The sequence below is a fragment of the Saccoglossus kowalevskii genome, chromosome 8 (assembly GCF_978046115.1).
Source record: "Saccoglossus kowalevskii chromosome 8, keSacKowa6.1, whole genome shotgun sequence".
Lineage (NCBI taxonomy): Eukaryota > Metazoa > Hemichordata > Enteropneusta > Harrimaniidae > Saccoglossus > Saccoglossus kowalevskii.
The window spans coordinates 27,238,290-27,310,378 of record NC_140648.1 but is presented as its reverse complement, the minus strand read 5'-3'; the positions used below and the strand labels follow the sequence as shown (position 1 = coordinate 27,310,378).

Sequence of the window (72,089 nt, the reverse complement as noted above, 5' to 3'; positions counted from 1 at the left end):
CTTTTTTAAGTTTATTGAAATGCAAATTTTCTCTAATTGGTGTTACTGAAACGTGGTTACATCCCGGTTCGGAAACTTCAATTTATAAAATACCACCATATAACTTTATTAATAATAGCCGCAACTACTCCAGTGGTGGTGGTGTGGGTCTTTATGTACACCAGTCATTATCATATACTATGATTGATTCAATTACTTTACGTCACTGTGAATCATTATTCGTGGAAATACAAATAGGCATTAAACAAATCACAGTAGGAGTTATCTATCGCAAACCAAATACACCTGTACATGAATTTCTGGAGAGTTTTGAAGTCTGTCTCGAACATTTTTCAAGTAACAAAAAACGTTGTGTTATCCTCGGTGATTTCAATATAGACGTTAGTTGTACAAATATTTCACAATTTGAATATGTTACCTTACTTAATGAAAATAATTTTCAACAAATCATAGATGTTCCGACCAGAGTAACTAGTACTACATGCACAAGAATAGACCATTGTCTCATAAATTTTTCTGATTATTTCATCGAAGGAGGTACTATTGAAACTGATATTAGTGACCATTTCCCAGTGTTTGCCCTATTCAGGGATCTACATCATGTTTTTAACAGAAAGTCGGTTAGATATAAATTTGACTTCTCGCAGTTTCATTCAGATGCATTTGAAGCGGAAATGGCCAATATTTCTTGGACAAATATTTATAATTTATTGGATCCGAATTTGGCATATGATTATTTTTATAATTTGTTTAGTGATATAATTACTAAACATCTACCTAAGAAAATGATTTATTCTGCATCAAAATCATCACAAAAACCATGGTTATCTAAGGGGCTTCTCATTTCAATTAAAACAAAACATAGACTTTTCTCAAAAACTAAGCGACATAGTCCCAGTTCACCAATTCACATTCAATACAAAATTTATCGTAATATTTTGTCAAAATTATTAAAAATTGCTAAGAAGTCTTACTTTTCTGGCAAGCTGGCAAATGTTATTGGAAATAGCAATAAAACATGGCAGGTTATAAACGAACTGCGGAATAATCAGTCATGTAATGATCGTTTTCCACATAAACTTAGAGTGAGTACTAACCCAGATGAATTTGTGACAGAGGGTAGGGATATTGCTGAGAAGTTTAATTCGTATTTTGTTAATGTTGGTCCAAATTATGCATCTAAAATCACTTGTAATGCCAACTTCAATGATTACCTTGATAGTAGACAATCACATTCATTATTTTTCAGCCCAGTTTGTGCTCATGATATTTTAAAAGAGATCGATAAATTAGATCCTAATAAAGCAGTTGGCTATGACAATATGTTCCCTAAACTTATCAAGCAGGCTGCTGAACAAATTGCTGAACCACTGGCTCATATTTTTAACTGTTCTGTGTACACGGGTATATTCCCTGATAAATTAAAAATAGCCCGGGTTTCTCCATTATTTAAAAAAAGGTTGTGCATTTGAAGTTGGTAATTATAGGCCGATATCAGTGTTACCCATTATTAGCAAATTGTTTGAATCTTTAGTAAATAAACAGATGTGTGCTTTTCTAGAAAAATTCCAAATTCTTGATGAAAACCAATATGGATTCCGTAAGCATCACAGCACCAAATTAGCTTTAGCTGACCTTACTGCTGAGATTTCAAAACAAATAGATGACGGTATTATCACATTTGGTATTTTTCTAGACCTCAGAAAGGCTTTTGACACCATTAACCATACCATATTATTGTCTAAATTACATTATTATGGTATAAGAGGGTCTACTTTGAGTTGGTTTGAATCTTATTTAGAAGACCGCCAGCAATATGTTAATTTAAATAATTGTAATTCTGATTATAAAGTAATTTCTTGTGGGGTCCCACAAGGGTCCATTCTTGGACCACTTTTGTTTTTAATTTATATAAATGATATTGTAAAATCATCCAACACTTTCCAGTTTAGGCTTTTTGCTGACGACACAAATCTGTTTCACTTCGTTAAAAATGATTCTATTGATATTGGCCTACTTAATTCAGAATTGAATAAGGTTTGCACATGGTGCAAGGCAAATAAATTAACCATAAATATTGATAAAACAAATTTTAATGGTTTTCAAAACAGCTCAAAAGAAGACAAATATGCAAAGTTTATTAAATATTGATAACTCTCCTATTGAACTTGCTTCCTCTGTGCTATATCTTGGTGTCACTCTCGACAGATCACTTACTTGGAGACCTCACATTAATAATATTGTTAAAAAAATTAGTAAAATGATTGGACTCATTTCATATCTGCGTCACTACCTACCCAAATCACTTATAATATTACTATATAATTCACTCATTCTTCCACACATAAGCTATTGTATTGAAATATGGGGCAACACTTTTAGTACCGTTATAGATCCAATTTTAAAATTACAGAAAAAATTTATTCGCTTAGCCACTTTTTCAAATCCCCGTGCAAGTAGCTCACAACTCTTTAAAAGATTGGGCATTCTTGATGTGCATAAATTATGCAAGTTCCAAACGTGCATGTTTATTTATGACCTGAAGGGCGATCGTTATGCTCGTTCTCTGGGTCATTATGCCTCTTCAATCTCTCACTCTTATTTGACACGTTCAGTTATTTCTGACAAACTTGAAATTCCAAAAGTAAAACTAAGCTCAACTAAAAACAGTTTAACATATTCATTAGTAAAACACTGGAATGATCTTCCAATTTCCATTAAAACATTAACATCAAGAAATCGCTTCAAGCTTACCCTAAAACAATTTCTTTTAAATAATTGAACATCAATTTTATTGTTATTTCTCTATCATTCAATTTACAGTATTGTCATTTCACTATTACCACCATATTTCATATAATTTTTCTCCTTATGTATTATGTACTCTTAAACAATATATTAATATAATTTATGATTTCACTGTCCTTATCAGTTTTTTTCTGCTATCAGTGAATATGCAAGGGCTAGAGACTAGATTAGTTCTACTAGAACTACCTCTCTTGTCCTCGCCAGATAGTTATGTATATCTCTATCTTCGTTTTGTACTTTGTAATGTAATTTATCTGGTGAAATAAAATTGTATTGTATCAGTGTTCACTGATGACGTCATTTGACTGGCCCTCTAGAGGCGAAATGACACCAGGAAAAGCGGAAATTTGTCGTCTGCTTCACAGCCCGTTTTATACCCGATATTTAGGGCATTTCGCAGCACATACAAGTTGTTTTTATCGACAGAATTCATTCATAGATCTCAAATTTCATGTACAGAGTGTCAAAAGCCACACCTCTGCTCCCCTTTAATATCATTTGTGACTGTCAACGTATTGATGATATTGATGTAAGCTGTATAATCATCTTAGTAATAAATTGTACCAATACAGTATCTTATAGTGGTAGCTCTGTTCGATTATTCAATTTTGTAAAGAGATAGGAACGTTTGAAAAGTGTTTCCAGTATAACCGAGCTGTGTGTTTCGCAACCAGATATTTGCACAACAGTGCAGTGATCGTCTCTGTGCAACAATACATGTGATAATCACAACCAAGCCACGGCTACCAAGTGTGTATTGCAGGAAATTTAGACTTTTTTCAGACCATGGTCAAAATGATGATACTAAAGAATTCGTATCAGCATTTGTTATAAAAGGGCACCTTCCAGTTAAGCCTAATCTCACAACAAATTTACTTTCTGGATTAAAATAACAATGGATAACAAAAGATAGATTAATATTGTAAACAACATAAACAATAGTGTCCCATGATTCTTTGGTGCAATCCATGGGATTGAGCAGCAATTAGGTGGTTTCATGAAAACGGCATGCAAGCAAATCCTATTAAATTTCAAGCCTTCGTATTGAAAGATTCAGATAATGGAATAAGTTTTGACATCAGTGGCAATACTATTGTTTCCAGAAATTGTTCCAGGTTACTAGGGGTTAATGTAGATAGTAAACTAAATTTTCTTTACCATATCAGCGTATTATGCAAAAAGCTTATATTGCAGGAAATTGGTAGATATCTCGATCAATCATCTAGAATGAGTGTTTTTCATTGTTCTATTTTTTCACATTTTAATTATAGTTCCCATGTTTGATATTGTTGTGGAAGTCGCAATATAACAAGGATGGAGAGTATTCAATATAGGGCTTTGAAATTTGTATACAACGACTTTTATTTCAGTTATAGTTTATTAATAAACAAACCAGGATTAACCACACTTGAATTGTCTAGAATACGTTCTATTGTAATCGATATTTTCAAATCTATACACAAACTATCACCATCTTTAATGTCGAATCGTTTAAATTTAAACTTAAAGCGAGTTATAATTTACGAAATAAGTCACAGTTATGTGTCATGGATAAGGAGATATGGATTAAAATCATTTTCAACTTACGGTGCGAAGTATTGTACAGATTTGTCAAATTTAAAAAAAATGACTTAGCCTTAATATAATATATATAGGAAATTATTAACTGTTAACATATGTGTATATACTGTGAATGTATTTATTTGTTACATTTCGAGTATGTTCGTGTACTTTGACTTAATAAAAGAATTGAGTTGGATTGATCACAATACAGGTAAAATATTGTTTCCGTTAAAGTTGGCACGCGTTTTGTGATAAAAAAAATCACTTGCATCCCTTATTGGCCATACTAAGTGTGTTACAAGAACATATTTCTAATGCAACGAAATAAAATTAGGGACATTTTAGGTATTTAGACAGTACTAAGCCAAAAATACATGGTATCATTTCAAAGTAACGCTCTAGTTAATCGGCTTTATGGATTATTTGTTGACCTGAGCGATAAGTCCACCATACCAGCCCGAAACCCAACCATACCCGAAGCAGACTGGCCGCGGAGATTCACATTTTATGTACTTTTTTTCATGTACACTACAAATTTTGAGTTTCATACGAGTGGGTCACGTGCCTGACGTAAATAACAGATTGTAATTTATGCGGTAGTAGTTGGCCGAGAGATTTAATGCGAGAGATTTACTGGTCAAATTTTTTTTTAAGGGAACAATGTTCCCACTGTGGGCGACAGAATGTCCCTATAACCCAAGAAACAAGATGAAGTATATATAACAGAAACCAGTTTAACCTTTTCGCCACTAGTTTTTCTTGTTTCTTGCCCAAATTGTTCTTCACGTGTTTCTAATTTTCTTCAATATTTCTGGAGATGAATAATTTTGGAGCCAACGGGCAAAATTTGAGATAATTGACAGTTTTTACTCAAAAAAATTGGCTAGTTTCTGAAAGAAAGTGCAGACAATAAACGGGACTATTTTGTGAATTTGTGATGAGAAAAGGGAACTGGCGGTGAAAGGGTTAAGCGCTGTGAATATATCTATAAATAGTTTTAGTTCACGCTAACATATATTTGTTTCGTTGAAAAGGTCATGACATTCTGCATATAGTGATTTAAGAGGTTTAAAACGAATTTAAATATGTTAAAAAGTACTTAGATACCACACAGAATGTTTTCCCTAATAATATGAATATATGCAATTATGACAGACGTTTTTGTTAATTGAAATATTTCTACCCAATCAATCATCATACGTTGAGACATCACAATTAGAGATACATTTTAGTTATATAAGACAATTATCATGTTTTGCTTCAATATGAAAATTAGGTGTGATATATCCCAGGGTTTCCAATGATAATATTTACCCATTAGGGGACACCTTGTGGGACCTAAAATACCCAGGTTACTGAGACGTAGAAGCGTCTGGTCACTCTGTAGCCCGCGGTCAAATGCATACGATGTGTGGTTCGTTGTATACATAAGTTATTGTACATTGGGCGGGACAAATGCTTTTAACCGATGTATTTTTCAAACCTACCCGGTACTGAACAATTACCCAAATTTGTCTATTTGCACATATAAAAGTCACAAGAACATTGTCTCAGTAAGGTCCTCATCGTGTGGCATCAAGCTCACTCTGAAGCTGCTCTATATGTGATGTTCAACAAAATTTGTTTTCTGGGCTATTTACGAAAATCAGTTCGTTGACAAATACATTGCTCTAAATACCCAATATGAAATGTTTCAACTTACACCTGAGTATCTGGATCGAAATAGTAATGTGTTTGCTTGGTAGGCTATTGCATGAGAGGCTGGTTGTGACATCATTATATACTGTAAAATGACTAATATTCACCGTTTTATCATTTAGGTAATGTGTTCTATGCTAAATTATACATATTCACTGGGATTTAATTTAGCGCATTTTCCAATCAGCGAAATAAGCAAAATTAAAACCCAGCCAATTAAAACAATTATAACATTTTATATTTCAAAACAGTGAGCACAGAACTCAATAATTTGTATTGTTATCTGAGAGGCGAATCGGTGAATTCTGTACACTACACAATTTGAGTTTTCTACGAGTGGGTTACGTGCCTCACGTAAATAACTGGGAAAGCATTTTGCCAATAGATTTAATGCCAGAGATTTACTGTTCAAAAATAATATTATTCTAGGGGTGAAATGTTCCCACTGTAAGCAACAAGTTGATTTTGAATTCATTGTATTTTCCCTATTCCCCTGGTTACAGGACAAAAAACAAGATGAAGTATATATAACAGAAACCAGTTTAACCTTTTCACCACCAGTTTTTCTTGCCCAAATTGTTCTTCATATTTTTCTAATTTTCTCACTTATTTCCGGAAATGAACATAATTGTGGAGCCAACAGACAAAATTTGGGTTATCTGCATTTTTTATTTGGCTAGCTTTGTCCCAGTCTTCTGAAGGAAAGAGCAGACAATAAACGGGACTAATTTTGTGAATTTGTGGGGAGAAAAGGAAAATGGTGGTGAAAGGGTTAAGCACTGCGAATATATCAATAAATAGTTTCAGTTCACGATAACATATATTTGTTTCGTTGAAAAGGTCATTCTTCATATAGTGATTTTCGTTAAGCAGTTATGAGAGTTGTAGTGCACGTACAGCAACTCTGCCTGTTGCCTACTCTCAAAAAAATGACATTGTATGCTGAAAATATATTGTATCAGTATTCAGTAGGCACCAATCTCAATCTGAAGCTGGTCTATATGTAATGTTAAACTAAACTAGTTTTTTGGCTCGAGCTCACTAACGAAAATCAGTTGCTTTAAATACCCAATATAACATATGAGATGTTCAACTTACATCTGAGAATGTGAATCTAAAAAGTCCTGTATTTGCTTGGTAGGCTCTGGTATGAGAGGCTGATTGTGATATCATTAAATACTACAGACACAATTGCATTGTCATTACCAGTAGAAATCTAAATCACGCTCCCACAAATATTAAAATATTTACACAAAATAAAGTATTTCGACACACCACACGCAACGCCCGGATGTGCTTTGCGCAAGGGAAATATATACATTTCCGTTGACATTTCAGTTAAAAAGATTTTGTGGCCAAGTAACCTCCTCTTCCATAAAAATAACCATGGATAAACAAAACCATTGAGTGGGGAAAAAAGTGGAAATACATGGAAAAAAATTTCTACCGACGATTGGTCATGGTGAGGCACTTCACAAACCACGAGATGTGGCCTGATCACGAGATCCGGCTAGCGCTATCCGAATGTGTATCCCTTGATGAAGATGTTTAGCCGTTGTCACATGACTATACCACACCGTCGTGATCGGCGTTTATTTAATCGGGAATTTAATCGCTGCCAGTTCAGAATAGAACATGTCATCTACTACCTGGAAACGTACAGAGCTATGAAAGATATGTACAGTGAAATTTTCATTGTTGTGTTGCAATTACTTTCGTTTTTGCTGGACTCCATTGTCTCACATGAGCAATCGCATCCCAGATCTCGCGGTAGAATTTTATTTTCATGCAAAACAGCGTCAACATTTCCTACAGACATGTAGATTTCATTGTGTTATAGTATAAGTAATTTATTAAAAATTAAATGGTTTTGATATTATTCCCATTTATGTAAGTATTGTGTATCCATATGATTGTCCGATATGATTGTCCAGACGTACTCAAGCTCAATAATATTCGTGGCAATTTACTTAAATATTCCCATGTACCCCCACCAAAAAGAAAGTGAAAATAAAATTCGTGTAATTCATTTATCATTTAATAAATATACTTATTCACTGAGAAATGAGGACGTGCACCGAGTGTAATGATGCCTGGAGCTTGCACGGAAACAAACCCAGGTCTAGTCTACCCAAGATTTTACCCAAGCAGCTTTGCAAAATTACAGTTGTTACATTGTATCTCATGGTAGACAAATTTACCTACCTTTTCACCTATAAATATCTATGCATTTATTACTGATCACTTATCTCATAGTTATGTGCAATTTTGTTACTAATTAAAAACGTAAGCTGTTAAAAGGGTGCTCTGGTTGCTGTTTCTAATGGTGACATTGTTTTTTATCAGTAACGCGTCTTCTAACCTGATCATGTATAAACAAATATTGAATTCAGCTGTTTTATAGCACAAATTAATCCCCACCAATAGCTTGCCATCCACAAATCTTGGTCTGGGTGACTATAGTCGTGTTCAGGTTACACCAAGTCCGTATACGGGCTGAAATTTAATCTCCCATGTTTGCATATTGGCTAGACCCAATTGTATTCACGCACGGGAAAAAAACATCGGTTAGCACAGGATATGGAACGCCAAACTTGTTACAAGTCGTCAGTCCTGTTAACTATGGTTACTCAATACAGTAATCGTGAAAGTATACATATTAGTTCTATGGTTTGAAAACAACACCAAAGCAAATTCAGAAAGTACATAATTCATTTTTGTCTCGAGAAAATTTTTCTACATGTACATATCGGGTGTCTGAAATTACAAACTGGTTTCATTATAATCATGTCCCGTGATTATTTTTAGAATGCTACGAGTTCGTAGTTCAACACACAGACCACATCGCCATGGATCGATCACTCAATCGTACTATTTTCTGTTGTTGTCCTGCTGTTGTATTCAATCGTATCACAAATTCTCCTGTACGTGCTGCTGTAATAGCAGTGTTCAAATGATCACGCACCAACATGAGACCGCAAGCACCAACATTGTTACAATGTACCTGTCACAGTGCTTATTGATATTGAGAAGGACACCCACATAACTCACAATGGGGGTTCTTTCACTGCTAGAATAGGGTAGACAAAACAATAAATGAACTATGCACACACCAACATATCAAGTTAAACCTCCTGGCTTTAACACTTCTTAAATTAATGATAAGAAAAATAATACAGAATAATACAATAAGTTCACTACAATAGGAGAGGAACGCAGGTATTCTGGAGGGTACCTCTGATAGCAGAAGATCGCAAAAAAGTCTCACAGAATGATGTTTGAAGCCTGTATCACTTGTCCCACAACATTGTAGCAGAGTACTTTATTGAAATGTTGGACCACAATCTAGACTATCTATAGAGCAGTTTCAAGTACACCATGTGTGGTCTAGCTAGCAGATGTCTCACAATGCCTTGCAGGCACCCACGTAGGCAAGTCAGTAGATCGTAAACATCATTTGTTATGTAAATCAAAACACATCTGGTAGTTTCCAATTTTCTTAGCAGAGTTGTAAACAAGTATGACCTGTGAATAACATTTATGACAGTTATCACATGGCAAAGCACACCGCTTCTTCCCATGCACAATTATATGTTTACTTCTCGTGCCTTGTTTAAATAAATCAATTCTTTACCATATATATATATTAGTGAAATTTACGTAATGCCCAAATCACTGCCAAACACTTACAGAAGGAGACTTCTCCGCATATTGTTGCAATAAGAATGTATCAAGCCCAAATTCTGATGCATTTCGAAATAAAATTTGCTTGCTTACTCAATAAAACTTTCAAATGATTAAAGAGATGTTCCTGGGCATCTCTCCAGATTACTTTTCGCGGCCGACCATTTCTGCTCAAATAATTGAGAGGATAGTTTGCGATAGTATCCAGCCATGCCTAAAATTATCTTACTTGCTTTATTGTTTCAGGTCTAGCTGCATGCTGTATGGCTTATATTTTATCTGGTAATACGTGCACAATACCGTCACCTACCTGTTGACTGATAAATTACTCTAAACTCTAAATTAGTAAAACCAAAAAAACTTATCATTGGGCCCCTCAATGTTCCAATATAAGATCGAAGGGCGAAAACCTCAAACTAGTCTCGGGAGCTTCTCTACAGCCAAACAGTATAGTGATCCCAATCCTAGGGCCATTATTAGAATCAACCTCACCATGCAATTCCTTGAACTCAGGAATTATAAGTTTACATAATGATATTCTCTCCGCTAACGTCTGAGCCCTAGTCTCTACCACCTGTACAACATCAACACTATCATCCTGACTGAAATCAATGGAGGGTTCACAACCACTTCCACTAACTGGAGGCTCTCTCATCCTAACACCTGGAGAACAACCTTCATCAAAAGAGGGCACACTAGCCTGACTACTAGTAGATATACAACCTTCATTATCTAAGGGTACACTAATCTTAATACCTGAAGTACCACAACCTACACCACCTAAGGGCACACTAATCCCATCAATAGTAGTATACGACCCAAGGGTGAACTAACATTATCATGCTCTACTTGATGAGCTAAATCTAGGTTCCAACCAGAATCAGGATCCCTGTGCTTCTTAGCTCCACTCATATTACCAACAATACTATCATACACTGGGGACCTAAAAAGGTGTATCTATATATAATCTAGCTACTAGGGCTTTCCGACATGTACCATTCATCATTACAAAGGTACAACTCTCCTCCAGTCAATTGACTATCTTCTATGAACTCTTTAGATACTACAAACAAAGGACCTTTATCTCAGTACTGCAAATAAAGCCTTGAACAACAGGCATACCCCTCACTATACTATTACCTGGTGCAGCAATGGCAACACTAATAATTGGCAGCTCATAACCACATTTCATCTCAACTCTATCTCGTCCCTGTAAACATGGATGCCTACTTGTATCTGTGACTTAATGAACTACACAAAAAGCAGGACTTCCTGTTCTGTGAATAATTATTTCTATTCCGATAACATGCGAACATAGCAGCTGACTTAATCTTGGAACTTTTATAACTCTTAGGACAATTGACAGCAGAGTTATTTGGATCACCACAACTATAACAGCCTGACTTCGGCTTAGACTGGTCGAATATACTTTGTCCTTCACCTTTCTGACCTGTTCTGCATAACTGACCTTTCTGACTACCACCTTGAAACTGGCTAGATTTCAGATTTTTACCAGCCACCTGTCTAGGTGCATCTCTAAACTTGTCAGCTAAGTCATTTCTTTAACTGAATGAAAAAGGACAACTCGTTACCAAAAGTACTCCTAAACTTATCGCAAATCGCTCAAACCTTAATATAAATGCGTCCATCTCATCCCTAGTCTCATCAAACAATGTAGTTTGGACCCATAGAACAATGAACAATGGACTGAGTCAACTATTTTACGTCTCTATTTTGACCATTAGCTTCCACATAATGTTCATACTGTTTTGCTTTCTCCTTCTCTATTGCCTCACATTCATTTTTCAACCTTTCAGTCTCATATTTAGCTGCTCTCTCATCCCTCTTCTTTCGCTCTCGCTTCTCACGCTCTGCCCTCACAAATTGAGTCAGACCTTCCCCTCTACCCCAATTCTCTACCTAACTCTTTAAGTTCATTAACAATATCTATACTGAAAATGTGTAAATCAAGTTCCAGTAGTATTAAATAAATCAATTCAATATCTACGTAGCAGTACAAGTTTGACAACACTGTTTTCTTTATACTTTAAGCAGATACAAAACAGTCAATTTAGTCCAGGGATTATTGACAATAGAATCCAAAATAATATCAAAATCGATAGTGAATCAAAATCAGAATCAATACTGAATAAGAATCCTAAAACGAATCAGAATCACAATCCGAATCAGAATCAGAAGGTAGTCAACCATGCTCCTGGGTAAGTATTGTTGTCCATGTTTTATAACATAAAAAGCTAAATTGTCATTGTCTATCGCCTTGAGATGTTTGTGATATATATTTGCTAAGCCGTATATTCTGTTTATCAGTGGCGCTCTTGCCAGTTTTATTCTGCATCTTCCTCACTCTGTTGTCAATGTTTAGAATTTGACAAAAGCAAAGATGATATTTTCCTGTTGCTATTTTGTTTCAATAAGTCTGATTTTCGAAAATTCCCATATCTCACCTTTATATGTTAATATGGGTATTTGTGTCACATTCAGGAGTGTTTTTTCCTTTATCCTTATACTGTTCGTGTTTGTTGAATATATCTGTGACTGGATCTTTGCAGCTTTGTAGGTCTTGTTTGCCAGTCTGTCTGTAGTACAGGTTATTGATCATTGGTCTTGAATGTTACCTGATTTCTTCATTGTCACATGTTGAAACACATTTTGAGGTCCACAAAACAACAGTACATTTGTTTGTTTCTTTCTTTCTTGTTGTTTTTTGATAATTGTGTGGAGAGTCTGAATATGTGCAACTGTTCGATGTTTTTGTTAGAATCCTGCTTGGTTTGGGTGTGCATAAGTTTCAATGATTGTTTAATTTGTACGTTGCTGTATTTTAACATCTATCTTGGAATACCGTCGGGTCCACTTGCATTGTTATTTTTTAATTCTCTTGTCATCTGTTAATGATATTAGTTATTCAGCTCGTGGATGTCTTCTGTTTTATTCTATTACTGTCGTTGTAGTTGTGTTTCCATTTGTTTTATTCTATCTGAGTTATTGTTTTCAATTCGTTGGAAGTGTCAGTCCACACTGAATGTGGGATTTCTTTCAGTTCAGTTCATTTACTTTGGTATTTGTGAATGATTTTTTTTACATACTTCCTGAAGTTCTTTTTCTTAGTGTAGTAAAGCATTCTGAGAGCTCCGTCTAATGTTTTCTTGTAACATTTTTGCAAGAGTTAATATTTCTTTTTTCTTAACTATACATGATCTTTTTTGTTTTTTAATTTTATGGAGCATTTGTTTGCTATTTTGTGTAGCATCCCTTGGAATCGTATTGCCATGTCATGACTTGTGTTGCCAGCATTGTCTAGAATGAATCTGGACATACTATCTTCACATTCATCTGTCTTATATAGCCTATTCATTGATAGCATTTATGTACTGGTTTTAGGACTTCATTCATATTACTGAATTGCTTGTGTTTTGGTGCTTTCAAGACAGTTTTATGGGACAGTAGTCATTTGACCAGTGTAGTTGTTCAACTTTGAGGGATATTCTATAGTAGTGCTCACTTGTGATTGCATTGTCCAGTGTGCCGGCACCATGTTAACCATGTCGGTAGACCAGACTAATCTCCTGAAGTTTATCCATTTAATGTCTGTAGGTGATTTTCTTTACATAGTTGTGTTTCTCTACAAACTCATTCTTCCATGTATCCGTGTTTCTCCGTCTTCTGACTGTTTTATTATATGCATATGTGTCAGGTAATGCCGTGTTCATGTTCATCTTGGATTGTATCTTCAAGGTCTTTTATTCTAGCATTAAATTCTCCTTGTATGACGACATGTGCATTGAGGCTATATTGACGAATTTCTTTGTTGATTTTTTCATATGATTTGCAGTCATTGTCATTGTAAAAACTAAAACTGTTGGTGGAATGTATATGGTACCTATGTCGGTGTTCATTTTATAATTGAAGAAGTATTTACACATCTTACACTAAATAGGAAATTTGCTAAACTTTGATATTTTTTGAGCAATTTGTCTCTCCTTTGTATTTATTGATGTTTTTTGTTCAAAGATCCATGTTGATGTTTGTGTATTACAGGTTATACAGTGCACATGACTTGGAAGTGAGTCCTCAGTTTTTCCTCTAAGCAGTGGCCTCTACTGATTGTCATCTATTTTCCTCCAGGTAATTTATTAGTTTAGTAATTGTTTACTTTGTTTTTTCTTCCTCCCGTTGTCTTTGAAATGTACATGACAGCATGTGGTACAATCTAAAGTCGCCATAATTAGCTTCAGCAACAAGATCCAGACAAGAAAATGCACTTACTGTTGTCACTGTATAATCATAAGTCGTAATTTCCACTGTAAAAGCTTTTAAAAACGGATGCAATTTAGCTTTTTGGTAGAGCTAAAGCAGTCATTAAATGTTAGTGTACAAATGCAGAAAGCTGTTTTATCACGAAAGACAGGTTACCGCAAAATAAACATTTATACACTCACATAATATTTTATTTATTTAAAAGAAAAATAAACAAACAAGAAAATGTATACAATTCATAGAGAATCATATGTATGGATTTGTTTAAAGCCATGTGTTGAAGTTATGTTTTGTCGATGATTAATTTGTTTGTTTTTTGGGAAATATTATTTGTTTATTTTAACTGCCCATTTTCATTACCTTATATATATATTATACTGCATTTTTTTTGCCACATTTTCATTCATTACTCTTGACTCTCAAAGTACCTATTATATTTTCAGTCATCGTCCGAATCACACGGTTTCGCTAAAGCCATCCGTTTTGTTGAGGTTTCAGCCGAATTAATGGTCCATCGCTGGCGAAGATTATATTCTAATTTTTTATTTTGTGCGTTTCAGTTTTATATTGGTCTTGTTGTGAGTTCCGTTAAGGTTTTACTTTTAATGTTTTTATGCTTGAATCGTGTTACAAAAAATTCGCATTTGTCGTGAATCAGGGTTGTTTTGTTTACTAGAAGAAAATGTCTTTTGGCAGCATTTCGTGAATTAATTTTCATTGCACAAAAAAGCAGCAAATACTGTTACTGAAGCACTGAATTTGCATGATTTTTTCCCGGCCATTCACGCAAACTGCAAATCAAGTCTTTTACTGAATCCATAGTTGTTGACACTTTGCAGCCGCAATGATGGTTGCTACATTCTGGCTACATTTACCTCCTTTTCATACCAGTTCAATTTCTTTTATTTCATCCAGATTCCATGAAATTTAATATTTAAAACCAACCTTTATTCCACTTTTCTAAAATTATTATATTGATCAAAAGACCTTTCACTCCTATCATGCAATCTCCCACAGTACTTCCGCAGACACAGCGGCGATCGCCAACATAACTACAAATAACCTCGCTTTCTGGAGCTGAGGAATAAAGACGAGGTAGTTTATTTAATCAGTGCTGAACTAGAGGCTGAAATTATAATTAAGTTCGTTGTCATATAATTTGTTTATTTCAATTTCTTCTGAAGTCAAATAGAATGTACTGGTGAAACACGGTAGTAAGCGTGAGTGAAAGGATGTTTTTGGGGGTATAGTTTACATTGTGTATGGAGTGGTAGGGTCGGGTGTCATATAATTTGTTCATTTCCAACTCTTATGAAGTCACATAGAATTTCACTTAATTTATTTTCTCTGAAACGTTTTCAAGCATTACATGTGAATCCGATTTTCCCTGTGCTGTGTCTCAATAGAGTATGAGGTAAATGGCATTTTCACTGGAATTTATTTCAGGGGAAAAATGTTTTCAGTAAAAATGAAGTATACCACATTATTACATATGTACTGCAGTTTATTTTGATTCGTCTATGAAATCGGTATTTCCACAACCCATATGCAAACAAAGTAGTCCTTTCAAGAGTAGTGTTTTCGAAACATAGCAGGAATAAACAATATTTAGAAGTGCGATATTTTACCCTTGGGGTACATGAATATACTTGCCGAGTGAAATAAAATTTGAACAACAGTAATGGTACTTCGAGGCAGTCACTTATTTTGACTAAAACTAATTTGCATATCACCCATGCAATAATGTTTTCGATATTTTCATGGTCAATATGCTAATGAACATGGTATTGGCGATCCGCTCCACTAAGATTGCCCCTCAAATCATTTGTGTGTGTGATTTCCAGTGTTTTCACGCATTAGCTCTGTGATTTTTTGGCTTGGCCAATTTCACTCAAACATGGCAGGTAGGTCACACCTTCACCCTAGTCATTAGGAAAATTCTGCAAAAAAATGTTGGTCCACCGTTGCCATAGGAACAGTAAAAAATGATTTTTGGATAGCTTCGAGCTAAATGTATCTCCTACAAATTTAGGATACAACACCTCAGACATAGCTCATTGTACTCGGCTTGAGTGTGGGCACAAAGTTACTATTTGAATTTTCGATATCTTTTTTCATCAATGAGAAAGTTGTGCCCAAATTTAGAGTAACTTTTCACCAAGTATGGCTTTTTAACTAACTCTTCTGTGATTTTTTTTGGCTTGGTTGATTTTGTTCATACTTCACAGGTAGGTCGTACCATCACTAATTGAAAAAACAATCCTGACCTACCACTACCACGGCAACAGCCAAAATCTGTTTTTTGAATACTTTCGCCCCGAATTTATTACCTCCTACCAGTCTTGTAATAGCAGTGTTCAAATGATCATGCCTTTTATTTTGGCTACGTTGCGCACTGGTAAGATATCTTTCAGCAACATTTTTGGCATATTAGCTGTACACCACATGGAATACTACGATTGAGAGAACTTGATGTATTTTGATCGAGCTTTATCATAGACCATCAACATCAAAGTACCAGGAGGTTTATGCTGGCGACGTTGCGGCGTTACCCAGTTCCAAATAAAGGTTACCAACGCCAAATGAGCGACATTTTTACCGGAAATCAAGATTCATTTAATCCACAAGCAACATCACAAGCGAAGTTGTAGAGTGCAGCTCATCAACGACCGCTGTAGACGAAAGTCACTCCGTCAGTGGAGTACCGCAGTTGTGACGGCATGTTTGCCAATGCACAATTCTGTGGAGGAAACTTTTAACTTAATTTAAACTACATATGACTGATTCGAAACATTCCATCGAGATCAGACGGTGCCCTATCGCGCCAACCCTTCACCATTGTATTCAAACGAACCACGTGGTGTGCTGTTACATTCTCCTTCGAACCCGGAATTCAACTATTAGGGGCGTTTCAATAAAAAAAAACATCGCAAATCATGCAAATTTAGCATTTTTAAACCAGTATACTAAAAAGAAATGCTCAGCGATGGAAAAGAAGGATAGATATCACTTTTCAGTATACACATCTCTGTTTATACAATCCCTCACATATTCTACTCCCAATTATTCCTGCGTAAAATGGAATAGCCTCTTTCCATGTTGACATTCTGAGTAAAATCACGTGATAGGCTGTTACAATTGGCTGTTACATACTCTTTCGCCGGTCTGAAAAATGTGTTTAATTAGCTCTCATTCAAGCGACAATGCATATTTCCCAGTGGGAGTGAACCTAGTTCGAATCTGCCATTAAAAAGTAGGGGTGTTTTCAGCAAAAAACGAATAACCCTTGAGTGCACACAATACACTGAATTTCAGAACAAATCTTGCATTAGTTACAGCAGCAGAATACCACAGAAATATCAGACGAAACGTGAAAACACTATATATTGTATTTTGGCCTGAGCCCTCTCTTTTGCAATTCCAGGAATTAACCTCATATGTGCATCCATTTCCACCTTGGTATCACCCAACCCTGAAAACAAATTCTTAATACCACGCTGAAGCGTTTGGTAAAAACACGTCCATTCATTTGTTACGTCTGAAGTGTTCAACACATTCAGACCCCGACGTGATGTTTCTCTTCGAAGTTTGTCTGACGTACGTTACATAGCAAATTCGGAAGAAGACGTAGTTTACAACATCGGAATTGTGTATTTATCTTGGATTTGTTTGATAGTATAAAGTTTTAAATCAGAAAAAAAATCCTTCAAACTATAGAGGCATATCTTCACCAAGCTAAGAATAACATCCTACCTAGAAAAAAATAATATTATTTCCAAATAGCAATTTGGATTTAGGAGAGGTTGTTGCACAAAAGACAACCTCTACCAATCATTGATAATACCTACATTATAACAATAATCTAAATGATCTGACAGGAAATAAGAACAAACAAAACCCCAAAGGACTATATGCTTGTTTCGTTGACCTTAAGAAGGGATATGATAGTGTGTCGCATGAAGGAATGTTTTCAAAATTATTAAACTCTTGCATAACAAACAATACTTATTGTAAAAAAACATGCGCAGTAAAGTATACTATAAATTCAAGGTTGATGATGGATTAACAACTAAATTCACATCATATGCTGGGGCAAAATAAGGGTGTAACTTAAGCCCTACTCCTTTCAATTTGTTTATTAATGACTTACCAGAATGTGTTGATACTGTCACATGTAACCCACTCACACTGAGAAACAGTTAAGTTGGGTGCCTCCTTTTTGCAGACGACATTTTCATCCTTCAGAAACAAAACATGAATTATAAAATAGCTTAGATAATCTCTCCACTTACACAACACATTGGAAGCTGACTGTTATTACAGAGAAAACAAAAATAATGGTTTTCAATAAAAAAAATAATCGTCTATTAGACAACATCTTCTTCTATGAACGTGGAGAAATTAATGTGGTTAGACACTACAACTATTTAGGGGTTGTATTAAGTTCGAATGGAACATTTAAAGAGGCAATGAAAACATTAAGACTAAAGCATTAAAGCAAAACTTGGACATAAGCCCAATTTAAATCCACTTACAATGCTATCCCTTCTCGATAAACTAATTAGGCCCATACTAGTTTACAGAAGTGACATCTAGGGTCACGAAAGCATAATTGTTTGTCGTTTCGTTTTAGAAATCAGGAAGAACATATGAATATTTATGGGGAACTGGGGAAATATCCGCTTCATGTATTCATCAAAAAACAATTAATTAAATATTTCAACAGAGTAATGAATACATCAAATGAATTGGTCAAATCATATTACACTGTTAACTGAAATAAACCAAACACAAATTATCGAAATAACAATTATACTAAACGGCAGAATAATCAAGAAATTAAGTTTGGAATTTGAAAAAATATATAAACTTTACTGGAAAAGGGACATTAACATAGGTACTGATGATAGCCAAAAAATCAGCCAATTTGAATATATATATATATATATATATATATATATATATATATATATATATATATATATATATATATATATATATATATATATATATATGATATGGTCCAAATCCAAATTCGATATGGTGGTGTTGAATATCTGTGCGATATTGCAGTGTCGTCTAAAAACCACGCATCAAAATGATTTCTGTTTATTTATTTACTCTTGTAGATCCTGAGAACTAGCCATTGAATATGATGGCGGGAATAAATGGTTTTCTGAACAAGCTTTATTAATTATTGCTGGCACTATTCCAGTATGAATTGGGAGAAAACTGTGACACCAAATCTAGTCGTTGTATTGTTATGCTTCTAAAATATTTTTTTTAAATAAAATAAATTAAATAGAAATATTATATGTATTTTTGTATGTGGAAACATGGCTGGCCCAGTCAAAAATATAAAGAAGTGTAGTCTGCAGTTCTTTTTTTTTAATTTTTTTATTTGTGAAAAAACTGGTATTTTACAGAGTGTAAACAAGAAAACACTCACAGTGCAAGGCTAGTTCACCAACATGTCTATTCTCTTGCTTGAGTGTGAAAGTACATGGTTTAGTGACTGCCCCTTATATTTTTAAATTTTAGAATTTCTTTTATTTGGGAAGGTTCTTCTATAAAAATATAACAGATGTCATGAATTAATTTTAATATTTTATTTTATTTTAATTTCAGAACTAAATCTCAATCACTACTTAAGAAATCATATATCGCACAACTATTCACTGCGCCTAGGCTACAAAATCTATAGGAACAAGTTAAAAATCATCCCATAGTATGTTTACAGGTGAGTGAATTGTATACCTTCATTAATTAATGCATAACTAGATACTCACTGCTGGTAATATTAATGAGTTAATTTTAATAATTTAATTTAATTTCAGAACTAAAGCTGATTCACTACCTGAGAAGTCATATTTTAAAAGATTTCAACTGTGGCTAGACTGACCCCCCCCCCTCTATCGTCACAAGTTATAAGTCATGCCATAGTATGTTTACATGTGAGTGAATTGTATACCTGCTCTAATTAAAGCATAACTATATACTCACTGCTTGTAATGAATTAATTTTAATATTTTATTGTAATTTCAGAACTAAATCTCAATCAATACTTAAGAAATCATATATCGCACAACTATTCACTGCGCCTAGGCTACAAAATCTATAGGAACAAGTTATAAGTCATACCATAGTGTGTTTTCAGGTGAGTGAATTGTATACCTTCATTAATTAAAGCATAAATCGATACTCACTGCTGGTAAGTCATGCCATAGTATGTTTACAAGTAAGTGAATTGTATACCTTCTCTAATTAAAGCATAACTAGATACTCACTGCTTGTAATATTATGAATTAATTTTAATATTTTATTGTAATTTCAGAACTAAATCTCAATCACTACTTAAGAAATCATATATCGCACAACTATTCATTGCGCCTAGGCTACAAAATCTATAGGAACAAGTTATAAGTCATACCATAGTATGTTTTCAGGTGAGTGAATTGTATACCTTCATTAATTAAAGCATAAATCGATACTCACTGCTGGTAAGTCATGCCATAGTATGTTTACAGGTAAGTGAATTGTATACCTTCTCTAATTAAAGCATAACTAGATACTCACTGCTTGTAATATTATGAATTAATTTTAATATTTTATTGTAATTTCAGAACTAAATCTCAATCACTACTTAAGAAATCATATATCGCACAACTATTCATTGCGCCTAGGCTACAAAATCTATAGGAACAAGTTATAAGTCATGCCATAGTATGTTTTCAGGTGAGTGAATTGTATACCTTCTCTAATTAAAGCATAACTAGATACTCACTGCTTGTAATATTAGATCTGTTTAATTCGTTTAAAAGATTCCTCTCATTAGTAAATAGCGCCCTCACTCAGCAATATTTAGAATGAGTGGTTGGTCAAAAGTTTGATGAGTCAGGTGCATCTATTGGCTAAGCTTGTTGTACACAGATGCAAATGAGTATAGGAACCATTAATGCTGTAGGGTGTACTGGGAGGGGTGGAGGATTTAATGTTTGTAATGACTGGTTGTAATGTGGTATCTCGTTGTTTTCAAGATGCAGTCTGATATTTGTTGCTTTCTTGGTTGTTCAATTGTGGCTAAAATTTGTGTGGTTGGTGTAAAATGTGTTTATTGTTTGTTGAGTCATTGTTTAGACACCCTGCAGCTTGAAATGATATGGTCCAAATTCAAATTCGATATGGCGGTGTTGAATATCTGTGCGATATTGCAGTGTCGTCTAAAAACCACGCATCAAAATGATTTCTGTTTATTTGTTTACTGTTGTAGATCCTGAGAACTAGCCATTGAATATGATGTCGGGAATAAATGGTTTTCTGAAGAAGCTTTATTAATTATTGCTGGCAATATTCCAGTATGAATTGGGAGCAAACTGTGACACCAAATCTAGTCGTTGTATTGTTATGCTTCTAAAAAAAAATTTAAATAAATTAAATAGAAATATTATGTGTATTTTTGTATGTGGAAACATGGCTGGCCCACTCAAAAATATAAAGAAGTGTGGTCTGCAGTTCTTTTTTTTTTTAAATTTTTTATTTGTGAAAAAACTGGTATTTTACAGAGTGTAAACATTAAAACACTCACAGTGCAAGGCTAGTTCACCAACATGTCTATTCTCTTGCTTGAGTGTGAAAGTACATGGTTTAGTGACTACCTCTTATATTTTTAAATTTGAGAATTTCTTTTATTTGGGAAGGTTCTTTTATAAAAAGAGAACAGATATATATATATATATATATATATATATATATATATATATATATATATATATATATATATATATATATTCCTGAATAAAGCCGGGGTGCTGCCGGAGAGGCGTGCCAACCCAAAAATGTATAGATGTGTTTTGGTGTATTAAATGTACAAGTATATGTTGGTATATTTAGGGCAATACATAATGCCCGCATATGTTCATCTGCTTTATTAGGTGTGTATAGCTATTATATCTCGAACACTATAGTAAATATAGGGACATGAAACTATTGTTGTATTGAATGCATTGAATAAGAGATATGATCAGCACATTGAATGGCATAACAAATAGGTTTAAACATGGTTTGCACATAAATGCCGACAGAAAAGATCGCCAGTTTTAGTTACCAAAAAAATCAACTTGGTTGCTTATAGATCCAATATCTAGAGGTCAAAACTTAATTGCGATTCGTAACGAGAAATGCATCTCCCAGTCGGGAGACTTTGCTATAAAAATTAATTCCTGGGTTTTCCCCATGAAGAGCGTCGGAACTAATAATTATGACGCAACACAGCAGTAATCATTCAATATAACTACATTTAATACTCGTGATCGAGCGCAAAGGCGTTACATCAATAATGCGTTAATATACTACAGAATAACGTTAACTACTTAACTGTACCCTAGGGTACTCTAACTGTAGTTGATATCATATTCGTATCACCGTCGTACTAGTAACCACGTAACGAAATGTATACATATTCTCACTCGTATTGATATCGTATTCGAACTAATACTCATAACAATCAGGTAAAAGTAATCGCATGTATGTAACTGTCAATAAAATCATGTAACTATGTAGTAGCTATAATCATTTATGTAACGATACTTGTAATCTAAACAGTGTAACTAAATTGCTGTATCTCATTCACTATGAATTAAAAACACCAGTAATTTAACACTAACTACAGTCATAAAATGTTATGAATTATGAACAGGGTGAAAAAAGTGATAAAATACAATAATCCAATCTATGCCTCTATTATTCAATGAAGTCAAAGTCTAAAATTGTTATGAGTGCTATTATTGGAATTTATTTCATGTCTACGCAATATAAAGTCATCTCACTAACATCAGTATTGCTCTGGCTTTCGAACGGCTCGCCAGAACTCCAATAACTGTCAACAGAAAATTCAATATGGCGGCGCCAACATGGGTGTGACGTCAAAAAAAGTATTGATGTCAACAATAAGGAGATCCAATCACGTCGCTATCTTAGCATTTTACCTTCTTAGAGAGGCTCCATCATGATTTGCGGCACTCGCAGTTCTACTCGGCACAAACCCACTGGGAACTATGATCGAAATAGTGTCTAGCATTTACATATACATTACATCTAACCATATAAAAGAACAAAATACATAATGTTTCACATATCTATTAGCTGGTCATCTGATTTATTAACATTAACAGTACACACGCTAAAAAAAACATGTTTTCGGCTGTTGGCATGGTAGGACGTGCACGTGAAGCTAAGGGTTTATAACTAAAACCTATTCTCATATACGTATTTCTAGCGGAGAGGATCGCCAAATTAAATATTCTACCAGCTGCGCCACTATGTGTGTTTATTGTATTTACAATCATGTTAACGCCCTCTTGTGTTCGCTTTACATTTTGCTACGCATGCTCTGTTCTCTCGTTGTGTTTCCCCCGCCATGTTGGTTCTGTTTTCCCGTTGAGAAATAAACCGAGTTACTCGCCCGTTAGCGCTCCAACTGAAGTGTCTGGTTGTAGTCCAAGCTCTGTATACAACAGGTCTGTGTCCATACTGGCGCTGGTCATGTTGCCCCATTAGTTATGGCCATATGTAATTCCCAGAGAAAAGAACTTTACATAGATGTTTGCGAATACCTGGATATTATGTACATGAATAATACTATATTAATATTTTATTAGCTGGGCACATGCCCTCATCAAATATGCGCATATCTAATTCTGGGAGATACATTACAGAATACCCATTTACTACTAATTTGGTATTGTCTGTAAGAATGAATAGATTTGAATAAATTAGCTGATTATAAACGTCACTATTTAGGTGCACATCTAATTTTCAGGAAAATGTCAATTTACTAAGACTAGAAATTAAAATACATAAATTAAAAAAATAACATACACTTTTAATGCTACTAATGTCTATGTTTTTCGTTAAACTACTACTGGTTGAACAGATTAAATTAGTATGTAAAATAAATTGCGTGCAAAAGTGAAACTACTTGAAATAGAAGCATTCTTATTTTTTTAAACAGCTCAACTTAACAACCATCTCCAAGATTTTAGAAATGAGGTGAAACACATACCCATCAAACTTTTTAGTTAGTCAGTTAATCATGTTATACACCCAACACTAATAACTGATAACATATTCATAGTTACACGATTAAACGGATTTATCTTTTATCTAAACAGTTATCTTTGCAGCTAGATTTTAATTTATTCATTGTGAGTTGTCGGATGTCATGCATTGTCATGACAATATTGTAATCTCGTTCCAAAGTCTGCCGAATTTCAACACCCATCAACGAGTCCAGTCCCAGATCACCAAGAGTGGTAGTAGGATTCAAAGTGGATGGATCCTCGACGCCTAAAATATGTGCAATGGAATCCACCAAGGTGCGACGTTTGGTAGGCGCCTCTTCTGACATGACATAATTTGATGCATCTGGCAGTACATAGCTAGACACCACTGGATGTTGTTGAGCAAGGAAAGTATCGAGAGTGGACAAATAAAAGGCAACTTTCTGAGGCACTGTACCCCCTACCACTGCATTATTGTAGCCCATAGTTTCTGGCACAATACCAACATCTTCGATAGCACCCCATTGTATGGCCAATGCTGATGAGAAAAACACAAATTAAGATAAAAAATGCTTATTTTAGTATTCAATATCTGATATATATATATATTGTCTGTTCAGCACTTTTCATTACTATGATCGATGACAATTAACACTTTCAATTCGTTTGCATTTTGTAAATTAACAATTCATTGGTAGTGTCTATGAAAAATAATACTTCAATATATTAGATCTTTAAAAAATAAAATTTTTGATTTATTTGTCACTAACCTCGATATCCATCATAATATCTCTTTTCACAGATTCTTTCCATGGCCGAGTTTGCAAATCCATAATTAGTCTGTCCAGCGTTGCCACGTCCACTCACAACAGATGAGTACACAACAAACCAGTCCATACTGTCAGCACAGAGCTTACGAGTGGCTTGGTCCAGATTGCATGTACCAATATACTTGGCAGCACATACTGATTGGAAAGACTCAGAAGTCTGATTTTCAAATAAGCCATCCTTCATAACCTTAAGAAGACAAATATGAATTGCCACTTCTATACGTACACATTATGTATCTACAAAATGAGGTGCGTCTAACAAAAGTGAATACAGAATAGAAATTTTGTAATGGCATTGAATATTTCATTAATTTTACAAAATATTTACCATTGCAAGATGAAATAGTCCTCCGATCGGTGCCATTTGGCTGGAGTCTTTTATTAATTTCTCAGCTCCATCACTTTCAGTTATATCTATAGTCGAGATGACGACATCAACTCCAACGTCACGCCATTGTGTCACACACCGACTCTGATAGCCATTGCGAATACCTGATCTAGATGTCAGCACAAGGTGAAGTGCTCCTACAAACAATTCAGAAATTATAAGTTGATATTTTTGAATGACTAGAAGTCTAATGAGTTTTATACTGTAAATACCGACTGGTGTTGACGGTGACACCTACCCACCAATTGTAAGAATTGAAAATTGAATTATTTTTATTTTCGTCTATTAATGACTCCAAAATTATATTATCACTAATTGTATTATCACTAACTCGGTTGTAGGATTTTGTCAAAACATGGAACATACATTGTACATTATATGATTTAATGTACGTCATTTTATTTTCATGGGGTGTCTAGAAAATTTGTTCAAAATGTCCAGACACAAAGAGCATGCATGCATGCAGGTGTGGCAGGGAATGACTTACTCCTTAATAAAGACTTACTTTAGGTTAGTTTGTTTCATTGAATGTTGTTCTAGAGCGATCATGTTTCGTATATCATGTGGCACATATGCACACATTTGATTAATGATCCAATTTTAGATGACAACGAACGGCAACCTTTTAAAATCAAAACTGACCGACTGGCGGCCATTTTGTTTGAAACAATAATTTTCCGGGCAATAAATCTGACATATCCTGACAATTCACATTTATCATACTTGATATCTTCCGTTTTTCATTTACTTTATTAATTTATTATTCAATTATATAATGTGAACAGATATTCTTATTTGTAACCAGGTGTACATTCTCAACAAATAAAATCACCTACCTCTTTCAACTAGCCAGTTAGCTAACTCTAAACCAAACCCTCCAAGACCACCAGTTATAATGTATGTTTTCTTGGGATGACACACACTACGTGATATTGCAGGGATTTGTACAGGGCTGGGCACAGTTACACAACCCGATTCTTCACTGCAAACCTGTGAAAAGTTATTTAATATTCAATGTCAGTGAAGAAGATAATATGAAAACTGAAAATAGTGAAGTATTTCATGTATCATTGGCCTCTTATCATACGTACGAGATTCGATTTGTGAATTACCATCTTGTTGTATTGCATTTTTATTTTAAAGTTACCATAAAACACGTTTTTCTATTTTTATATATTTTAGTATTCTGAAACTCCAACATAACCTGTAAACAAAAACATTAAACTGACACATGGATCAGAAACACGATTTTTTTTGTAGGTTTGCGGCTTGTACAGCCTGAACAAATAGAACATATTAAAACAACTGAATGCTGAATGTGAAAGATGCCACCATTTAGATTACTATTAATAACATTGTAGAAAACAATTATCAGACATTTTTGCAGTCTGTGGTCAACATTTACTGTTTTTGAAATAAGGCTCTATATAGCAAATCTCAGTTGTTCAGTAACAGGTAGTAAATTTTATATAATCTACATCGTGCATAAATCGAATACCAACCTGGATTAGCACTTTACCAATATGTTTGCCTTGTGCCATGAATCGAAAAGCACCCTCAACATTATCATGTGCAAATACTGTTGTTTTTAGTGGCTGTACAGCTCCGGATACTATTCCTTGAGAGACTAAGTGATAGACCAACTGCCAGTCTGGGTTGTCACCTTCAAACAGGGCATCCAGCAAGATACCATGGAATGTTACATTACGCAAAAACAGAGACATACCTAAAGTAAACAGAATATGCATTCAGTGTATATGTGACGAAGACACTTTCAATCGGACACACACATTTGAATCGGGGTCAATGTGAAGCTACTTACAATATTCTGCCTGGTTGGCTACACAACCATAACACCTAACAGTCAGACCAATCAGAGAGCAGATTGTTTGTTGGCATTTTTGTTTTGTTTTTATGACTTATCAAATTCTACCTTGTATATATGCGCCGTTTGATTACAAACATTCACCATTTCATTGTTTCCAGCACATATTTTCAACATTCAAAGTGCAACCGTACAAGATATCTAAATATGGCTATATTAGCTGATTATAATATACGGTCTACACCGACCAAGATTGCGTCGATTGGTGCGCCCGAGTTCAAGCAGCAGTTAAACATTTCGACCTGCATCCAGTGGGTGAGTAAACAATTGTTTGTTTATTTTTGTAATTGTTGAGAGTACGATTAAGATTGAATCTGGCGATCAAAGCAACTGTCGAGTCCTTGGCTCGATTCACTGTATAAGCAAAGGGCCTTATTGTCGTTTCAGCGAGATCTGTTTATGTACCTTCATCTTGTATCTGCACTTGTATCCACAACTTACACGACAGAAGCAACAATGTTATTATTCAGATATGGCGATAACTTGAGACAGACATACAATTTGTTAAATCGTATTGATATGAACAGAAAATTCCAAACTGGTTGTGTCATGTCACTCACTGTAGTTTTAAATTATTCGTGAAAATAATAATGAGCCATAAATGACACATTGTAGTGAGATTTCAATGAGTTCAGTTAATATGAATTTAATAGTAATGATATTTTATAAACTGCAGACAATTGTCGAACATACCCAATGGTGAATTATTGGAAAGATCATATTTGCCAATTTCCAAGAATCGACCGTGACGTGCCAGTAGTCTAGTGCTCGCCTGTAATTTCTCTTCAGCCAGAGAGTTCAAAACAACGTTAACACCTACAAGACAACGGATTACAGGATTCAAAACAAGATTCTGTTACAATCACTGTATTTGCTCTACTAGAAGCTCAACTGTCGTAGCACATATTCAACATATAATACCATCGGCATGACATTGTCCTTCGTTCACACGCGACATGAGAAGAATAAACACAATATATCATCCAAAATAAGTGGACATTTGTGTTGAGTCAGAATAAAACTATTACTTGCATTCAGCACATTATTCAATGAGTCAGATGTCTTTTTGAAAGTTACCTAAGTGGGCATAAACCTACCCTTTCCTTTAGTGGCTATCAGTATCTTCTGCTCAAATGAGGAATCTCTGGAATTACCAAAATGTTTTTCATTCATTTCTGGAAACCTTGTCATTAGGTAATCTTTCTTTTCCTGGGAACCTGAGGAAACAAATCATGAACATATAAACAAATATCTATATTACACCTTGTGAATCATGATACATCAGTGTGTAAGAGTCTTACCAACTGTTGTGAATACTAGACACCCCTGATGTAGGGCCACAGAAATGGCAGCTTGTCCAACACCACCTGATCCAGATTGTATCAGAACACTCTCTCCCTTTCTCAGCTGCCCTCGAACAATCAGTGCATAGTATACAGTCGCATAGACAACAGGAACTGAGGCAGCTTCCTCCATAGTCCATGAATGCGGTATAGCCCAGGTGAAGTTTTTATCAACACTCACTGTGGTTGCTAGACCTTTATCAGTTACCAGTCCCATCACACGCTGGCCTGCAGTGTTACGACCAGAGAATTCCATTCCCAATACACAATCATGGGAAGCAACATTACCTAAAATTTCAAAACAAGTTATGCATTCGTGAACATTCGTTTGGAGATATGCGACTGTTTCACTGCTAATGAAAAATTTTCAGATGTATGTGCTTTCAGATTGTATGAAGATCTGATTAGTGTTTGATTGAAATCGCTGCATAAGAACGACGTAGTATCTCTAAATTCAGAACTTTTCTGACAACTCAATGTACACTTCAGATAAATATATTTCGTATAAGATATTCTTAATTGTTCCTGTATTAGATGTTATTAAGCCAATTTGATTATAGTTGTTCACCATACCTGGTAAAGCATCAGGAGGTAGTTTACCAGTGGCTAACATTATGTCCCGGAAATTAAGAGATGCGTAATAAACATTACAAATCTCCTTGCTCTGACCAAGGGATTCTGACGTTGCATATCTCAAAGGTGATGCGATCCATTTCAGTGAACTGAGATCACCACGTGTCAATATGTTAACATATGCGTGTGGTGTCAGGATGGTGCTGGATTGAGTGGAAGTGCTGAATGGCACATGGTGAAATGATCCCCATTTGCCGTCACGGTAAATATTCATCACTAAGTCTTGTTGCATTATCTTTTTCAATGTTTTGTCCCCCAGGTCTAGTAGTTTTGCGTCATTCTCCAGACTAGCATTGAATATACATCTGTGAAGATGTGATAAATTATATTACATTACAACTCATAAACTCTGTTGTGACACATGACAAACATTAGTTAAGCAACGATGAAAGCATAAATAACACATTAATATTTCATTTGAGACAATTTATGAATGAGACATATACAGCTACACTGGTTCTAAAATAACTAAAAAAAGGCGCATGTTACCCATATAGGGAATGTGCTTTGTTTACATTTACATTTGTTTCTCTTTAGCAATTCCATTATAATACTACCAATAATAGCCACGACCATCGATGCGTTCCATTGTATAAAAAACTTGGCTGATGTTGTAAATATACAGCTTTAGCCATATATGTGTTAATTTGTATACCAATACATTACCTATACATAAATGCATAACATCTGTCATCTATGCGTTTATCTGCAAAACACTACCCGACTCACAAATGCACAAATCCGCTAATACACAATGCCCGAGAATGGAACCACACGACGTTTGGTTCAAACTCATAATCAACACCAATCAACATCAATAGTATACGCAAATGTATATTATTTAGCGCTACTTCATGAATATTCATTTGTTGACGATTTTTCCTTTGCAAACAAAATGTACGTCGTCTACAAGTACAATATACTGTTGTAGCCAATCGCTAGAACAGGTCAGGAACTGTTACATGACGGAATGCATAGATGGCTAAGGTTATACATTTACAACATAAGACAAGTGGTGCAATACAATGTGGAAAACAAATCAAATCAATAGAATTACCTAAGTCTATTTCCACCTGGTTCCTGCTTTAAACAGTTCAACATACCAACAATGCCAGAATCCACGGCACCATTCACCAGCAACCAGATTTTCTCTTTCATAGGCTTCCCTTGATAATTTGAGATTGCCTTGTTCAAAGTATCTACCCATTTAAAGTTAGCACCATTCACTGACAAAATGAAGGACTTCTCATTAAATGAAACACGTTTTCGACACAGAAACAGTGTTGACTGCAAACCATCAGACTTTTGAGAAACAATTTCAAAGTTGGCTGACTCTAAAACTGTCGCCCATTGGTCTTCACTGAGAAACATTTCATACTGTTGCTCCAAGTAACATTCATTAGACATATCTTGTGATATAAACTCCAAGACTGCAGGTGTTGTGAAATTTATGGTTCTTTCATGTAGCAGCAGAAACCCACCCTCTATCAAAGCCGATGATATGTTACTCAGAGCTGAGGGAATGTTTGACACCCTGGCAAGGCCCTCTGCAATAACAAGATCAGATGAATTGACATCACCAGGTGGTGATTCAGAAAGATCCCATTTTGTCATTGTGTAAGCAAACTCCTCCTCTTTCAACGACATGACTTTTTCAGATTGACCACTCAAGATATATTTTAGCTGTAGCATTGGTTGTGAAGAATTCAATATTGGAATCACTTTGCTGTACAAGCCACTTCCCCTAACTTCCACAATCTTCATCTGCATGCTTGGCATGTTCTCCATCACCACATCAAGACAATATTTTAGATATCTCCCAGTAGTTAGAACGCTCAGTAACTTATCATTCTGCATCAGATCAGAGTTGAGACTCAATACATCCTGTACGTCTTTAGTGAATGATGTACTCACCTCCAGATTGTAGATTGCATGGAGGATTTTGATCAGACCGTACTCTGGATCATTCATGTATTTCTTTACATCGTCATTGACTACCATACTTAACTTTCCACTGTTTAACATCTTCTGTTGATATTGACACGTTTCCTTGACCTGACATAACAGATCTAGGGCGTACTTTTCACAGACCTGTTGGTAATTCACCAGTTTCAGATCGTCGCTCATAATTTGTTTTTCATCATATGGTACGAATATATAACGCCCAAAGTTTGATGAAGTTTGCTGTAGTTGACGTCTTGGAGCCACAGTAGTATGTAGATCATATATCTCTATGCCACCAGCAATACATCTGTTAGTGTATGTACCAACAGTCACCTTCACTTCTGTAGATGAAATTATATATTCAATCAAATGAGACAAACTTTGAAAAGACATGCATGACAACTGACATATACAGTATCTTACTCCATTTGTATATGTTAGCTACTGAATACTGTCATGCTATGAAAGACTAGAACAACGATTCTAGTCCAGTATATAGTCCCACTGGTACATATATCACTGGTATAACATTGGATTAAAATTGTCAAGAGACACACTGATTGTATAATTAATTGTAGTACTACGGTACTGTTCCTGGGACTTGCATACACTTTCCATTAAATAGCACATTAGATTGACCTACCAGTCTTTCCACCCTGCTCGCAGATCACCCTCTTGAGATGTTCAACAGGATCTATTCGGATTGATCTAATTCTTGTTGGTAATCTAAGGCTCCTGCCGGGCTGTTGCAACATCTGTATTTGTAACATTGTGTCAGTAAACGATACCCAGTTATCATTCCATGTCAGCCATCCATGGTTACCTGTGACCATTACAAGTAATCAGCATATACAGGAATTTAAGGTAATTGGAAACATACATGTGACTAAGAAACATAATGTAAAGTTTGTCTTAACTCTTTACAAATGACTCTTCCTTGTAGGTTAAGCTGTATATTGATAATATGAATGGGAATTTGTTTGATAAATTGGGGCAAGTACTACTGCATAGTATTTTTTCTCAAATTGGCAGTTATGGTTAATGATAATGGTCAAAACAGCTTGGACATACATGCATGTTCAACCCACGTATTTATATCCTTTGCAGAACTTTTCTCTCAAAACAACACTTACACTTATTTACACTTATAGATGTAATGCTTAATTAGTTAGCTGGTTAATTGGATACTGGGGTCTTCTTTCAAACAAATAGCAAATATATGAAGCAGATGTGCTTACCAGAATTGCCAGCTCGGACTATTCCTTGGAAATTTGCTCCATAATCATATCCTCGGAGTCTTAGTTCTTTGTATACATCACTTCCAGGTAGCTCCAATAATTCAGTATCTACTGTATTTCCTTCTTCATCTTTCAAGACATCAAGGAGTTGCAATGATTCATCAGTGATTTCTACTTTGCCGGATGCACGTAACTGATGACTTTCAGAAACTTCAAATATTCCTGTAGTTGGTGCTAGACACACTTCTAGAGTCACATTCCCTATAAATTAAACATTGCGTAACTGTTGAGATCGTGACTTGTTACTAACCAGCATCTGGCTAAGGAGCGTTAATCTAGACATAATGGTTTTCTTATTTACTTTCAGATATCACCTTATATCAATTTGGCAAGCAACACATTACATTATGAGTTACAAAATAATCCATCTAGTAAATACACGAATATTTATAAAGATGAACAAATGTGGTTTAAATCAGTTATCATGGCATATATCTTAAAGATAGGCAACCAGGCTGTAACACTCTTCCATTCCTTAAACTGAAAAGCACCATACTGCTCCAAGTTTACATTTGCAGTTCAATTATGAGTAAACACGTGTCATATCACATGGCATATATATATCCAGGATTATGTATGCAAATATGCATCTTGTTTGAAATTATTATTTGCATATTGTAAACATCTTAGCATTTTACTTCATATATATGTATTTAGTACCACAATGTAAGTATTACATATACAGAAAAAATGACATAAAACACAGTCCAAGGCTTTTTAATAATACCATCATAAAAGGATGTCAACATAAAACTCACCTTTGAACTTTGAATTATAAACTTACCTTGACTTGGCAAAACTGTAGCTCTGTGTATGGTGACATCTTCAAAGACCACCGGAATCTGTTGATATGGTAACCCACGTATTTTAGCCAGAGTTTTCCATGCAAGAAGAAGGTATCCCGTGGCTGGGTATAACACTCTGCCATCAATGCAGTGATCACGCAGATAATAGTCTTCTGATGATGGTGATACATCTAATAGAAAGGAAAATACATCTCACTTTATCTCACTAAACGTGGAAATATGCACGCATCGTCTGCCTGTCAATGCTTGGAGAAAACCAATTGTTCAATAGTACTGTTTGTATAGCTGTGATACGAGTTACTCGCATGGTGCAATATCACATAATCATGATGACTGAAAGTTTAGTTTGAGCATATATCGCCAAAAAAGAAATATTTCTAAAAAAAACATTGCAAATGCGCATCCTCTCTCAGGAAGATGAAACTGGTGGTTAAGGGTTGGTGAGTGATGTGCCCTGGGCTGCTTTTGTATTTTGGGGTATTTCCACGCTTAGTAATGTACATATTTGATGACAGTCAATTTTCATGAACGAAGGGTATCAACGCAATATTCTTCTCTATAATCGGTATTTCGACATTGAGCTATAAAAAGCAGCCTCTCGGCTGAGATAGATCCGCTGTTAGCAATGCACAGAAGATATCATCAGAAAATGAACAATATGCGTAGTATCAATGCAATGGGACTTGCTGTTTCAAAAATATCATTTTTCACCATAAATGATTGTGGTTTTTAACAAGAATAAAATATCACTTTTTACCAAAAATGACAAAAATATTCACCAAAATTAGATAATTAAAGATATCATTACAAAATGAACAAATCTGAGAGAGGTAACCATGTAGTACCTATATATGTAATAACATCAAAGCAATTGGACTTGTCGTTTTTAACAAGAAGTCGAAAATATCACTTTTTACCAAAATTGAGAAAAATATTCACCAAAATTAGAGAACTAAAGATATCATTACAAAATGAACAAGTCTGAGAGAGATCCACATGTAGTACCTATATATGTAATATCAAAGCAATTGAACTTGCGGTTTTTAACAAGAAGTCGAAAATATCACTTTTTACCAAAAAATGCCAAAAATATTCACCAACATTAGACAATTGAAGATATGATCATGAAATGAAAAAATCTGAGAGAGGTCTACCCAAGGTACATATACACCAAGTATCAAAACATTTAGGCTTGTTGTTTTCAAGAAGAAGTCAAAAAAGTAAAACATTGACACGACCGACGGACGGCGGACGACGGACGACGGACGGTGACGGACAATCACTCATATGATGAGCTTCGTTCGACAAAGCCGACAGCGGAGCTAAAAATGGAATACGAATTTGATTTTAAATATAGTTTCAAAATCAAACAGTTCACGTAATACCGGGAGTCTCATAGTGCACGAAATTTAACAATGAAAAAGTCATATTAATAATAATTGACTTTTCAATCTCGTGACACTGAGCAAACTGTCAAGAAAAATAAAAAATGATTTTAGCATAGAAATGAATGTAAAAATACAAATATGTTCCATGACTTTCTTAGCTTTCAGATATTGAATATATATGACATGGCTTTGTTTCATAATGTTATTTATAGATACTTGCCAATAATATACGAGGCTACTGCATTACTCTGCCCACTTCCCGTGGTGAAATCCTTGGCTTCCGGGACATGCCATTGCTGTGAGTGATCCCAGTGGATCAACGGAGCGATGGATGGTGTACTTCTCAAAACCGGATACTGCACTTCTGGGAATAGTTTGTTGATGTTTAATGTCATTCCATTGAGGTAACATTTCCCAATGTTAGACAAGAAGAATTCAAGATTGTTTGGATAGTTGCGTTTCATTAGTCCAATAAAGGCACAGTTTGAACTGAGAGAGCGTTTCAGAATGGCTTGCAGCAGGCAATGAGGAGAGACTTCAATTGTGATAGCATTATATGGTACATGAGACGAGGCTTCTTGAAATAGCACAGGATTGACTAGATTATTTACATGGTAGTCAGCTGAGCTATACTTGGCTAGTTTGGTGTTCCAGTTCTCTTGCGAAATGGAGGAACTGATCCATCGTGGTGATCTCTGACGAGGGTATTTGATAACCTGCAATAAAATATACAAAATCACAATAAGAAAAACTTAATGTAACAATGCTGTGTGGCAATCATTCTGTCATGGCATTTACAGGATAGTTAGGACATAACATGCCATCCGTGTTGGATATGGGTTGTATCTTGATTGCGACAACAACTGCTCTTTGATTGAGATTCACATTCACGTCTGGAATTATTATTACCTTTGTTAGAGCATTTTTCAGATTTGGTGCAATCTGGGCCATGTAGTGGGAGTGGAAGGCAACATTTGAACTGTTCACTTCTTTAGCAAATATGCCTTGCTGTTTCAGATCACTAACAAAGTCAGCAACTTTAGATTTTGGTCCTGATATTGTGACAGTGTCTTCTGCATTATGACATGCAGCAACCACGTCATCAGGACACATCAATTTAGCTTCTTCCCATGACAATCCTAAAAAACAAATACAGGTACAAGTTTTATATGTTCCAAGACAAGTTAAAAGAGTCATAACTAAAACAGAAAAATAGAAACGCATGTAATGCTTATCAACGGTATTTGCAAAACAACAATGAAAAACAAACATGGGTCATGGGTTGTTTGTCCGACTCTGGAACAAAAGGCCCGCACATACAACTTACCAACAGCAGCCATGCCACCAGCTGGTAGCTCAGCATCAATCACACACTTGCCTCTCCAGTAAGCAGCAAGAACAGCCTCTTCAGCTGTAAGGCAGCCATCAGCATAACCACAACCTAACTCACCAACTGAATGTCCAATAATACCATCAGGTTCCACACCTATGAACTTTAAGATGTCTACTAAACCAACCTGAATAAAGTAACAAATGCTCATGTCACTTTGATTGAAAAATAAGTTTCCTTCAACACACTTACTCCATGGAGTACAAGCACGAATTACGGTTGTGAGTTTCAGTTTAATTTGTCAACTATGAAAACTTCAAACAAATCTTTTATAATGTAATTTGAGGATGTAATTTAAGCTTCATCACTAGGGAACTAAAAGTATACCAAACAGCGCATACAATTTAGTTACATAATCAAACACGATGTAAGTGGTACATGCCATTTGTTTGAAAGAGTAATTAAAATAACACTCTATTTCTAATTATTTTAATTAACCAAAATAATACAAAATGTACGAAACTTTTATTGTGAAAAAGATGAAATATTCATTTCTTACCTGAATTGATACAAGTCCTACAAAGGACTTGATCACGTTTTCATAGGTATTTTCATCACTGTTCATTATCATATCGTACACATTGATGTCTGTGTCTTTTAATGCCTCTGTACATTTCAAGATAGATTTCTTAAAAGTGTTTAGTTTCATCAAGTCTTTACCCATGCCTTGCCACTGCGTACCCATGCCAGAAAATATGTACCTAATAAATTAATATATAAAACGTACTAATAATATTTCAACTCCAATGGAAATGCCACACACAGAAGAATAACACTTCCAGTACTAGTAATATGACTGAATAAAAATAAAAAGTATATTTCCGTAATTCCCTCTGGCCATCTTTTCTCACATTCGTACAAAGGGAATAGAAATCGGAGATGTGTTAAATCCTGCTTTTTGATTAAGAAATCAACCTTACAGTAACACGGGAGCCATGTCCTACATCAGAATGCAGCTATCTGAAAACAAAGGAGATTTTGCATTGCTCACCTGACCACCGGAAGTGCGGGAAAATGGGAAGACTAGTTTTACAAAACAAATGTTCATCGTCATAAAAGGCTCACGTAATATAACTAGCACTAAACTAGTGTTTCATCAGTGTATTGTCTCATTATACAGAAAAGCTTACATGATTCACATTGCTGGAAAAAAACTCTTTAACCGCAACAGGGCTTCAGTTAATCACTTAAAACTCATCAAACTTGTGGCATAACGTCGTTATCACACCCTTACGTAATGGGAATCAGCGGCCATTTCTAGAAGTCTAAACCGAAAGTTTGATAACTCCTAACAGAATATTCATATATGGCTTAGTATATTTTGTATTTATATGTCCATATATAATATATATATTACTTCAAGTCACTATATATTCGTGTCCATTACACACAAGTTAAAATCGTCTTTTAGGGTCGATAGCTGAATCCCCTGTTGCGTGTTCATAATACACTAAATTTATCTTACCATATCGGTCTAGTCTCATAGTTTATTATCTGCTGGGTTTCTTGTATTTTATTCTCACTGTTTACAATCCTGTATCCCCTATATGGAAATCCAGTTGCTGGTTGGTTGCAAACATTATTCATCAATGATACAAAATCTGGCATTTTCGCATACTCCTCAACTTGGGATAGCAATTTATCCAAACCCTCCTGAGTTCGGGCACAACAGTGGAGGAGTCTAACATCGCTTTTTGGAATGTGTACAAATCTTATGCTGTGTGGTTTGAGAATCATATGAACATTGGAACCACCAAAACCGAATGAATTAATCCCAACCAAACCATCTGGTAATTCCATAGATTTATCCACTACTTTTAGTCTACCATCATGCAGTCCTGGAATATCAAGGCTGGCATTATTGAAATGCAGATTTGCTGGAATGACTCCTTTTTCCATGGCTAGAATTATTTTGGCAACAGCAGCAAGTCCAGCAGTGGGTTCCGGATGACCCATATTAGATTTCACAGAACCAACAAGTAGAGGGTTGTCTTTGTTTCTATTCTTACCAATGGCCTCAAATATAGCATTGATTTCTTGTAGGTCACCGACCTTTGTACCAGTTCCATGAGCTTCAACGTAAATAACATCTTTTGGGTCAATGCCTGCTTCTTTGTAAACTCTGTGTATAAGTTTTTTCTGTTCATTTCCAGACGGAAACGTAACACCTGAAAAAAGTAATGCATTCTTCTAATAGTCATGTTCATGTTGATATGGCAGGCATATCATATCAGTTTGTGTTATGCACAACAGCTTTATTCAAGAGTGATTTGTCATACGATTAAATTGTCATTGCTCAGATGTCAGTGGCTACCTACAGTCTATATATCTGGGTTGTATTTGGTCACAATTTAAAACATAACAGGTGAACACATACATATTGAATGTATACAAACTCACCTTGTTCTTTATACCCGTCAGTGTTAGTTCCACCATGAATTACAGTGGAATATACTCTCTTAGCATTAGAGGACCTCATCATTATGATTGCAACACAGCCTTCAGATCTACAATAGCCATTACCTGAAGAACAATTGTAAACATATCAAAAAACGACAAAATTAACTTTACCCCAACCACGATTCTAGAAAAAATATTGATTCTCCCTTACGCAAGAGATCATAACAGTAAACACAGCCTCGTTTTAAAAATTAAATTTGTGGGAAATCATGTTTATTGGAATGCTCTGATTAGATGGAAGTTCGAGCCTAGCAAAGTATGATAGAATTGGCCTGTTATGTTATGTTCAGATTCAAATAAGTATGAACCACTAATTTGACAGGGAAGTGACACTTATAATGCAGCAAGCTGTTTTAATTGCTGTTTTTATATTTTCGTGTCAAATGCATTTATTGGTCCACTGAAAAATCAAAATAATATTCCCTGTAACTTAGACTCTTGTTGATCAAGGCATTTTTAAAATCATGGGTGTTAACTCCCCTCAACTTATGACCTGTTGTCCCCTATAAAATAATGGTTGTACCTAATATTAAAGTAAAGATGGTGGAGTATAGCGTTGATTCATCTCGTTCTACTCTGGATTACTTGGAGCCAATAAAGATCCTAGAAAGTTAGTATTTACATGCTTGTGTGTTTGTTTGTTTGTTTTTTCACTGTCCTTGACTTTCCCAGTATGTTTGTTGATATTGACAACAATTCAGTCTTTTGCAAGGCTTCAATCAATGTTTTTCTTCACTACCTACACATATCCTCGTCGGGCACTATGTAGCTGGTGTGTTATATTTATCAAGGACAGTAGGGCATTTGTCACATTTAGTGCTCCAAAAAAATTATTCTCTGTCCAGGTGTATTTATATAAATAGATGCAGTTTCTTTGGCTTCAATGACATTCACTGGCTTCATGCATACAGGTATATTGGTTTACCTGTTTCAAGTTGAAATTTAGCCAATCTTATTAACCAAGACAGTTGGACATTTGCCACATGTCACAACACTCATTTCCAAGTGCCACAGTTTCAAACAAGTCGTCAAATCTGATATTGGCTGGAGCTTTTTTTTTATATGGAAATGGACATGGTGAACGGCAAACTAGATGGTCAGAAAGTAATCAAAATAATCACAGGTTTGCTCCACCCACCCCACTATGAAGTGAAAGGCTGTTTATAAGGCCATTTATGATGGTTTCATTTTTTTATTAAAAATAGTTTTTAATTATAAACTTATATGGCTCCCACACCCAACCGTGGGGATCCACCAAACTAAACAACAGGTGTCACTATTACTATGAAAAATGTACTTTTTTATATTAAAACTACTGAATGTTTATACTTATGTTCTAAGAAGTTAGTTACTGAACGTGTAATATCATGCAATGCATTAGTTCATCCCATTGACTACGTGTTAAAATGGGTCTTAAATCACTTTGGTTTCTTATGTAATTGTTCGACCAATCTTGGACTTTAATTGTGCATGCAAAACATAGTTTGGGCTGTGTGTAGTTTTGGGTGGGTACCATTTAATTTCATCACGTTGGCTACGTGTTAAAATGGGTCTGAATTCACTTTGATTTCTTAGGAAATCGTTCGACCAATCTTGGAATGTAATTGTACATGCAAAACATGGATTGGGCCCTGTGTATTTTTGGGTGGGTACCATTTAATTTCATCACGTTAGCTACGTGTTAAAATGGATCTGAATTCACTGTGGTTTCTTAGGTAATCGTTTGACCAATCTTGGACTTTAATTGTGCATGCAAAACATGGTTTGGGCCCTGTGTATTTTTGGTTGGGTACCATTTAATTTTATCACATTGGCTGCACAGTAAAATCGGTCTGAATTTACTATGGTTTCTTAGGTTATCGTTCGACCAATCTTGGACTTTAATTGTGCATGCAAAACATGGGTTGGGCCCTGTGTATGTTCGGGCTGATACTATTTAATGTCATCACCTTGGCTACGAGTTAAAATGGGTCTGAATTCACTTTGGTTTCTTATGTAATCGTTCAACCAATCTCGGACTTTAATTGTGCATGCAAAACATGGTTTGGGCCCTGTGTATGTTCGGGTTGATACTGTTTGATTTCATCACCTTTGCTACTTTGCTACGATTCTTAGGTAATCGTTCGACCAATCTCGGACATTAATTGTGCATGCAAAACTTGGTTTGGGTCCGGTGTATTTTGGGTGGGTGCCATTTGATTTCATCACCTTGGCTACGTGTTAAAATGGGTCTGAATTCACTTTGGTTTTTTAGCTAATCATTCGACCAATCTTGGACTTTAATTGTGCATGCAAAACATGGTTTAGGCCCTGTGTATTTTTGGGTGGGTACCATTTAATTACATTACCTTGGCTATGTGTTAAAATGGGTCTGAATTTACTTTGGTTTCATACGTAAATGTTCGACAAATCTTGGACTTTAATTGTGCATGCAAAACATGGTTGAGCTCTGTTCATTTTTGGATGGGTACCATTTAATTTCATCACATTGGCTACATGTTAAAATGGGTCTTAATTCACTTTGGTTTACTACGTAATCGTTCGACTGATCTTGGACTTTAATTGTACATGCAAAACATGGATTGGGCCCTGTGTATTTTTGGGTGGGTATTATTTAATTTCATCTACGTTTCATCTTGGCTATGTGTTAAAATGGGTCTGAATTCACTTTGGTTTCTTACGTAATAGTTCAACCAATCTTGGACTTTAAATATGCACGCAGCCAAGGTACACCTATAGACATTAATGTGGACATTCAGTTCTTTTTATTTAGATAATGGCAATTTGTTGGTCAGAGCGCCCTCTAGTATTTGTGGGGAATCATGTTTATATGGAATGCTCTTATTGGATGGAAATTCGAGCCTAGCAAGGTATGATAGAATTGGCCTGTTATGTTCAGTTTCAAATAAGTATGAACCACTAATTTGACAGGGAAGTGATACTTATAATGCAACAAGCTGTTTTAATTGCTGTTGTGGTAGAGTTTTTGAATTGTATAACATTTACCTTGTTCATCAAATGACTTGCACAGTCCTTCAGGAGACAACATACCAAGCTTCATAAACTGCACTGATGTATTGGGTTTGACATTTATATTAACACCAGCTACAATGGCGGCATCACACTGACCACTGCGGATAGCTCTCAATGCATGTTCCATAGCAAGTAAACTGGATGAGCAGGCTGTATTTAGCAGATAACTTGGCCCTGTACAAGAAAACTACATAGATTAAACTATTGACTAACACACTTTATTCACAAATAGTCGCCGAGCAAGATGACTTGTTTTCTACCGCCATTGCTTGTAATGTACTTTGATGGTAACAGGAACAAGAAGGGATACACTTGCGTCACCCGCTCTCATATGACTGAAGACTGAATGAATGCAAGAAATCAACACACAATAATTTCCAGAAATTAGCCTAAAATATGTTAGATTATGTCAAAGAATAAATCTATTTTTAGAAATATATATTCCTGGCATCTATTCCTCTCATGCTCACAAAGTATATAAAATTAACTAGTAAACTACCAAAGTATTTACCGTCTGAATGCAACGTCTGTGTGCTGCTTGGTAAAATCTGATCAAACATATTTTACATTTGAATTAAATTTTCATGCGAGTCACATGACAGTAACATTTGTTACACTAAAGAAAAACGTTTACATCCTGTGATACGAATGAGATATCTTTGCTATCATAAATATGTATAGATTTAAATAATAAGATTTGATACTCACCCTTGAAGTCAAAGAAATAGGATATTCTATTAGCAAACATAGCGGGACAACAACCAGTCATGCTGTATCCAAGTAATGCCTCGGCGTCACTGGTGAGTGCTTCAAATGTTTCCGAGCCGTTAGCACCAACAAATACACCAGTATTGGTGCCTCTCAATATCTGGGGATCAATACCTGACACAAATAAAAACAAACTTTGTCATTAGCAATCACATGTATTACGTCCAAAAAACAAATGAATTATGGTTGATTGTCTGTGAGGGTAGTAAACATACCTGCATCTACTATTGCTTCGTAAGTTAACTCCATGAGTATTCTTAGCTGTGGGTCCATGGTGTTTGCTTGTTTTGGATGAACACCAAAAAAGGAAGCATCAAATCTACTTAGATCTTTAATTTTGCCACTTTTCCTTGGTAAGCCATGGAGACCTGGAATGTGACACAGAAATCATCACTCATCACCTCATTTATACTTCATATTGTTTACAGCGAACCCCGAAATAAACTGATCATTGTTACCAAAGTATTATAATATGCTGACGCTCCTACATAGAAGAATACAACAATGGTGCTGGGTGGTAAAAACGACAAAAATAATCGTTTACTGTGGGATAATCGATATGTGTGTTTTACTTCCCAACGTGTTTACCCACGTTACCTAAATTAAAAATTCAGTAATGACTATAATTATGACTGAATATCATGAGATGTTATTTGAATGGTCTAGCCCATCATAAAATTATAACTATGAATTAGACTTTGTCATGTTGCAGATGTGCTCTTAACATCGTGGGCAGTGTTTCTCTGTGGAGAGCAACTTTCCATTCACCATTGCAATAAAGGTCTGGTCAGTAGACTGACCCATAAGTGATCTAAGCCACGAGATTTTAGACAACGCTTAACTAGAATGTAATGAAAACCGTTTACATCGAGGAAATATGAAAATAATGATTTTTTGGAATTCCAGCCGTTGAAAGGAAAGTCATAACATTCACTGCTAACAATGTTCCTTGTAACATTGCAATGGACATTTTATGATCAGTTCACACGCACGTCCTTAGATACCATGACAGTCTGCCAAAATAATAACTTTTAACCAGAAAAGAATCTGATTCTTGGCTAAATCAAAATTAAATTTACAATAGAAAGAATATAAATAAAATACCTGGTTCCCATCTTCTGTTATCTTCTGTTACCATGTCATCTTTGTTGATGAGATGTTGCCAGAATTCCTCCAAATTATCGGATTCTGGAAGCCTGCATCCAATACCACTAATTACAACGTCATCCATAACTGTTTCCATTACTGGGAAATAGGGTAGTTAAAATACTTTATCTCAAATGTGAGAAAATACATTTAGAGATTACTCGAAAATAACAGAGTTTCTTACACATACATTCTTGCAATAATTTGTTCGAATTGATAAGCTGTACTGCTCGACGTGTAGCAATATTTAGAAAGCAATTGCTTTCCAGACATGACATATGTATCATACTTAGCAACCATTTTTAAACCCAATTAAACTACTTGCAGTGTACAATATGTACTTGGATCCCTATGAATCTGCTTGTGCCTTGAATTGTACATTGCATATATAATCCAAGTCACCCACATTTGCCGTGATATTGAATTACTCTAATCTATTGCACAGATGCATGTTGCGTCTAATACGTAAAACAAAACAAAACATGGAAAAAACAGGTAATTATTTGACAAATTTGGCAGGATTTTCACCGCCGTGTTGAAGAATCAACATGCCTGAAAGTGTACTTTAATTATACAAAGTGAACATTGAACCATATGTGATAATACAAAGCTCGTTGTGAATACTGCTGAAGTGAGCATGACACTGTGTCTCTGATGGCGGACTACATAGACAGTCTGTAATGTGACTGTATGTTGTTGCGTTAATATTATTTGTGACTGTCAAAGCATTGATGATATTGATGTAAGCTGTATAATCATCTTAGTAATAAATTGTACCAATACAGTATCTTACAGTGGTAGCTCTGTTCGATTATTCAATTATGTAAAGAATTAGGAACGTTTGAAAAGTTTTCTAGTATAACCGAGCAGTGTGTTTCGCAATCAGGTTTTTGCATAGCAGTGTAGTGATCGGCTCTGTGCAACAATACACGTGATAACCACAACCAATCCACGGCTACCAAGTGTGTATCACAGAAAATTTAGACTTTTTTCAGACCATGGTCAAAATGATGATACTAAAGAATTCGCATCAGCATTTGTTTTAAAGGAGTACCTTCCAGTTAACCCTATCTCACAACAAATTTAATTTCTGGATTAAAATAACAATGGATAACAAAAGATAGATTAACATTGTAAACAACATAAACAATAGTGTCCCATGATTCGTTGGTGCAATCCATGGGATTGAGCGGTTCCCCGCTAAAGACCATCGTGGTGTGCAAAATAAAACTGGGAATTTGGAAAAATATTATTTGTCATTTAATAAAATTACCCATCATACAGTTGAGAAAATTATAAATGACGTGGACATTAGAAAAGCTACTGGGTTCGATATTGTACCACCTATGTTATTAAAACCTGTGACTTCTATATTACGTCATCATATAGCCACTATTTTTAATCGGCTTTGTTCAATATATTATTGAACGATCGTTATTTTGCAATTTATTATGTATTTATTAATTAACATCTGTAATATACCAAACTACAATGATTTGTGTTTCATATTCTGTTACATCGTGTTAAAAGATAGACAATACTGACAAAACATTGTTTCAGCATATAATGTCATTATTTGAAATAGGCAGAGTCGTGGTACGTGCACTTCAGCTCCCATAACTGCTTAACTAAAATCACTATATTAAGAATTATATTACATTATTTTTATATAATTATGCCGATGATAATACTTTGTCGTCTTTATGCAATAGGAAACACGAGACAATTGGTAGCTTAACACAGGAGTCATTCACAGCAATTAGGTGGTTTCGTGAAAACGGCATGCAAGCAAATCCTATTAAATTTCAAGCCTTCGTATTGAAAGATTCAGATAATGGAATACGTTTTGACATCAGTGGCAATACTATTGTTTTCAGAAATTGTTCCAGGTTACTAGGGGTTAATGTAGATAGTAAACTAAATTTTCTTTACCATATCAGCGTATTATGCAAAAAGTTTATATTGCAGGAAATTGGTAGATATCTCGATCAATCATCTAGAATGAGTGTTTTTCATTGTTTTATTTTTTCACATTTTAATTATAGTTCCCATGTTTGATATTGTTGTGGAAGTCGCAATATAACAAGGAAGGAGGGTATCCAATATAGGGCTTTGAAATTTGTATACAACGACTTTTATTTCAGTTATAGTTTATTAATAAACAAACCAGGATTGACCACACTTGAATATACTAAAATACGTTCTATTGTAATCGATATTTTCAAATCTATACACAAACTATCACCATCTTTAATATCGAATCGTTTAAATTTAAACATGCGAGTTATAATTTACGAAATGAGTCACAGTTATGTGTCATGGATAAGGAGCTATGGATTAAAATCATTTTCAACTTACGGTGCGAAGTATTGTACAGATTTGTCAAATTTAAAAAAATGGACTTAGCCTTAATGTCATATATATATATAGGAAATTGTTAACTTTTAACATATGTGTATATACTGTGAATGTATTTATTTGTTACATTTCGAGTATGTTCGAGTACTTTGACTTAATAAAAGAATTGAGTTGGATTTATCACAATACAGGTAAAATATTGTTTCCGTTAAAGTTGGCACGCGTTTTGTGATAAAAAAATCACTTGCATCCCTTATTGGCCATACTAAGTGTGTTACAAGAACATAGTTCTAAAGCAACGAAATAAAATTAGGGACATTTTAGGTATTTAGACAGTACTAAGCCAAAAATACATGGTATCATTTCAAAGTAACGCTCTAGTTAATCGGCTTTATGTATTATTTGTTCACCTGAGCGATAAGTCCACCATACCAGCCCCAAACCCGACCATACCCGAAGCAGACTGGCCGCGGAGATTCACATTTTATGTACTTTTTTTCCTGTACACTACACATTTTGAGTTTCCTACGAGTGGGTCACGTGCCTGACGTAAATAACAGGTTGTAATTTATGCGGAAAGTAGTTGGCCGAGAAATTTAATGCGATTATGCGAGAGATATACTGGTCAAAAATTATTATTATTTGTCTCATTTTCTTCAATATTTCTGGAAATGAACCATAATTTTGGAGCCGAAAGACACAAATTTGAGCTAATTTATATTTTTTACTCACACAATTTGGCTAGTTTTGTCCGAATCTTCTGAAGTAAAGTGACGAAAATAAACGGGACTATTTTGTGAATTTGTGATGAGAAAACGAAAATGGTGGTGAAATGGTTAAGCGCTGTGAATATATTCATAAATGGTTTTTGTTTAAATGCAAAGTTCACGACATTTTTGTTTCATCGAAAAGGTCATGAAATTCTCCATATAGTGATTTTCGTTAAGCAGTTATGGGAGTAGTGCACGTATAACAAGTCTGCCTGGTGTCTAGTCTCAAAAAATGACATTATAAGCTGAAAATAGGTTTTATCAGTATTGTCTATCTTTAAACACCGATTTAACAAAATAAGAAACACAATCATTGCAGTTTGGTATATTGCAGATATTAAATAGTAACCCTTGTTCAATCATTATAGAAAAGTTTGGCCATGTCCGCTACCATCAATACCACGTTAGATCACATAAACGGCTTCTATCATTGAATTGCGTTTGTCTTAGGCAAAGTTATTCTGAGTTAAAAAACGCTCGGTATGAATCTTCGTGTCTCGTTTTATGGACCTACAAATAATTATTGCCCATGTGATGTGGACCTTAAAATCAAGCATGCATGGCTTATGTGCTAGAAAGGAAATCTTGACTTCACTACCGAACGTTAGAAGACAACAAAAAATTGAACTGATTAAGGTAGATATGCAGTTTACCTGACAGGTATTTTAATTAGATAATTAGAAAACCAAGTTGACCTCCCTTGTCTACAAAACTATATATTTTCAGAAAGCTTATTGTATGAATTTAAAAATGTTGTTAGTATTTTTTTTATGGACACTGTAGTTTGAAATATGCACGAAAATGTGCATTTTTGGTCAAAAGTGATTTAAAAAAAATAGCTTCTAAACCATGCTTCTGTTTCCTGTCAAAATTTGTTTACGGGTACATCTGTTTACTATCAAGAAAGTGCCGTCTTGAAAACTGTCTACCAGTTGTTAATTTTGCAGGGCAGAAGCTCAAATTTCACTACTTCAAGTTTATGCATGAATTAACACTCAGGCTAGTTGTCTGTACGATTGTTGTAACACTGTTCAACCAAAAACAATGCCCCGACGGCGTTTTGAAGATAAACATATTGTCAATCATTTGTGAAAATTTCAAAACAAAAGGTCAAAGCGTCTAGGGGCTATTTTCTTTAAATTCTAGGATGTGCACTAAAAAGAAGCTGATATAATTGCTAATTTGCATAACCATTCACTCAGTAAGAAGTTTGCTAATGTGCATAATTAAAATGGCTCTAACAGTTCCAAATTTGAATGTATTATAGTGTTGTAAAAAGTTAAATATAGTGCATAATATGGAGATCCCGTCATTTCATTTTTTTCACCATGTTTCTTTTTTATTATTTGTGTGCAGCCTTGCTAAATCTGGCTAAGCATTCAAAAGTGAGAATGTTTGCACCTATTATCTATATTTTAAAATCGTCTTTTGAGTATGTTCCACTATTTACAATTCTACAAAATTTGTACAGTCTATAGTCAAGACTGTGTGGATAATAATATTACCCATCATACAGTTGAGAAAATTATAAATGACGTGGACATTAGAAAAGCTACTGGGTATGATATTGTACCACCTAAGTTATTGAAACCTGTGACTTCTATATTACGTCATCATATAGCCACTATTTTTAATCGGCTTTGTTCAATATATTATTGAACGATCGTTATTTTGCAATTTATTATGTATTTATTAATTAACATCTGTAATATACCAAACTACAATGATTTGTGTTTCATATTCTGTTACATCGTGTTAAAAGATAGACAATACTGACAAAACATTGTTTCAGCATATAATGTCATTATTTGAAATAGGCAGAGTCGTGGTACGTGCACTTCAGCTCCCATAACTGCTTAACTAAAATCACTATATTAAGAATTATATTACATTATTTTTATATAATTATGCCGATGATAATACTTTGTCGTCTTTATGCAATAGGAAACACGAGACAATTGGTAGCTTAACACAGGAGTCATTCACAGCAATTAGGTGGTTTCGTGAAAACGGCATGCAAGCAAATCCTATTAAATTTCAAGCCTTCGTATTGAAAGATTCAGATAATGGAATACGTTTTGACATCAGTGGCAATACTATTGTTTTCAGAAATTGTTCCAGGTTACTAGGGGTTAATGTAGATAGTAAACTAAATTTTCTTTACCATATCAGCGTATTATGCAAAAAGTTTATATTGCAGGAAATTGGTAGATATCTCGATCAATCATCTAGAATGAGTGTTTTTCATTGTTTTATTTTTTCACATTTTAATTATAGTTCCCATGTTTGATATTGTTGTGGAAGTCGCAATATAACAAGGAAGGAGGGTATCCAATATAGGGCTTTGAAATTTGTATACAACGACTTTTATTTCAGTTATAGTTTATTAATAAACAAACCAGGATTGACCACACTTGAATATACTAAAATACGTTCTATTGTAATCGATATTTTCAAATCTATACACAAACTATCACCATCTTTAATATCGAATCGTTTAAATTTAAACATGCGAGTTATAATTTACGAAATGAGTCACAGTTATGTGTCATGGATAAGGAGCTATGGATTAAAATCATTTTCAACTTACGGTGCGAAGTATTGTACAGATTTGTCAAATTTAAAAAAATGGACTTAGCCTTAATGTCATATATATATATAGGAAATTGTTAACTTTTAACATATGTGTATATACTGTGAATGTATTTATTTGTTACATTTCGAGTATGTTCGAGTACTTTGACTTAATAAAAGAATTGAGTTGGATTTATCACAATACAGGTAAAATATTGTTTCCGTTAAAGTTGGCACGCGTTTTGTGATAAAAAAATCACTTGCATCCCTTATTGGCCATACTAAGTGTGTTACAAGAACATAGTTCTAAAGCAACGAAATAAAATTAGGGACATTTTAGGTATTTAGACAGTACTAAGCCAAAAATACATGGTATCATTTCAAAGTAACGCTCTAGTTAATCGGCTTTATGTATTATTTGTTCACCTGAGCGATAAGTCCACCATACCAGCCCCAAACCCGACCATACCCGAAGCAGACTGGCCGCGGAGATTCACATTTTATGTACTTTTTTTCCTGTACACTACACATTTTGAGTTTCCTACGAGTGGGTCACGTGCCTGACGTAAATAACAGGTTGTAATTTATGCGGAAAGTAGTTGGCCGAGAAATTTAATGCGATTATGCGAGAGATATACTGGTCAAAAATTATTATTATTTGTCTCATTTTCTTCAATATTTCTGGAAATGAACCATAATTTTGGAGCCGAAAGACACAAATTTGAGCTAATTTATATTTTTTACTCACACAATTTGGCTAGTTTTGTCCGAATCTTCTGAAGTAAAGTGACGAAAATAAACGGGACTATTTTGTGAATTTGTGATGAGAAAACGAAAATGGTGGTGAAATGGTTAAGCGCTGTGAATATATTCATAAATGGTTTTTGTTTAAATGCAAAGTTCACGACATTTTTGTTTCATCGAAAAGGTCATGAAATTCTCCATATAGTGATTTTCGTTAAGCAGTTATGGGAGTAGTGCACGTATAACAAGTCTGCCTGGTGTCTAGTCTCAAAAAATGACATTATAAGCTGAAAATAGGTTTTATCAGTATTGTCTATCTTTAAACACCGATTTAACAAAATAAGAAACACAATCATTGCAGTTTGGTATATTGCAGATATTAAATAGTAACCCTTGTTCAATCATTATAGAAAAGTTTGGCCATGTCCGCTACCATCAATACCACGTTAGATCACATAAACGGCTTCTATCATTGAATTGCGTTTGTCTTAGGCAAAGTTATTCTGAGTTAAAAAACGCTCGGTATGAATCTTCGTGTCTCGTTTTATGGACCTACAAATAATTATTGCCCATGTGATGTGGACCTTAAAATCAAGCATGCATGGCTTATGTGCTAGAAAGGAAATCTTAACTTCACTACCGAACGTTAGAAGACAACAAAAAATTGAACTGATTAAGGTAGATATGCAGTTTACCTGACAGGTATTTTAATTAGATAATTAGAAAACCAAGTTGACCTCCCTTGTCTACAAAACTATATATTTTCAGAAAGCTTATTGTATGAATTTAAAAATGTTGTTAGTATTTTTTTTATGGACACTGTAGTTTGAAATATGCACGAAAATGTGCATTTTTGGTCAAAAGTGATTTAAAAAAAATAGCTTCTAAACCATGCTTCTGTTTCCTGTCAAAATTTGTTTACGGGTACATCTGTTTACTATCAAGAAAGTGCCGTCTTGAAAACTGTCTACCAGTTGTTAATTTTGCAGGGCAGAAGCTCAAATTTCACTACTTCAAGTTTATGCATGAATTAACACTCAGGCTAGTTGTCTGTACGATTGTTGTAACACTGTTCAACCAAAAACAATGCCCCGACGGCGTTTTGAAGATAAACATATTGTCAATCATTTGTGAAAATTTCAAAACAAAAGGTCAAAGCGTCTAGGGGCTATTTTCTTTAAATTCTAGGATGTGCACTAAAAAGAAGCTGATATAATTGCTAATTTGCATAACCATTCACTCAGTAAGAAGTTTGCTAATGTGCATAATTAAAATGGCTCTAACAGTTCCAAATTTGAATGTATTATAGTGTTGTAAAAAGTTAAATATAGTGCATAATATGGAGATCCCGTCATTTCATTTTTTTCACCATGTTTCTTTTTTATTATTTGTGTGCAGCCTTGCTAAATCTGGCTAAGCATTCAAAAGTGAGAATGTTTGCACCTATTATCTATATTTTAAAATCGTCTTTTGAGTATGTTCCACTATTTACAATTCTACAAAATTTGTACAGTCTATAGTCAAGACTGTGTGGATAATAATATTACCCATCATACAGTTGAGAAAATTATAAATGACGTGGACATTAGAAAAGCTACTGGGTATGATATTGTACCACCTAAGTTATTGAAACCTGTGACTTCTATATTACGTCATCATATAGCCACTATTTTTAATCGGCTTTGTTCAATATATTATTGAACGATCGTTATTTTGCAATTTATTATGTATTTATTAATTAACATCTGTAATATACCAAACTACAATGATTTGTGTTTCATATTCTGTTACATCGTGTTAAAAGATAGACAATACTGACAAAACATTGTTTCAGCATATAATGTCATTATTTGAAATAGGCAGAGTCGTGGTACGTGCACTTCAGCTCCCATAACTGCTTAACTAAAATCACTATATTAAGAATTATATTACATTATTTTTATATAATTATGCCGATGATAATACTTTGTCGTCTTTATGCAATAGGAAACACGAGACAATTGGTAGCTTAACACAGGAGTCATTCACAGCAATTAGGTGGTTTCGTGAAAACGGCATGCAAGCAAATCCTATTAAATTTCAAGCCTTCGTATTGAAAGATTCAGATAATGGAATACGTTTTGACATCAGTGGCAATACTATTGTTTTCAGAAATTGTTCCAGGTTACTAGGGGTTAATGTAGATAGTAAACTAAATTTTCTTTACCATATCAGCGTATTATGCAAAAAGTTTATATTGCAGGAAATTGGTAGATATCTCGATCAATCATCTAGAATGAGTGTTTTTCATTGTTTTATTTTTTCACATTTTAATTATAGTTCCCATGTTTGATATTGTTGTGGAAGTCGCAATATAACAAGGAAGGAGGGTATCCAATATAGGGCTTTGAAATTTGTATACAACGACTTTTATTTCAGTTATAGTTTATTAATAAACAAACCAGGATTGACCACACTTGAATATACTAAAATACGTTCTATTGTAATCGATATTTTCAAATCTATACACAAACTATCACCATCTTTAATATCGAATCGTTTAAATTTAAACATGCGAGTTATAATTTACGAAATGAGTCACAGTTATGTGTCATGGATAAGGAGCTATGGATTAAAATCATTTTCAACTTACGGTGCGAAGTATTGTACAGATTTGTCAAATTTAAAAAAATGGACTTAGCCTTAATGTCATATATATATATAGGAAATTGTTAACTTTTAACATATGTGTATATACTGTGAATGTATTTATTTGTTACATTTCGAGTATGTTCGAGTACTTTGACTTAATAAAAGAATTGAGTTGGATTTATCACAATACAGGTAAAATATTGTTTCCGTTAAAGTTGGCACGCGTTTTGTGATAAAAAAATCACTTGCATCCCTTATTGGCCATACTAAGTGTGTTACAAGAACATAGTTCTAAAGCAACGAAATAAAATTAGGGACATTTTAGGTATTTAGACAGTACTAAGCCAAAAATACATGGTATCATTTCAAAGTAACGCTCTAGTTAATCGGCTTTATGTATTATTTGTTCACCTGAGCGATAAGTCCACCATACCAGCCCCAAACCCGACCATACCCGAAGCAGACTGGCCGCGGAGATTCACATTTTATGTACTTTTTTTCCTGTACACTACACATTTTGAGTTTCCTACGAGTGGGTCACGTGCCTGACGTAAATAACAGGTTGTAATTTATGCGGAAAGTAGTTGGCCGAGAAATTTAATGCGATTATGCGAGAGATATACTGGTCAAAAATTATTATTATTTGTCTCATTTTCTTCAATATTTCTGGAAATGAACCATAATTTTGGAGCCGAAAGACACAAATTTGAGCTAATTTATATTTTTTACTCACACAATTTGGCTAGTTTTGTCCGAATCTTCTGAAGTAAAGTGACGAAAATAAACGGGACTATTTTGTGAATTTGTGATGAGAAAACGAAAATGGTGGTGAAATGGTTAAGCGCTGTGAATATATTCATAAATGGTTTTTGTTTAAATGCAAAGTTCACGACATTTTTGTTTCATCGAAAAGGTCATGAAATTCTCCATATAGTGATTTTCGTTAAGCAGTTATGGGAGTAGTGCACGTATAACAAGTCTGCCTGGTGTCTAGTCTCAAAAAATGACATTATAAGCTGAAAATAGGTTTTATCAGTATTGTCTATCTTTAAACACCGATTTAACAAAATAAGAAACACAATCATTGCAGTTTGGTATATTGCAGATATTAAATAGTAACCCTTGTTCAATCATTATAGAAAAGTTTGGCCATGTCCGCTACCATCAATACCACGTTAGATCACATAAACGGCTTCTATCATTGAATTGCGTTTGTCTTAGGCAAAGTTATTCTGAGTTAAAAAACGCTCGGTATGAATCTTCGTGTCTCGTTTTATGGACCTACAAATAATTATTGCCCATGTGATGTGGACCTTAAAATCAAGCATGCATGGCTTATGTGCTAGAAAGGAAATCTTAACTTCACTACCGAACGTTAGAAGACAACAAAAAATTGAACTGATTAAGGTAGATATGCAGTTTACCTGACAGGTATTTTAATTAGATAATTAGAAAACCAAGTTGACCTCCCTTGTCTACAAAACTATATATTTTCAGAAAGCTTATTGTATGAATTTAAAAATGTTGTTAGTATTTTTTTTATGGACACTGTAGTTTGAAATATGCACGAAAATGTGCATTTTTGGTCAAAAGTGATTTAAAAAAAATAGCTTCTAAACCATGCTTCTGTTTCCTGTCAAAATTTGTTTACGGGTACATCTGTTTACTATCAAGAAAGTGCCGTCTTGAAAACTGTCTACCAGTTGTTAATTTTGCAGGGCAGAAGCTCAAATTTCACTACTTCAAGTTTATGCATGAATTAACACTCAGGCTAGTTGTCTGTACGATTGTTGTAACACTGTTCAACCAAAAACAATGCCCCGACGGCGTTTTGAAGATAAACATATTGTCAATCATTTGTGAAAATTTCAAAACAAAAGGTCAAAGCGTCTAGGGGCTATTTTCTTTAAATTCTAGGATGTGCACTAAAAAGAAGCTGATATAATTGCTAATTTGCATAACCATTCACTCAGTAAGAAGTTTGCTAATGTGCATAATTAAAATGGCTCTAACAGTTCCAAATTTGAATGTATTATAGTGTTGTAAAAAGTTAAATATAGTGCATAATATGGAGATCCCGTCATTTCATTTTTTTCACCATGTTTCTTTTTTATTATTTGTGTGCAGCCTTGCTAAATCTGGCTAAGCATTCAAAAGTGAGAATGTTTGCACCTATTATCTATATTTTAAAATCGTCTTTTGAGTATGTTCCACTATTTACAATTCTACAAAATTTGTACAGTCTATAGTCAAGACTGTGTGGATAATAATATTACCCATCATACAGTTGAGAAAATTATAAATGACGTGGACATTAGAAAAGCTACTGGGTATGATATTGTACCACCTAAGTTATTGAAACCTGTGACTTCTATATTACGTCATCATATAGCCACTATTTTTAATCGGCTTTGTTCAATATATTATTGAACGATCGTTATTTTGCAATTTATTATGTATTTATTAATTAACATCTGTAATATACCAAACTACAATGATTTGTGTTTCATATTCTGTTACATCGTGTTAAAAGATAGACAATACTGACAAAACATTGTTTCAGCATATAATGTCATTATTTGAAATAGGCAGAGTCGTGGTACGTGCACTTCAGCTCCCATAACTGCTTAACTAAAATCACTATATTAAGAATTATATTACATTATTTTTATATAATTATGCCGATGATAATACTTTGTCGTCTTTATGCAATAGGAAACACGAGACAATTGGTAGCTTAACACAGGAGTCATTCACAGCAATTAGGTGGTTTCGTGAAAACGGCATGCAAGCAAATCCTATTAAATTTCAAGCCTTCGTATTGAAAGATTCAGATAATGGAATACGTTTTGACATCAGTGGCAATACTATTGTTTTCAGAAATTGTTCCAGGTTACTAGGGGTTAATGTAGATAGTAAACTAAATTTTCTTTACCATATCAGCGTATTATGCAAAAAGTTTATATTGCAGGAAATTGGTAGATATCTCGATCAATCATCTAGAATGAGTGTTTTTCATTGTTTTATTTTTTCACATTTTAATTATAGTTCCCATGTTTGATATTGTTGTGGAAGTCGCAATATAACAAGGAAGGAGGGTATCCAATATAGGGCTTTGAAATTTGTATACAACGACTTTTATTTCAGTTATAGTTTATTAATAAACAAACCAGGATTGACCACACTTGAATATACTAAAATACGTTCTATTGTAATCGATATTTTCAAATCTATACACAAACTATCACCATCTTTAATATCGAATCGTTTAAATTTAAACATGCGAGTTATAATTTACGAAATGAGTCACAGTTATGTGTCATGGATAAGGAGCTATGGATTAAAATCATTTTCAACTTACGGTGCGAAGTATTGTACAGATTTGTCAAATTTAAAAAAATGGACTTAGCCTTAATGTCATATATATATATAGGAAATTGTTAACTTTTAACATATGTGTATATACTGTGAATGTATTTATTTGTTACATTTCGAGTATGTTCGAGTACTTTGACTTAATAAAAGAATTGAGTTGGATTTATCACAATACAGGTAAAATATTGTTTCCGTTAAAGTTGGCACGCGTTTTGTGATAAAAAAATCACTTGCATCCCTTATTGGCCATACTAAGTGTGTTACAAGAACATAGTTCTAAAGCAACGAAATAAAATTAGGGACATTTTAGGTATTTAGACAGTACTAAGCCAAAAATACATGGTATCATTTCAAAGTAACGCTCTAGTTAATCGGCTTTATGTATTATTTGTTCACCTGAGCGATAAGTCCACCATACCAGCCCCAAACCCGACCATACCCGAAGCAGACTGGCCGTGGGAATTCACATTTTATATTTCAAAACAGTGAGCACGGAACTCAATAATTGTATTGTTATCTGAGAGGCGAATCGGTGAATTCTGTACACTACACTATTTGAGTTTTCTACGAGTGAGTCACGTGCCTGATGTAAATAACTGGGTGTAATTTATGTGGAAAGCAGTTTGCCGATAGATTTAATTCCAGAGATTTACTGGTCAAAAATAATACTAATTCTAGGGGTAAAATGTTCCCACTGTAAGCAACATAATGATTTAGAATTCATTGTATTTTCCCTATTCCCCTGGTTACAGGACAAAAAACCAGAAACCAGTTTAACCTTTTTACCGCCAGTTTTTCTTGCCCAAATTGTTTTTCACAATTTTCTAAATTTCTTCATTATTTCTGGAAATGCACCATAATTTTGGAGCCAATAGACAAAATTTTGGATATTTTCATTTTCTATGTTACTAGCTTTGTCCTAATCTTCTGAAGGAAAGAGCAGACAATAAACGGGACTATTTTTGTGAATTTGTGGGGAGAAAAGGAAAATGGTGCTGAAAGGGTTAAGCGCTGTGAATATATCAATAAATAGTTTTTGTTCACGCTAATATATTTTTGCTTCGTTGAAAAGGTCATGACATTCTTCATATAGTGATTTTCGTTAAGCAGTTATGAGAGTTATAGTGCAACGCTTCCTATTGCCTACTCTCAAAAAATGAAATTATAAGCTGAAAATATATTTTATCAGTATTGTCTATCTTTTAACACCGATTTCTGAGATTTTGCAACGTCGAAGGTCAGGCTGTCGTACATGATGGGTTTTGATCTAGTCATTATTTTTGGGGGGAAATATTTAGGCGGGACAATGGCGTGATTTAATGCTTTTAACCGCTGTATATTTCAAGCCCGAACATGAACAATTACCCAAGTTTTTCTATTTGCAGACATGACAAGTCACAAAAACAATGCCTCAGTAAGGCCCTCATCGTGTGGCACCAATCTCAATCTGAAGCTGGTTTATATGTAATGTTGAACTAAACTCGTTTTCTGGACCACTAACGAAAATCAGTTTTTTGACAAATACATTGCTTTAAATACCCAATATAACGTATGAAATGTCCAACTTACATCTGGGAATCTGGATCTAAATAGTACTGTATTTGCTTGGTAGGCTCTGGTATGAGAGGCTGATTGTGATATCATTAAATACTCCAGCTACAATTGCATTGTCAGTACCAGTAGAAATCTAAATCACGCTCCCACAATGTCTATATTAAAATATTTACACAAAATAAAGTATTTCGACACACCACACGCAACGCCCGGATGTGCTTTGCGCAAGGAAAATATATACATTTTCGTTGACATTTCAGTTAAAAAGATTTTGTGGCCAAGTGACTTCCTCTTCCATAAAAATAACCATGAATAAACAAAACCATTGAGTGGGGAAAAATACATGGAAAAAAATTCTACCGACGATTGGTTATGGTGAGGCACTTCACAAACCACGAGATGTGGCCTGATCACGAGATCCGGCTAGCGCTATCCAAATGTGTATACCTTGATGAAGATGTTTAGCCGTTGTCACATGACTATACCACATCGTCGTGATCGGCGTTTATTTAATCAGGAATTTAATCGCTGCCAGTTGAGAATAGAACATGTCATCTCCTACCTGGAAACGTACAGAGCTATGAAATATATGTACAGTGAAATTTGTATTGTTGTGTTGCAGTTACTTTCGTTTTTGCTGGACTATATTTTCTCACATGAGCAATCGAATCCCAGATCTCGCGGTAGAATTTTATTTTCATGCAAAACAGCGTCAACATTTCCTACAGACATGTAGATTTCATTGTGTTATAGTCTAAGTAATTTATTAAAAATTAAATGGTTTTGATATTATTCCCATTTTTTGTAAGTATTGTGTATCCATATGATTGTCCGATATGATTGTCCAGACGTACTCAAGGTCAATAATATTCGTGGCAATTTACTTAAAAATTCCCATGTACCCCCCAAAAAGAAAGTGAAAATAAAATTCGTGCATTAATTCATTTATCATTTAATAAATATACTTATTCACTGAGAAATGAGGACGTGCACCGAGTGTAATGATGTTACGCCTGGAGCTTGCACGGAAACAAACCCAGGTCTAGTCTACCCAAGATTTTACCCAAGCAGCTTTGCAAAATTACAGTTTTTACATTGTATCTCATGGTAGACAAATTTACCTACCTTTTCACCCATAAATATCTATGCATTTATCACTTATCTCATAGTTATGTGCAATTTTGTTACTAATTAAAAACGTAAGCTGTTATCAGGGAGCCCTGTTTGCTGTTTTGAATGGTGACATTTTTTTTATCAGTAACGCGTCTTCAAGATCAATACCAACATCTGTTCCAATTACATAACTTCTAACCTGATCATGTATAAACAAATATTGAATTCAGCTGTTCTGTTTTATAGCACAAATTAATCCCCACCAACAGCTTGTCATCCACAAATCTTGGTCTGGGTGACTATAGTCATGTTCAGGTTACACCGAGTACGTATACGGGCTCAAATTTAAGCTAATCTCCCATGTTTGCATATCGGCTCGACCCAATTGCATTCACGCACGGGAAAAAACCATCGGTTAGCACAGGCTAAGGAACGCCAAACTTGTTACAAGTCGTCAGTCCTGTTAACTATGGTTACTCAATACAGTAATCGGGAAAGTATACATATTAATTCTATGGTTTGAAAACAACACCAAAAGCAAATTCAGAAAGTACATTCATTTTTGTCTCGAGAAAATTTTTCTACATGTACATTGAAAATGAATATCAAATACAACTGAATGTTGTCAATTCTGGCTCTCAGGTTCTCTTCCTATCTCAGAAATATTGATATCGGGTGTCTGAAATTACAAACTGGTTTCATTATAATCATGTCCCTTGATTATTTTTAGAATGCTACACGTTCGTAGTTGAACACACATACCACATCGCCATGGATCGATCACTCAGTCGTACTATTTTCTGTTGTTGTCCTGCTGGAAATGGTTGTATTCAATCGTATCACAAATTCTCCTGTACGTGTTGCTGTAATAGCAGTGTTCAAATGATCACGCACCAACAAGAGACCGCGAGCACCAAAATTGTTACAATGTACCTGTCACAGTGCTTATTGATAATGAGAAGGACACCCACATAATTCACAATGAACGGGGTGTTCTTTCACTGCTAGAATAGGGTAGACAAGACAATAACTGAACTATGCACACACCAACATATCAAGTTAAACCTCCTGGCTTTAACACTTCTCAAATTAATGATAAGAAAAATAATACAGAATAATACAATAAGTTCACTACAATAGGAGAGGAACGCAGGTATTCTGGAGGGTACCTCTGATAGCAGCAGATCGCAAAAAAGTCTCACAGAATGATGTTTGAAGTCTGTATCACTTGTCCCACAATATCGTAGCAGAGTACTCAATTGAAATGTTGGACCACAATCTAGACTATTTATAGAGCAGTTTCAGGTACACCATGTGTGGTCTCGCTAGCAGATGTCTCACAGTGACATGCAGGCAGCCACGTAGGCAAGTCATTAGATCGTAAACATCATTTGTTATGTAAATCAAAAACACATCTGGTAGTTTCCAATTTTCCTACCAGAGTTGTAAACAAGTATGACCTGTGAATAACATTTATGACAGTTATCACATGGCAAAGCACACCGCTTCTTCCCATGCACAATTATATGTTTACTTCTCGTGCCTTGTTTAAATAAATCAATTCTTTACCATATATATATTAGTGAAATTTACGTAATGCCCAAATCACTGCCAAACATTTACAGAAGGAGACTTCTCCTTATATTGTTGCAATAAGGCTGTACCAAGCCCAAATTATGATGCATTTCAAAATCAAATTTGCTTGCTTACTCAATAAAACTTCTAAGTGATTAAAGAGATGTTCCTGGGCATCTCACCAGATTACTTTTCGCCGCCGACCATTTCTGAACAAATAATTGAGAGGATAGTTTGCGATAGTATCCAGCCATGCCTAAAATTATCTTACTTGCTTTATTGTTGCAGGTCTAGCTGCATGCTGTATGGCTTATATTTTATCTGGTAATACGTGCACAATACCGTCACCTACCTGTTGACTGATAAATTACTCTAAACTCTAAATTAGTAAAACCAAAGAAACTCATCATTGGGCCCCTCAATGTTCCAATATAAGATCGAAGGGCGAAAACCTCAAACTAGTCTCGGGAGCTTCTCTACAGCCAAACAGTATAGTGATCCCAATCCTCGGGCCATTATTAGAATCAACCTCACCATGCAATTCCTTGAACTCAGGAATTATAAGTTTACATAATGATATTCTCTCCGCTAACGTCTGAGCCCTAGTCTCTAACACCTGTACAACATCAACACTATCATCCTGACTGAAATCAATGGAGGGTTCACAACCACTCCCACTAACTGGAGGCTCTCTCATCCTTACACCTGGAGAACAACCTTCATCAAAAGAGGGCACACTAGCCTGACTACTAGTAGATATACAACCTTCATTATCTAAGGGTACACTAATCTTAATACCTGAAGTACCACAACCTACACCACCTAAGGGCACACTAATCCCATCAATAGTAGTATACGACCCAAGGGTGAACTAACATTATCATGCTCTACTTGATGAGCTAAATCTAGGTTCCAACCAGAATCAGGATCCCTGTGCTTCTTAGCTCCACTCATATTACCAACAATACTATCATACACTGGGGACCTAAAAAGGTGTATCTATATATAATCTAGCTTCTAGGGCTTTCCGACATGTACCATTCATCATTACAAAAGTACAACTCTCCCCCAGTCAATTGACTATCTTCTATGAACTCTTTAGATACTACAAACAAAGGACCTTTATCTCAGTACTGCAAATAAAGCCTTGAACAACAGGCATACCCCTCACTATACTATTACCTGGTGCAGCAATGGCAACACTAATAATTGGCAGCTCATAGCCACATTTCATCTCAACTCTATCTCGTCCCTGTAAACATGGATGCCTACTTGTATCTGTGACTTAATGAACTACACAAAAAGCAGGACTTCCTGTTCTGTGAATAATTATTTCTATTCCGATAACATGCCAACATAGCAGCTGACTTAATCTTGGAACTTTTATAACTCTTAGGACAATTGACAGCAGAGTTATTTGGATCACCACAACTATAACAGCCTGACTTCGGCTTAGACTGGCCGAATATACCTTGTCGTTCACCTTTCTGACCTGTTCTGCATAACTGACCTTTCTGACTACCACCTTGAAACTGGCTAGATTTCAGATTTTTACCAGCCACCTGTCTAGGTGCATCTCTAAACTTGTCAGCTAAGTCATTTCTTTAACTGAATGAAAAAGGACAACTCGTTACCAAAAGTACTCCTAAACTTATCGCAAATCGCTCAAACCTTAATATAAATGCGTCCATCTCATCCCTAGTCTCATCAAACAATGTAGTTTGGACCCATAGAACAATGAACAATGGACTGAGTCAACTATTTTACGTCTCTATTTTGACCATTAGCTTCCACATAATGTTCATACTGTCTTGCTTTCTCCTTCTCTATTGCCTCACATTCATTTTTCAATCTTTCAGTCTCATATTTGGCTGCTCTCTCATCCCTCTTCTTTCGCTCTCGCTTCTCACGCTCTGCCCTCACAAATTGAGTCAGACCTTCCCCTCTACCCCAATTCTCTACCTAACTCTTTAAGTTCATTAACAATATCTATACTGAAAATGTGTAAATCAAGTTCCAGTAGTATTAAATAAATCAATTCAATATCTACGTAGCAGTACAAGTTTGACAACACTGTGTTCTTTATACCTTAAGCAGATACAAAACAGTCAATTTAGTCCAGGGATTATTGACAATAGAATCCAAAATAATATCAAAATCGATAGTGAATCAAAATCAGAATCAATACTGAATAAGAATCCTAAAACGAATCAGAATCACAATCCGAATCAGAATCAGAAGGTAGTGAACCATGCTCCTGGGTAAGTATTGTTTTCCATGTTTTTATAACATAAAAAGCTAAATTGTCATTGTCTATCGCCTTGAGATGTTTGTGATATATATTTGCTAAGCCGTATATTCTGTTTATCAGTGGCGCTCTTGCCAGTTTTATTCTGCATCTTCCTCACTCTGTTGTCAATGTTTAGAATTTGACAAAAGCAAAGATGATATTTTCCTGTTGCTATTTTGTTTCAATAAGTCTGATTTTCGAAAATGCCCATATCTCACCTTTATATGTTAATATGGGTATTTGTGTCACATTCAGGAGTGTTTTTTCCTTTATCCTTATACTGTTCGTGTTTGTTGAATATATCTGTGACTGGATCTTTGCAGCTTTGTAGGTCTTGTTTGCCAGTCTGTCTGTAGTAGAGGTTATTGATCATTGGTCTTGAATGTTACCTGTAGAATCTTATAGTTTTGATTTCTTCATTGTCACATGTTGAAACACATTTTGAGGTCCACAAAACAACAGTACATTTGTTTGTTTCTTTCTTTCTTGTTGTTTTTTAATAATTGTGTGGTGAGTCAGAATATGTGCAACTGTTCGATGTTTTTGTTAGAATCCTGCTTGGTTTGGGTGTGCATAAGTTTCAATGACTGTTTAATTTGTACGTTGCTGTATTTTAACATCTATCCTGGAATACCGTCGGGTCCACTTGCATTGTTATTTTGTAATTCTCTTGTCACCTGTTAATGATATTAGTTATTCAGCTCGTGGATGTCTTCTGTTTTATTCTATAACTGTCGTTGTAGTTGTGTTTCCATTTGTTTTATTCTATCTGAGTTATTGTTTTCAATTCGTTGGAAGTGTCAGTCCACACTGAATGTAGGATTTCTTTCAGTTCAGTTCATTTACTTTGGTATTTGTGAATGATTTTTTTTACATACTTCCTGAAGTTCCTTTTCTTAGTGTAGTAAAGCATTCTCAGAGCTCCATCTAATGGGTTTTTTTTGTAACATTTTTGCAAGAGTTCATAGTTCTTTTTTCTTATTTATACATGATCTTTTTTGTTTGTTTTTTTAATTTTATGGAGCATTTGTTTGCTATTTTGTGTAGCATCCCTTGGAATCGTATTGCCATGTCATGACTTGTGTTGTCAGCATTGTCTAGAATGAATCTGGACATAATATCTTCACATTCATCTGTCTTATATAGCCTATACATGCCTAACCTTGCATTTCATTGATAGCATTTATGTACTGGTTTAAGGACTTCATTCATATTACTGAATTACTTGTGTTTTGGTGCTTTCAAGACAGTTTTATGGGACAGTAGTCATTTGACCAGTGTAGTTGTTCAACTTTGAGGGATATTCTATAGTAGTGCTCACTTGTGATTGCATTGTCCAGTGTGCCGGCACCATGTTAACCATGTCGGTAGACCTGACCAATCTCCTGAAGTTTATCCATTTAATATCTGTAGGTGATTTTCTTTACATAGTTGTGTTTCTCTACAAACACATTCTTCCATGTATCCGTGTTTCTCCGTCTTCTGACTGTTTTATCATATGCATATGTGTCAGGTAATGCCGTGATCATGTGAAGGTCGTCATGTTCATCTTGGATTGTATCTTCAAGGTATTTTATTCTAGCATTAAATTCTCCTTGTATGACGACATGTGCATTGAGGCTATATTGTTGAATTTCTTTGTTGATTTCTTCATATGATTTGCAGTCATTGTCATTGTAAAAACTGTTGGTGGAATGTATATGGTACCTATGTAGGTGATTGTCCATTTCATAATTGAAGAAGTCTTTACACATCTTACAGTAAATAGGAAATTTGCTAGACTTTGATATTTTTTGAGCAATTTGTCTCTCCTTTGTTTTTATTGATGTTTTTTGTTCAAAGATCCACGTTGATGTTTGTGTATTACAGATTATACAGTGCACAAGACTTGGAAGTGAGTCCTCAGTTTTTCCTCTAAGCAGTGGCCTCTACTGATTGTCATCTAGTTTCCTCCAGGTAATTTATTAGTTTAGTAATTGTTTACTTTGTTTTTTCTTCCTCCCGTTGTCTTTGAAATGTACATGAAAGCACGTGGTACAATCTAATGTCGCCATAATTAGCTTCAGCAACAAGATCCAGACAAGAAAATGTACTTACTGTTGTCACTGTATAATCATATAGTCGTAATTTCCACTGTAAAAGCTTTTAAAAACGGATGCAATTTTAGCTTTTTGGTAGAGCTAAAGCAGTCATTAAATGTTAGTGTACAAATGCAGAAAGCTGTTTTATCACGAAAGTCAGGTTACCGCAAAATAAACATTTATACACTCACATAATATTTTATTTATTTAAAAGAAAAACAAACAAACAAGAAAATGTATACAATTCATAGAGAATCGTATGTATGGATTTATTTCAAGCCATGTGTTGAAGTTATGTTTTGTCGATGATTAATTTGTTTGTTTTTTGGGAAATATTATTTGTTTATTTTAACTGCCATTTTCATTACCTTATATATATATTATACTGCATTTTTTTGCCACATTTTTATTCATTACTCCTAACTCTCAAAGTACCTATTATATTTTCAGTCATCGTCCGAATCACACGGTTTCGCTAAAGCCATCCGTTTGGTTGAGGTTTCAGCCGAATAAATGGTCCATCGCTGGCGAAGATGATTTTCAGTTATCTCATTATATTCTAATTTTTTATTTTGTGCGTTTCAGTTTTATATTGGTCTTGTTGTGAGTTCCGTTAAGGTTTTACTTTTAATGTTTTTATGCTTGAATCGTGTTACAAAAAATTCGCATTTGTTGTAATTTATGCCAAAACATTAGACAACATGTTTTCAAACTCATTCGTTATTATTAATCGTTTTTATGTACAACTCCCGACAAATTTGAATCCTTGGTTACACATCGTGAATTACCCATTATTACGGAAATGGTCTTATTATATATCATGTTTTGGATAACTCGCCATACATGGGTGTAACGTGTCACAGGGAAAAACTAAACTATGTATTCAACAAGTAACCTGTAGAATGCTGTGTGGGTAATATTTTTATATTGATTTTTGTTGCATTTGCAGCAAATAGTTACCAAACCATAAGAAATCTATAGGATTGAATATACCTCCCGACTGGCTTCACATGCATAGTTCAAGCCTGTCTAACCGGTGCTTATACAAGGGTTTAATTACAGCACCTAGACGGTCTGTGGTTATAGCTTCATGTTCAGAGTAATTACCCTTCACTGTGAAGTACAATAAGGAAGTTGACTTAAATGACTGGTGGAAGCAAGGCTGGTAAAATTTTGCGAAATAGACATTGAGGGATATCGAAATATTGATGATAACGGCAAGTGATATTTCCAGAGATATAGTTGGAATTGAAGCAAAGGAGTGGCCTATTAACCCATGAAACTAGCCCTGAGTACAGTCCTGTCTGTTGGCCTCCTTCCGTTGATCATTCGGTCCCTACAGTCCTGAGAAGTCGCATAGACCGAGGATTCGACACCCGCCTACAAATTTATGGCGGAGAACCATTCTGCAGTTTTCATGATTGTAACCAGCTAAAACATCTATCGACTAATCTAGCGATCACAATACCTTTTTTGTGACTGGAAAATAAACCTACAGCACTGGAACGTTGGCGAAAGCTAGTTTTACGCAACGAAAGAAGTATTAGAATAGCCTATTTGCAAACTCGCTAGCGAATTGGCTAACTGCTTGAGATGCTGAATTGTTCGAGTTACGGACATCGAGTTACAGAAATGACCATACCCATATTGTTGAACCCATGCCCAAATTATAACTCGATGTTCAATCATGATTAACAATTAACAGAACTTCGAGTTACGGGCAACATACATTTTAGTTTTTGTTGCACTTCCACATTCAGCAAGCAAGGTATCTGGATGAGCAATAACTACAATCTACGTTGCTTACTGTTAATTAAAGTTCGAGTTATACAATTTGAAAGTTAAACAAAACAAATAGTATATGTTGCCCGTAACTCGAAGTTTGATTAACTGTTATTTAAAGTTCGAGTTACTGAATGTGGACGTTTAACAAAAATAAAAATATATGTTGCCTGTATATAAGTTATGTTAACTGTTGATTGAACATCGAGTTACAATTTGGAAGTGGTTTCACAAAAGTGGGCGTGGTTTTAAAAATATGGGTGTGGTCATTTCTGTAACTCAATATTTTCGTAACTCGATGATAAATAACCTCGCTTTCAGGAGCTGAGGAATAAAGACGAGGTAGTTTATTTAATCAGTGCTGAACTAGAGGCTGAAATTATAATTAAGTTCGTTGTCATATAATTTGTTTATTTCAATTTCTTCTGAAGTCAAATAGAATGTACTGGTGAAACACGGTAGTAAGCGTGAGTGAAAGGATGTTTTTGGGGGTATAGTTTACATTGTGTATGGAGTGGTAGGGTCGGGTGTCATATAATTTGTTCATTTCCAACTCTTATGAAGTCACATAGAATTTCACTTAATTTATTTTCGCTGAAACGTTTTCAAGCATTACATGTGAATCCGATTTTCCCTGTGCTGTGTCTCAATAGAGTATGAGGTAAATGTCATTTTCACTGGAATTTATTTCAGGGGAAAAATGTTTTCAGTAAAAATGAAGTATACCACATTATTACATATGTACTGCAGTTTATTTTGATTCATCTATGAAATCGGTATTTCCACAACCCATATGCAAACAAAGTAGTCCTTTCAAGAGTAGCGTTTTCGAAACATAGCAGGAATAAACAATATTTAGAAGTGCGATATTTTACCCTTGGGGTACATGAATATACTTGCCGAGTGAAATAAAATTTGAACAACAGTAATGGTACTTCTAGGCAGTCACTTATTTTGACTAAAACTAATTTGCATATCACCCATGCAATAATGTTTTCGATATTTTCACGGTCAATATGCTAATGAACATGGTATTGGCGATCCGCTCCACTAAGATTGCCCCTCAAATCATTTGTGTGTGTGATTTCCAGTGTTTTCACGCATTAGCTCTGTGATTGTTTGGCTTTGCCAATTTCACTCAAACATGGCAGGTGGGTCACACCTTCACCCTAGTCATTAGGAAAAATCTGCAAAAAAATGTTGGTCCACCGTTGCCATAGGAACAGTAAAAAATGATTTTTGGATAGCTTCGAGCTAAATGTATCTCCTACAAATTTAGGATACAACACCTCAGACATAGCTCATTGTACTCGGCTTGAGTGTGGGCACAAAGTTACTATTTGAATTTTCGATATCTTTTTTTCATCAATGAGAAAGTTGAGCCCAAATTTAGAGTAACTTTTCACCAGGTATGGCTTTTTAACTAACTCTTCTGTGATTTTTTTTGGCTTGGTTGATTTTGTTCATACTTCACAGGTAGGTCGTACCATCACTAATTGAAAAAACAATCCTGACCTACCACTACCATGGCAACAGCCAAAATCTGTTTTTTGAATACTTTCGCCCCGAATTTATTACCTCCTACCAGTCTTGTAATAGCAGTGTTCAAATGATCATGCCTTTTATTTTGGCTACGTTGCGCACTGGTAAGATATCTTTCAGCAACATTTTTGGCATATTAGCTGTACACCACATGGAATACTACGATTGAGAGAACTTGATGTATTTTGATCGAGCTTTATCATAGACCATCAACATCAAAGTACCAGGAGTTTTATGCTGGCGACGTTGCGGCGTTACCCAGTTCCAAATAAAGATTACTAACGCCAAATGAGCGACATTTTTACCGGAAATCAAGATTCATTTAATCCACAAGCAACATCACAAGCGAAGTTGTAGAGTGCAGCTCATCAACGACCGCTGTAGACAAAAGTCACTCCGTCAGTGGAGTACCGCAGTTGTGACGGCATGTTTGCCAATGCACAATTCTGTGGAGGAAACTCTTAACTTAATTTAAACTACATATGACTGATTCGAAACATTCCATCGAGATCGGACGGTGCCCTATCGCGCCAACCCTTCACCATTGTATTCAAACGAACCACGTGGTGTGCTGTTACATTCTCCTTCGAACCCGGAATTCAACTATTAGGGGTGTTTCAATAAAAAAAACATCGCAAATCATGCAAATTTAGCATTTTTAAACCAGTATACTAAAAAGAAATGCTCAGCGATGGAAAAGAAGGATAGATATCACTTTTCAGTATACACATCTCTGTTTATACAATCCCTCACATATTCTACCCCCAATTATTCCTGCGTAAAATGGAATAGCCTCTTTCCATGTTGACATGTTGACGTGAGTTACAATTGGCTGTTACATACTCTTTCGCCGGTCTGAAAAATGTGTTTAATTAGCTCTCATTCAAGCGACAATGCATATTTCCCAGTGGAAGTGAACCTAGTTCGAATCTGCCATTAAAAAGTAGGGGTGTTTTCAGCAAAAAACGAATAACCCTTGAGTGCACACAATACACTGAATTTCAGAACAAATCTTGCATTAGTTACAGCAGCAGAATACCACAGAAATATCAGACGAAACATGAAAACACTATATATTGTCTTTTGGCCTGAGCCCTCTCTATTGCAATTCCAGGAATTAACCCCATATGTGCATCCATTTCCACCTTGGTATCACCCAACCCTGAAAACAAATTCTTAATACCACGCTGAAGCGTTTGGTAAAAACACGTCCATTCATTTGTTACGTCAGAAGTGTTCAACACATTCAGACCCCGACGTGATGTTTCTCTTCGAAGTTTGTCTGACGTACGTTACATAGCAAATTCGGAAGAAGACGTAGTTTACAACATCGGAATTGTGTATTTATCTTGGATTTGTTTGATAGTATAAATTTTTAAATCAGAAAAAAAAATCCTTCAAACTATAGAGGCATATCTTCACCAAGCTAAGAATAACATCCTACCTAGAAAAAAATAATAACATTTCCAAATAGCAATTTGGATTTAGGAGAGGTTGTTGCACAAAAGACAATCTCTACCAATCATTGATAATACCTATATTATAACAATAATCTAAATGATCTGATAGGAAATAAGAACAAACAAAACCCCAAAGGACTATATGCTTGTTTCGTTGACCTTAAGAAGGCATATGAGAGTGTGTCGCATGAAGGAATGTTTTCAAAATTATTAAACTCTTGCATAACAAACAATACTTATTGTAAAAAACATGCACAGTAAAGTAAACTATAAATTCAAGGTTGATGATGGGTTAACAACTAAATTCACATCATATACTGGGGTAAAATAAGGGTGCAACTTAAGCCCTACTCCTTTCAATTTGTTTATTAATGACTTACCAGAATGTGTTGATACTCTCACATGTAACCCACTCACACAGAGAAACAGTTAAGTTGGGTGCCTCCTTTTTGCAGACGACATTTTCATCCTTCAGAAACAAAACATGAATTATAAAATAGCTTAGATAATCTCTCCACTTACACAACACATTGGAAGCTGACTGTTAGTACAGAGAAAACCAAAATAATGGTTTTCAATAAAAAAAATAATCGTCTATTAGACAACATCTTCTTCTATGAACGTGGAGAAATTAATGTGGTTAGACACTACAACTATTTAGGGGTTGTATTAAGTTCGAATGGAACATTTAAAGAGGCAATGAAAACATTAAGACTAAAGCATTAAAGCAAAACTTGGACATAAGCCCAATTTAAATCCACTTACAATGCTATCCCTTCTCGATAAACTAATTAGGCCCATACTAGTTTACAGAAGTGACATCTAGGGTCACGAAAGCATAATTGTTTGTCGTTTCGTTTTAGAAATCAGGAAGAACATATGAATATTTATGGGGAACTGGGGAAATATCCGCTTCATGTATTCATCAAAAAACAATGAATTAAATATTTCAACAGAGTAATGAATACATCAAATGAATTGGTCAAATCAAATTACACTGTTAACTGAAATAAACCAAACACAAATTATCGAAATAACAATTATACTAAACGGCAGAATAATCAAGAAATTAAGTTTGGAATATGAAAAAATATATAAACTTTACTGGAAAAGGGACATTAACATAGGTACTGATGATAGCCAAAAAATCAGCCAATTTGAATACATATATATATATATATATATATGGTATGGTCCAAATCATACCATAGTATTTTTTCAGGTGAGTGAATTGTATACCTTCATTAATTAAAGCATAAATCGATACTCACTGCTGGTAAGTCATGCCATAGTATTTTTACATGTAAGTGAATTGTATACCTTCTCTAATTAAAGCATAACTAGATACTCACTGCTTGTAATATTATGAATTAATTTTAATATTTTATTGTAATTTCAGAACTAAATCTCAATCACTACTTAAGAAATCATATATCGCACAACTATTCATTGCGCCTAGGCTACAAAATCTATAGGAACAAGTTATAAGTCATGCCATAGTATGTTTTCAGGTGAGTGAATTGTATACCTTCATTAATTAATGCATAAATAGATACTCACTGCTGGTAATATTAATGAATTAATTTTATTAATAATTTAATTTAATTTCAGAACTACAGCTGATTCACTACCTGAGAAGTCATATTTTAAAAGATTTCAACTGTGGCTAGACTGACCCCCCGCCCCTATGGGTACAAGTTATAAGTCATGCCATAGTATGTTTACAGGTGAGTGAATTGTATACCTTCTCTAATTAAAGCATAACTAGATACTCACTGCTTGTAATATTAGATCTGTTTAATTCGTTTAAAAGATTCCTCTCATTAGTAAATAGCGCCCTCACTCAACAATATTTAGAATGAGTGGTTGGTCAAAAGTTTGATGAGTCAGGTGCATCTATTGGCTAAGCTTGTTGTACACAGATGCAAATGAGTATAGGAACCATTAATGCTGTAGGGTGTACTGGGAGGGGTGGAGGATTTCATGTTTGTAATGACTGGTTGTAATGTGGTATCTCGTTGTTTTCAAGATGCAGTCTGATATTTGTTGCTTGGTTGTTCAATTGTGGCTAAAATTTGTGTGGTGGGTGGAAAATGTGTTTATTGTTTGTTGAGTCATTGTTTAGACACCCTGCAGCTTGAAATGATATGGTCCAAATTCAAATTCGATATGGCGGTGTTGAATATCTGTGCGATATTGCAGTGTCGTCTAAAAACCACGCATCAAAATGATTTCTGTTTATTTATTTACTGTTGTAGATCCTGAGAACTAGCCATTGAATATGATGTCGGGAATAAATGGTTTTCTGAAGAAGCTTTATTAATTATTGCTGGCAATATTCCAGTATGAATTGGGAGCAAACTGTGACACCAAATCTAGTCGTTGTATTGTTATGCTTCTAAAAAAAAAATTTAAATAAATTAAATAGAAATATTATGTGTATTTTTGTATGTGGAAACATGGCTGGCCCACTCAAAAATATAAAGAAGTGTGGTCTGCAGTTTTTTTTTTTTTTATTTTTTATTTGTGAAAAAACTGGTATTTTACACAGTGTAAACATTAAAACACTCACAGTGCAAGGCTAGTTCACCAACATGTCTATTCTCTTGCTTGAGTGTGAAAGTACATGGTTTAGTGACTACCTCTTATATTTTTAAATTTGAGAATTTCTTTTATTTGGGAAGGTTCTTTTATAAAAAGAGAACAGATATATATATATATTCCTGAATAAAGCCGGGGGTGCTGCCGGAGAGGCGTGCCAACCCAAAAATGTATAGATGTGTTTTGGTGTATTAAATGTACAAGTATATGTTGGTATATTTAGGGCAATACATAATGC

At 34.8% G+C, this 72,089-nt stretch overlaps 1 protein-coding gene and 1 long non-coding RNA gene across 2 annotated transcripts; one reads left to right on the top strand and one right to left on the bottom strand.

Annotated features, from left to right (window-relative positions):
• Nucleotides 1-22,305: 22,305 nt before the first annotated feature.
• Nucleotides 22,306-57,472, bottom strand: LOC146739497 (fatty acid synthase-like). Its single transcript, XM_085502433.1, has 24 exons — nt 57,423-57,472; nt 43,360-43,500; nt 42,471-42,623; nt 42,196-42,369; nt 41,461-41,661; nt 38,395-38,517; nt 37,460-38,162; nt 36,494-36,695; nt 35,932-36,121; nt 35,514-35,743; nt 34,825-35,320; nt 33,195-33,386; nt 32,351-32,611; nt 31,756-31,935; nt 30,226-31,453; nt 29,109-29,473; nt 28,494-28,823; nt 28,290-28,409; nt 27,886-28,008; nt 26,810-27,033; nt 26,144-26,297; nt 25,248-25,444; nt 24,860-25,106; nt 22,306-24,627 (listed from the first exon to the last, which is right to left on the bottom strand). Exons 2-24 carry the CDS (start codon nt 43,496-43,498, stop codon nt 24,182-24,184), a joined length of 6,678 nt encoding a protein of 2,225 aa, XP_085358559.1. The 5' UTR covers nt 43,499-43,500; nt 57,423-57,472; the 3' UTR covers nt 22,306-24,181.
• On the top strand, nt 27,391-28,232 carry LOC146739498 (uncharacterized). The gene is made up of 2 exons (XR_014930110.1): nt 27,391-27,447; nt 27,869-28,232. It is a non-coding gene; the product is annotated as an uncharacterized LOC146739498 (long non-coding RNA).
• Nucleotides 57,473-72,089: the final 14,617 nt, after the last annotated feature.

Excerpts from the sequence above, each read along its gene's own strand:
- LOC146739497 (XM_085502433.1), bottom strand. The coding sequence starts at position 43,498 with ATGGAAACAGTTATGGATGACGTTGTAATTAGTGGTATTGGATGCAGG. Across the intron at positions 42,624-43,359 it reads TAACAGAAGATGGGAACCAG|GTCTCCATGGCTTACCAAGG; the intron begins GTATTTTATTTA and ends GTCACATTCCAG. Across the intron at positions 28,009-28,289 it reads GATAGCCACTAAAGGAAAGG|GTGTTAACGTTGTTTTGAAC; the intron begins GTAGGTTTATGC and ends GTTGTCTTGTAG.